The sequence below is a fragment of the Equus przewalskii genome, chromosome 5 (assembly GCF_037783145.1).
Source record: "Equus przewalskii isolate Varuska chromosome 5, EquPr2, whole genome shotgun sequence".
In the NCBI taxonomy this organism is placed as follows: Eukaryota; Metazoa; Chordata; class Mammalia; order Perissodactyla; family Equidae; genus Equus; species Equus przewalskii.
In genome coordinates this window covers 20,717,967-20,790,055 of record NC_091835.1, presented here as the reverse complement: position 1 = coordinate 20,790,055, position 72,089 = coordinate 20,717,967, and the positions used below count along the sequence as shown (strand labels likewise).

Here is a 72,089-nt window from a genome sequence, read left to right as displayed (position 1 = left end):
CCTTGGCCACAAACTTCCCTAGGAAAGTGACATTTTGGCTAACGTCTGAGGACGGTCTGAAACCTCTCCAATCACTGGTCTTGCATCATCTTGCCAGGAGTTTAAAATGTGATGCTTGCAAAACTTAATACAAAAAAATATTTTGAATCATAACACCAACAGCGAAAGAAACATGAGTTTAAATTCCACTCTTAAGCCCAAGCCTCCTCGTGAAGGCCAGGTATAGGAGGGGTCCTCACATGGCCTTAGGCCCTGTCTGCCCTCCCTAGACAGAGCCATGGGGGCAGAATTCCATCTGTGCTAACCAGAGGTCTTTGGGACAAGGAACAAGACTGAGCCTGGAATGTCCCCGTAGGTGGCCAAGTGCCTCCTGGCGGTGTAACTTTACCATCGAGCTGGCCCCTGGGAGCTGTGCAGACTCACATCTAGCATGTCACCCATGAAGTTTTACCGGAGCTAAAGGGCTTTGAATGGTTGGACCTAATTGTACCAGTCTGTGGGGTTCTTTCTAGTTCCCATTAATATTCCCACCAGACCCAGCTCGAGTCAAAAACTTGACATCATTACAGAAAGAAGCACTGGCTTCAATGAAGTGAGCCACTAGTTGCGAAAGTAACCTCAGGCATTTGGGGGTGAGGTAGTTCTAATTTCTCAAAGAACAAAGACATGGCGATTTGACAGCTCTTGTTGAAAGTCATAAAAACTTTCCATGAGAGGAAGTAGTTGCTTCATCCCTCAGAGGGCTGAAGAAGTTTGATGCTGGCCTGAAAAAGGATGTGTGAGAGAGAGAGTCTTGGCAGACAAGGAGTCCTCCTCTACAGTAACTTTATTTTCTGCCTCCACATTCTCCAAGAAGGAAAGGTCTTGCCGATCTTAAGCCTGCTAAGAAATGGTGACCAGCACTCTCCTTACCGTGCAGACTCCCTTGGGAATCTTCTAGAAAGTTCTTTCACTGGAAGAGCCTGGGGAAGAAGCTGCATGTGTCCCTCTAGTTGAGTACGTCAATGGCCTCCCCCACAGGCCCTGCTCCTCGCTCTCTCAGGTAGGGCCATCCTGATGCTTTAACTTCAAGGCCATGGAAAGAAGCCTCTGGTCCACAAAGGAATTGAGTTGAATAAATCTGTCCATACTAGTCATTTCAAAAGCAACAAAACAAAATACATAAAGTCTGGGCCAGGAGCCCTGAGTCTGAATCCCAGCTCTGTCACCTACTAGCAGTGTGACTTTGGAAAAGCTCCCTACTCTCTCTGCCTCAGTTTCTGCATCTGCAAAATGGCAGTGATGACAGTAGCTAGCCCCTAGCGTTGGTGTGAGGATTAAATATGTTGATATATGGAACGTGTTCAATGCAGTGCTTGGCTGGTGGAAGGGCTTAATAGGTGTTATTACTATTAAAGCATCCTTAAAAACCATCTGGGCAGATGCAAGGCAGCCCTGGGCAACAGGCTTGGAGCATAGCACCTAATCGGGCTTCAAAAACCCTCCATCTCCCAGGCTCATGGGACAGATTCTGGTGGCTGCAGAGACCTGCTCCTCTGTCCCTGGCTGTACACAGCACCCCCACCCACTCCTGCATCCTGGCCTTGCTTGCTGGCTGTGTCCCGCAGCCTCAGCTGTGGCCTGAGGAAAGAACATGGAGCCGGCTGCTGTCATGGGACATGGATTTAGAACGGTTTGGTCCTCAGCCGGAGTGATTGGCCCCGCTGGGTCTCTCTGGTCTCCTGCCCATGGTCATGATGACAGTGCCTACCTCTAGGGGTTGCCATGGGGGTGGGACAAGCCAAACTGGGGTCTGCAGGTCCCAGACCTCTGCGGTTCAGCCTTATCGATGTCTGGCCGCCATCTAGTGCCCGAGAAGAGTAACTGAACCTCTCCCGTCACAAAAGGCTCGAAACTCCTGGTGGGACTGGAAGATTGCAGGGAAATTGTTTAACCTCGACGGACACCCACTTTAAGAATCCCTTCTGAAGAATCCTAGATCTGGCCTCTGCTTGAAGTTACACAATGCAGGGACCCCTTGTTGCATTTTCAGAAAACTCTAAATGCTAGAACCCTCTCCTTCAGTTGGAATCCCATTCCTTACATTAACTTGCTGCTTCAGGCAAAGTTTCCAAAAATGAGTAGCAGTAGAAAGTAGAAAGGATAGGGATGGGATGAGCCTGACTCTTGGCCAAGCTTCCGTTTTGTTTTCATTTCTTTTCCCTGGTCATTAAGCGCCTCCCATCAGCGTTCTTATCAGCCTGCCCAGATGTGGGGCAGAAGGGGAAGGAAATGGATGGGGCCTGAAGGCTGTCAGTGGTCCAGCATCACAAATGGAGCCACTCTCTTGATTTCTTCCCCCAGTCAGCCACGGCAGAGAACGACTGGATGAGGTGACAGCGCTTTTCCACCCCAAAGAGAAGAACGATCGGAAGGAACTTGTTAAAACAGAGATTCCGAGGCCCCAGTCTTGCCCCACTGAATGAGAATGTCCAGGGAAGCTTCTGGTAAGCTGTGCCTCTGTCCATGGGATGTTTGTCCTCAAGGAGGCTGAGAAACGCTGGGCTAGATGCTAATGGTCACTTCCTCTGTGATCCCCTTTACAGTTTACAAAGGGTTCCACGCAAGCTGTCTCACTTGACCTTCATGCATGCAATGAGGTGGGGAGGAGAGATGCTCCTGGTTAATTTCAGAATTGGAGCCAGGCGCTCAGAGATTAAAGACTCAGAAAGCCACAAAGCTTGTCGAAGGCCTGGACACTCCACCTGTGAGTCCCACTCCACTATGATAGACTACACTCCTAGCCGGGGGGGCCCAGAAGAGATTCCCTTCAGCCTTCTGAGCTTGTACCTCCCACTGGGTGGGCCGTATTCGCTGCATTTCCGATCTCATCATTTTTGAGCTGGTAGACATGACTGCTAAAGATGGGTGGAGTTTCCTATGGTAGCGAGCAAAGGAGGTGAACACTCTCTGAATGAGTGTCCCAGCCACACTGTCCTCCCATGGTCACCAGTCCGGTCACATGAGCAATCAACTGGATTTGAAGAGCTTATGCTTGTAATTCAGCCACTCTTCAGATAAAGTGTGGAACTAAGTCAATTACTTCACATCCATCCTCTTATAGAGCAACAACCTCTGACAAGAACACGCTTGCTCAGTCCAAGGACCAGGCTACATGTTTCTAAGGAGTGTGTTATTCTGGGCAGTTGATAGGTCCTTGAGTTCCTGCTGACCTACCACGTGGTCTTGGGAGAGTGATGACAGTGGGGCAGTTGAGTATAAATAAGAACCACGGCACATTTTGTATTTGGAAGAATTAAAATCTAGGTGGGTTGGCATAGCCACTTCTTAAAACAGTTTGGCAGTTTCCTAACCAGTTAAGCATACACTTATCATATGACCCAGCAATTCCACTCCCAGGTATCTATCCAAGAGAAACAAAACATGTGTCCACACAAAGACTTGAACATGAATGTGCATAGCATCATTATTCACAACAGCTAAAAAGTAGAAACAGCCCACATGCCCATCAACTGATGAATGGATAAACCAAATGGGTGTGTTCATGTGATGGGAAATTACCTGATGATGAAAAGGAACGCAATCTACTAAGACATGCAACAACATGGATGAACTCCCAAAACATTGTGCCAAGGGGAAATAGCCAGACACAAAAGGCTACATATTGTTTGATTTCATTTATATGAAATTTCTAGAAAAGGCAAAACTATGGTAGCAGAAAGCAGATCAGTGGTTTCCTGGGTGGGAATGGGAAGTAGGGATTGGCTGCCATGTTGGGCGGGTGATGGAAGTGAATTTGGGGAGACACAATTCAGCCTATAGCACCATGTCTCAGTTAATGGTACCCTCATACTCTGTCTCCAGGGTAGAAGCTTCCTTCCTCCTCCTCCCATGTGCCCATGTTCACCCCACTCTCCATTCTGACTGCCAACTCCTTGGTCCAGACTCACGTCACCTCTTCCCTAGATGGTGACAACAGCCATCCCAAACCAACAGACATTGTGCTTCTGAGTAAACTCCCTGCAACACAACTCATGTCCCCTTTCACTCTCTGTGCCCAAGTCCCCACTCATTTCTACCTCTCCACAGGCCCCAGTCTTATGACTGGGCTTCTATTTTCACTCGTTCAACAAATGTTAATATTGAGTCCGTTCTATGTGCTAGTCACTGTTAGACCCAAGAGAGAGGCAAGATCTCTGATTCAGGATCTCACAAGATAGGGCAAACACAGAAAACAAACAAGCAAGGTAACTTCCAGTGATGATACTATTGTGAGAAGTGACAGAGTGAGGGGCTCAGGGAAGCCTCTCTGAGACACAGAATAACAGGAAGTCAGACAAAGACCTGGGAGAAGACAGGCTTTCAGCTTTGGTCCCGATTCTGAATTCCTTTTCTAGAAATTTCTTTGTTTCCATCTTGCTTTTGCTAAACTCTATCCCCAGGACTTTGGTGCTCCCTCAAACTCCTGTCCCATGCTGGTCTCACTTCTCACTGTGCCCTCTGGGCTTCTTGAGCTTTTTATGTGCCCAGATTCTTCCCAGCTTTGATTGGCTAACTGCAGGGACCCTGTCTTCTCTTGGATTTTACACTTAGGTGGGGACTCTTAAATCTATCAGTGCCTAATTATTTTGGAGTCCTTACAGCTAAATAAACCCTCATGCTTTGCATCCCTGTCCTTCTTTGTCCCATATGAGCCGGAAGTGCCTCTGATTATCTCATTCCACCATACTCTCATTCCCATATTCTCTGTTCTTCCTCTCCTCTCACTCAATTTTTCACTCTTCCTCTGGCCCCCCAAATATTTCCATGTCTTCCAGAAGGGGAAAAACATTTCCATGGTTAACACCAGCCTATATCATGAAATACTTCACCAAATGTTCCTTTTCCATCCTTGCCTTAACAGAAGTCTGGATGCATCTTGGAGACAGTGCTCCCCAAGAGTCTTCTAGTGGAGACGGATGGTTCTCCTGCATCCCCATACTCTCTCTCCTCACTGCTACATCAGGGCTACTAGTCCTCCCTCTTTGTAGCCAACTGCCTACCAGACATCTCCACCTGGATGTCCAATCTCAACTCAACATGGCCAACCTTAACTCATACTCACTCCCAGATCTGCTCCTTCCACCATGTTCCCCATCTCAGTGAATGACTCACCATCAATCCAGTTGCCAAACACAGATCCCATAGCCCATCCTCGATCCCTCTCTTCCCCCTGAACCCAGTTGATTACCAAACCCTATTGGTTCTGCTCTCTAGATATCTCCAGATTCTTTTCCACGTCTCTCTACCCACCCCTACAAACACTATACTAATTCAACAGCCCGTTACTTTTCTCCCGGATGACTGCGCCAGCTCAATAATCGCTCTCCTTGCCTCCCCTCTCCTCTCACGATGCATTCTCTGCACAAAGATTTCTAAAATGAGAATCTGAACATGCCTTTTCTCTGCTTAAAACATTTTAATGACTCCCCACTGCCTAGAGTAAAATTCAAGTTCTTAACCATGGATTATAAGGTCATTCATAATGTAACAGGGATAAAATAAAATCTGCTAGGTAAGTATTTACATTCCTTCGTCTCTGTGAGCCTGCTCACTGCCCTCCGCACACACACACACACACACCCCTCTTCTAATGAAGGAGGCAACTGTGACCCGAGCTTTAACTCACTGCTCAAGGTAATGAGTGAGCTGCAGAACTGGAATGAACCCAGAACGCCTGGATTGATTCACTTCAAAAATGAATGAAAGCAAGTCACTAAAGAATTCAAAGACCTGTTCCTGGTCCCCAGAGAGAAGCTGGGCTTAGACCTCTGGCTTTAGGCTGCCCAGTAAGTGCAGCCAGCCATGTCGCAGGGGTCTTTGGTCCAGGGGCAGTGCCTGAAAAGGGACAATGTTCCAATGAGAACCCATTAACATAAGTATCAAAACAACAAATCAAAGCTGCTGCCCGGAGAGCTTGTGTAATTATTTTAGACGTGAAGGAAAAGCACACGTGTGGAGCTTAAAATTTTAATGAACACATTTCCTTGAAGTTTGTCTACAGACTCACCTTTTCTTTTAGAAATCATAAAAATAGCTAAATATCTCAGGCGCTTACTCTATGATGTGCACTTTATACTCCCTCTCTCTTTAAGTCCTTTTATCTTTGTTATGTCCATTTTACTGGTAGGAAAACTGAGACTTAGAGAGTTTGAATAACAAGTATACAGAGCTGGTATGTGGCAGAGCCAGAAGACAAACTCTGACTTGCCTGGTGCCAAAACCCAGGCAGGTAATGGCTGCACTAGAGCACCTGACGTCTCTTTGGAAACAAGGCAGATGTCTCAGATCAGATTCCCTAGACGCAGAGCTTGACACAGGCATTAAGGTACAGGTGTCATATTGAGCAGGTGCTCTTTAGGAGACACTTGTAAGGGAGGGAGGAAGCAAAAGAGGGGAGGGGAAGAAGCGAAGCAAGAATGTGGCCCCTGATAAAATCTAGCCTTGGATGAATCCATGGAGTGAGTGGGAGATGTGTCTCTGGACCATAAAATGTTCCATGGGATTGTCCTGGAGGCCAGGGGAGCAGGCTTTTGTATTTCCTGTATTAGTCAGCAGTCAAAAGAGCTGGGGGGTGGGTGCCCCAGTAATAAAGAGAATCTAATAGATTCTACTGCTCCAAAAACACTTGAATAATTAAGCAAACAAGCAGTGAAGTTTCTCAAATTCTCTAAATCTAAGTAGGGAAGTCCAAATGCTATTCTTTCCTGTCCATTGAAACAAGTCTGTAAGCCCCTATGTATTCCTAAAGCATTGGGCTGGAATCACAGAGAAGTGGCCAGTGGGAGGCAGAATCCTAAGATGGTCCCCATGGTCCCCGCCCCTGGTGTTGACACCCTGAGTAATCCTCTCCCCTTGAGTGTTGCTAGAAGAAGCAGATAGCTCTGCCGTAAAACGGCTATGGAGAGGGCCAGGTGGCAGGGGGCTGGGGAGGCCTCTGGGAGCCACCGAGAGCAGTCCTCTGCTGATAGGCAGCCAAAACCAAAACCCTCCATCCTACAGTCACAAGACCAGGCCTGCCAACAGCAGGAGGGAGCTTGGGAGCCAGTTCTTCCCCAGTCCAGCCTCCAGATGGGAATGCAGCCTGACTATCACCTTGATAGTAGCTTTGTGAGACCCTGAGCAGAGGACTCAGCTATGCCATGTCCAGACTCCTGACCCACAGAAACTGTGAGATGATAACAATGTGTCCCTTTAAGGTGCTAAGTTTGTGATGGTTTGACAGGCAGCAATAGAAAACTAACATAGGGACATTGAGTGATGGACTAAATTTGTGATTCATGTGAGAATTAATGTTTATGTTCACTTAAATACATTCCAGAAATGCAAGGACTATTATTATAGCTGTAGGAAAAGGAATTAGAAAACTATTGTCAACTGTAGCCTGATGGGTTCACTGAACACGTAATTCAATGCAGCAAAATTCATTTTGGACTCTTTACAAGACTTCATACACATCATTTCAAGCACGTCAGCACACAAGTCATGATTTAGCAAGCTACAAAGACATTTTGATTCTTTACTTTGTTAATAAAATCCCGCATTTCACACCTCAAATAGCTGCTCTATATTATTTACGATAAATTGTAATTGCTCGGAATTTTAGCAGTAGGAATTTCCCCATTTTATTTTCTTTTAAAGAAATGACACTTAAACCTCAGGGTTAGAATGACAAAGGTAGACTAGCTCTATTTTAAATGGCTTCCTCCTGCTTCTCATTTTGAAAAAATCCATAAAAATAGTCAAATATGGAGAGGAAAAGCCAGAGGTCAATTTGAAGGTGAAATTTCTGCCATGGTGTAGACTATGTAGATGGATTGAGAAATATATGCTCCATCTTATGAACTCTGAAAAGACAGGTAACTGATTCTCTACAATTTCCTGATGCCTTTTTTTTTTTAAACCAGGAAAATAAACAGAAGCCAAAAAGCCAGATAGCCATCAATCGGGTCTGCAGACACTCTCTTCTGAATTAGGCAGGTCCAGACCCCGTCATTCTCCCACCCAGCCCTCTCCCCATCGGCTGCTCTCCATACTTCCTCTCACAGACTGTGACTCTTAGAAGGCAGCAGGGAGGGCAAGAGAGGGGCTGGACAGAGGCTGCTGCTTTCTGGAATGCCCCGTAACCGTGAGTAGAGGTGGTTTAAAGCCGGGAGCCCTGCCTTCTGGGGAAGCCCCGCCTGACACCCCTGCACTCGTCGGAGAACCACACCCTTCACCCCTCCACCAATTTAGGTAGGAGAAATGACATGACTGATGGAGCAGGACAGGAGTCAACAATCATCCCGCACTAGCAGTAGTCAGAATTTGTCTCTACTGATGCTGATGCGAGGCCTGCAGCTGTGCTCCTCTGGCTGACTCAAGGTCTAGCTCCACGGTCTGGACTCCTAACCACTGGGCCATGCAGCCTCCCAGAATTGGGAGTGCCTAAAAAGCTCTGCAAATTGGCCGTGTCCTAGGTAGATAGAGAGAGAGAGAGATGATAGATACATAGATGGCAGATACATAGATAGATGAGAGATAGACGTAGATAGATATAGACATAGATATTGACATAGACATAGATGTGGACATGCACATAGATTAAGCTGCCTTTATATTTGATCTGCCGCCTTCCCAGAAGTCATGCAGAGGTGTAAATTCTGCTCCAAACATCCTGTCTGTTGGCAAATGCTTAGCCTGGGTTGGAAGTTTCCTCATTCCTGAACGAATGGGAGAAAAAAAACAAAAAGACAGGCTCAACCCTCTGTAATGTCTGCCTCATAATGGTATGCAAATGATGATGCAAGTAATTAGCATTAGTAATTAGAAAATGTGTTGGAGATCCTGACGACCTCTCCCAGAGAAGCCATTCGCATCCCGAACAGCAGAAAGATTTGTTCGCAAATGACTTCCCACCAAGTCTATTAGAATTTCATTTCTGGGCCATTTATTTATTTATTTATGCCGCATATGATATTCAGGAATTAATTTATTGCTATCTGGAGATGACTTTCACTGATGAGGACAAAGATATCTCCCTGTCACTCTTCATACCGTCATTAGCATCTGTCCCCGAGGCCTCACTGGCTGCTCTGGAGCTGCTGTTTGACTCCCCATTGTGTGATTTGCGAATTTAAACCTTTGCTATCCGAGAGACCCTCGGGTACCAGGGCACCTCTACTCTCACCCCCGCCACCCTGCGGCCACCATGCCCCTCTGTCCCTGAGCGACCTGGCAGACAGCTCCTGGTGATAAGACAGTGTTCCTTTCGTCTATTCATGGCCCGCCTCCCTCTAACTCCCGCCCTGGAATCCTAGTTCTGGGCCTTGCAGAATATGCCCAGGGAACACCCGGAGCTCTGAAAGGGGAGTACCCCGCCCGTTCAGAAGCCAATCGAGTTATCTGGAACATGGTATATCCCCTCTGAACCTATCTTTATCTGCAAATCCTTTCTAAACCATTATTTTCATTATAATATTTCTTTTAAACAGGCAAGCAGAAAGAAGATCCAAACTTGGTAGTTTAATGCCTTTATAGTTTTTACAACAAAGACACGTTGACGAAATGATTAAGGAAAGCCCAGAATTGCTGTTCACACAGCGCCACAGGGAGGCTGGTGGAGAGTGGAGGGCAGCAGCAATGACTGGAAGCATGGAGAGTCATCTTGAGGCCAGGGACCAACCACAGGATGGGTACACGGCGCATGGTGGACACCCACCCAAGGCTCTAAGGGCAGCAGCAAGGCCATGTAAGGACCACCCTCTCCTCCCACCACAGACTCCAAGAAGGAGTAATTGAGCAAGATATCAGGAAAAGACAGCTCTGCCTGTCAGTCAAGCAGGTGGGGGCTCAGAGCACAGATATTCATGGCATTGTCATCAAGCAGTACTTTCGAAATTATTGATGGGTGCAGCCGAAAGATCAAAGGCCTCCCCGCTTATGAGTTACCCTTGTTTTCAAAAAGATGGCCCTTCAAGTATGAGAAAGTTGGTTTAGCTATCTATGACCAATGTTTCATATAACGATCTATTTTTTAAAGTGTATTATTATTTAAAGTCTTTTAAACATACTATTATTTAATTAAATATACTATTATGAATATCCTATTATTAAATATACTATTATTATTATAAATTAATTAAATATACCATTATTTAAAGCCTTTTAAAGTTATTATTATTCATTTTTCTGCCTCCTCCTAGCTGTGTTCCCTCCTCTCAGTTCCTTACCCAGAAGAATACAGGTCCTCAGCAAATGTTTGTTTAACAGATAAACGAAGTATTTAATAAAACGCCAGGCTTGCAAATAAAAAGATAAAACCCATTTAGCTCAAATTACCTCTCTGTAGGCCTTTGAATTCATCAGATTTGGCTATAGAAATCTGCATACTCCAGTCAGGGCGCTAGAGAAATGAAATTGGACTAGGGCTCAGAAGGGACTTTAGATATTTCTCTTTTCTCCTTCTTTACTGGGTTAAGCTTTTCCCAGGCTCTTGCTGTTTACTGTCGTTTTTAGCAGCCTGATACTATCAAGCAAACGGTACCAGGAGCAATTCCATCCCATGGAGAATGGACAATACACTTTCTTCACCAAACACAGCCGGCATTCTGTCACAACACAAGATGAGGTCTCCCCAGCTACAAGCTCTTTCCTTTTCCCATTTTTCAACTGCCTGGCTTCTTATATCTCCCTTTCTCCAGAGACCCCGCAATCATATGTATGATTCCATGATATCTTTGCAATATCCACATCACTGAAGATCATAGGAAGTGGTCTGTGAGGAACGCCCGCCATCAGAGCTGTGAACTTTGGTCTTTTGTTTCATGACTTGTAAATCGTGGATGTGTGCTCACTCGCATAAAAGGATGAGGATGTCTATCTGTCTCTTTTCCTCATTACATTGGCTCTGTGTACTGTTCATGCAATTCACTACAGAGTCTCTAAGCTTTTCAGTGTTTCAGATTGATGTTAAAGAAAACAATTCATATCCCCATCTTTTTGATATTCAAAACAAGCTTAACAAAGACGCTTTTCCACTTTTAGATTTCAGCCAAAAGTTGGCATAAAAACAGAAGGGGAAGAGTAAGAAATAGAACAGAATTCGCTGTATTGGTCATCCTTTGTTGAGGGGCCCTGTGCTGGACACTGAGTCAGGGGCTGGACACACAGCATCCCATGGCAACCTCTCCAACGGCTCTGTGCAAACACACATCTTGTGGGTCAGGCTGTCTCTTACATAATCATCTCCCTCTTACTTGTGGAAAGGGGTAAGGTGCGTAGGGAAGAGGAGAGGGAGGAAGAAGTTACAAATACCTCAAAATCATCCTTCAAATAACATCCCAGTCAACTCCAGAAGATCGGGACCAGATTCACCTTCTCTCAAGCATGGGGGGAGGGGTAAGCTCATCTTCCCATATGACTGTGTCATGGGACAGAGCCTGCTTAGCTCTGATTTCTGCCCAAAGCCTTAGGATCCAGTGCTGGGTGGTAAAGGGGTGACTAAGCTCTTTGGGGGTGCGGGGAGGGACGGGTCAGAGCCCTCACCTGGTTCAACAAGGCAATTGTAAAGCATGTTCTAGATCACTCAGAACTTGGTGGAGATGAGGGCCTCTACTTGGGCATGCGTGAATACGTTATGGATATTATTGAAAGTGCCTAAAGCTAGCTGAAGCAATATCATTGAATCAGCTAGAAAACAGTAATTCCTGGCTAAACATAGCAGCAGTTGCAAGGTCTAACGTTAAATCAACAAAACAATGGCAGCTGCCATTTCTAACCCCTTTCCTGATTCTGGACACTGAGCCAGTGCTTTGGGGATGTTAAACTAATTTATCATCAGAACAAGTCTCTTCAGTGGGCATTTATACTCCGTGTACCCAGGAGGAAACTGTGACCCAGGGAAGCCACATAATTCTCCTGAGGTCACGCAGACGCTGAGCACCAAGCCATCAAAGTGCAGAGCCCAGCCGTCTGTATACATCAGGGCCCCTGAGGAAGGCGGCTCCAGCATCGCCGTTGGTCAAAGAGGTGCCCACTCCAGTGCCGCCCACAGGTAGGCTCCACCGACACCTGGAAGAAAGAGTCTCAGATGCTATTTTGAAGAAAAACAAGTTTCTTTAACTTAAGGAATACTCCTTTTTTCTGATATTGCCCTTCTTAAGTTTTCCTTTATATTAGAATGTCCTTTCTTTGGTAAATAGGTGGTGCTAAGAGAAGATTGTTTGTTTCTTTTAACATCATTTTTTTTTTAAACAAAAATCTGTCAATATGTATGGTCGCCAAAATACATATCTATAAACTACCGTGAGCAACGGTATCCAAGGGTCTGTGGCTGGCCCATCCAGCATCTGTGTCCATCATCTGTGTCAGCAGCGGAAGGATGGTGACAGGGGCAGGACAAGGCCAGGTCTACCACCAGTACAGATGTCCACCACTGTCCTGGCTGCAGGGCTGTTCTCAACCAATCCTTCCCCATTATTGCCTGGGCAGGGGGTGAGGCTTGTGCCTCACATCCCCATTCCTGGGACCGGTACCCGGGTCTCCACCCCATACTCAGAGGCAGGATTACAAGTGACCTTACCTATTGGACAGCAGGTGTCCCCAGAAGATGTGTCAGTGGGGTCCAAACTCAAGGAAACAAGTGGTCACTGCATCCCTTCCACTCCTCCCTTGGGACAACCTGCAGGTCCTTCTTCCTTTTGCCCTGGGAAGATTCTGCCTTCTTCATCTCTTTCTACCAGTGACCCCTTTCCAGCAATCTTGCCCTCCCCACAGCTGACCTCTCTAGTCAGAGGGAGTGGAAAACTGGTTCTACAAGAATCCTTTGGCTTTGAGTTTAGTTTTCTTTCTTCAGAGTTTTCTTGGAGTCTTTGTCTCAGCTTTGGTGTAGACTGGGGTGGCCTGGGAGACCAGGAGAGAGCAGAGGAGAGGATGAATATTCCAGCTGTGCTATGGACTGAATGTCTGTGTCCCCCCAGAATTCATACATTCAAACCTAAATCCCCAATGTGAAGTGGGGCTTTGGGGAGGTCACTAGGTCATGAAGGTAGAGCCCTCATGAACGAAATTAGCGCCCTTGTAAAAAAAGGAAGAGACACAGAATCTCTCTCTCTGCTCCTTGCCGCATGAGGACACATCGAGGAGATGGCCATCTGTAAATCAAGAAGTGGGTCCTCACCAGACACAAGATCTGCCGGCGCGAGAACTGTGAGATGTAAGTGTCTGTTGTTTAAGGCACTCAGTGTGTGGCACTTTGTTCTAGCAGCCCAAGCTGACTAAGATGCGCTGCCCCCTGCCGCTACCCGAACGCATATCTATAGTTATCTGGGTGGTAAGAATATTTGCTAACAGAGAGTGAGGACTTGCCCGGCCTTGAGTGAAGCACCGGACGTCCACTCCTTCACTTAGTCCTCTTTGTGGCAAGTTTTATCACCCTGATTTTATAGATGAGAAGACTGAAATATAATGCATTTGGGTAAATTTTTCCAAAGGCTCATAGCTGGGGAATCAGGATCAAGTTCCAGATCTGTCTAACTCAAAGCCAGCTGGTCTCGGTCCACGCAAACAGCAGCCACCAACACCTGCTCGGGGCAGGGTACCAGGCCAGTTCCTGGGAGGTCAACCCGCCTCTTTCTACCTGGAGGCACTTCCCTGATGCGTCACAAGGTGCTTCTATTCAAGGCTAGCTGAGCAAGCTCAACCCTGCCTCCTCCTGCCACAGAGCCCCTCCAGAGGGGAAGTTTCCATGGTGAGAAGAATCACACACCGGCCCTGTGCCTTCTCTTCTTCCTCGTTCAGAATCCCAGACGCTTCCTGGGAAAGGAGTGTTCAGAAGATAAAGCTTCCTCTTGGTCTTCATTATAGGGCTTCCCCCAATCTTCATGGTGAATCTGATCTGATAAGAGCCTCACAACATTTTGAAAACCCTTGCCCTATGTAGCCAAAAAATCTCAGACCTGGGGACTCTTTGCTACCGAAAGTAAGAGGGAGAGAGCACTTACCTCTGTCTGTCCACCTACCTTCACTACTTCGCTGTGGAGAGCTTAATTTTCACTTGAGACTTGGATTCAATTCTCTTCGCATGTCACCTATGATGACTTCCACAAGATTCATCAGGGGCCTTTGGGCGGGTCCAGTGTCAATTGAGAAGACCGTTGCCTCCTGTCCAGGCAGTCTGAAATTATCACATGGATGTTGGGAATCCATATATTGGAGCAAGGCCAACACTCTGCTGTTCTAGATGTGGTCTTTGGGGATTAAATTCAGAGTATAGACCACCAACCTAGACGTCAGAACACATGGACACAGGGTATTTGGATCATGGGTAACACTAAATCTTCTTTCGGAATATTTAAAAAAAAAAATCCAGGTCATTTGTGAAATGTCAAAGAACCTTGAATTTCAGAGTTCTAGTGGTTGGAATATAGTTACTAAGGATGCATCACTTTAATATTTTACTCATGCAAACTGTTCTGCCAACAAGAAAATCAGTTGTGCAAAAGATGTTCATTTATAATACAAGAAGTTTCTCTCTGGGGAAATGACTCTAGAAATTTTCAGCAAATTTGAAATGACATACCTGAACTATAACTAGAATAATCATAATTTTGGAGTAGGTATTCTTTTGAAAATTAAGGATTTTCATCTACCAAGTCAAAGAAAGTTGGGAAAAATAGAATAAAATGTACTTGAAACTTAGAGTTGAAAATATCTATTTCTTAGAAACCTGTTTTTGCCATTATTGAGTTTTTGTTTTTCTAAATAAAAAAACTTTTGCAAATTATTAGAAATTGATAAAGGACAAAGGAGACAAAAGAGCTCGAATGATTTACTCAATTTGATTTTTATAAAAATACCCCAAATTCTGAAATAAATCATTTGCATATCTATTATTTACTATTGCTGTATAACAAATCACCATAAAACAGTGGCTTAAAACAACCATAATGATGTTTGACTTCTCATGGATTCTGAGGGTAAGGAATTCAGGAACGGCTTGTTTGGGTAGTTCCGGCTCTGAGTTTCTCATTGGGTTGAGTTAAGAAGTTGGCCAGGGCTGCAGTCATCTGAAGGCTTGACTGGTGCTGGAGAGCCGACTTCCTGGTTGGTTCCCTCATGTGGTTAGCAGGTTGGTGTGACAAGTTATTTCCCCTCCATGGTGCTGTCTTCACCTGGTTCTAGCTTCCCCCAGAGTAGGGTATCCAAGACATCAAAGTGGAAACTGAAATACATTTTATGATCTAGCCTAAAAAGTCACACATTATAACTTCCATCATATTCTATTGGGCAGACAGGTCCAGCCCTGATTCAGTGTTGATGGGGAGATACACGCATGAGAAAACAGGAGATGAGAATCAGTGTGGGCCGTCTTGAAGACTGGCCATTGGAGACAAATACTGAGTGAGGTCATCATTATCTAAGATTATAAGATAATACATATTAATATATTTTTCAGTGCAATAAAAGAACAATCTAGAAGTTCATATTTTCCTTGGACATTTTAATAAAAGCAGTGTTGCTATTGTTGTTGGGGTTTTTTTAATTTATAATTTGGTAACAGGAATCAAAAAACACCGGCTATGAAAGTATTTCTACAAAAAAAATCAAAAGTGATTTTGATAAAATGGTGGCATGGCCTGTGATGGCACTGCCAACAGGAAGCAGGGCCATACAAAAGGAATCTTAGCAAACTTCCTGAAGTATATGCTAATCACTATATATGTATAATCCTATATAAATATGTTCCTTTTATATATTATGTACTTACATATAATATATTTATTATGTTCCTTTTCATGAACATAATTTGAGACTTTGTGATAAATGGAATAATTTTCAAAATGGTATTAATATTGTTGTATTAGTTAGGATTAGTTTCTGTTGTATATAACAGCATGTGTAAACACAGTGGCTTAAACAGAATAGAAGATATTCTCTCTCTCCCTTAAAAGAAGGCCAGAGGTCGGCAGTCCAGGGCTAATAGCAGCGCCATGATTATCAAGGACGCAGGCTCCTTCTCTCTTGCCGCTCTACCCCTCTAATATCTGGTTTGCATTCTTATGTTTGCTTCATAGTCCAGCATGGATGTCTACTAGAGCTCCATCAATATGAATTCCGGCTACAAGGAAGGGGGAGAGGAAAAGGTAAGAAAGGAAGCACATCTCATAGTGGAGCCATTGGCTCTAAGGCGCTTCTTGGAAGTCCCACCTGATGCTTCTGCTTTTACCATATTGTCTAGAACTTAATCGCATGGCCACATCTAACTGCAAAGACAGTTGGAAAATGTAATCTCTATTCCAAGTGGCTAAAACCAGAGTTATTTCTCTGATTTTATAAAGAAAGATAGTGGAATTGATATTGCATAGGAAAACAGCAGTCTCTACCATAATTGTCAATGTTTATGAAGCATAATTTATATTTACAAAAAAAAAAAGATTGGCAAGTTAAAAATATTAACAAAGCAAAGTAAAGATGTATTATACTGGAAGCTGCCTAATATTCCCAAACATGTTGAGTTGTTTGTCATTATAGCAGGGATTGAGGACATTTTTAAATAGTCGAAATATTGGGATTTTATTAAACAATTTTTGAATGACACAAGTGGCCAGGGATTCAAGTGGTTTATAGACATTGGTATAAATTTAGATCGTCACATCTTTACCAATGTCGAGTGCTATAGACTTTTCAACGTATACTTTAAACAGAAAGGCAAGATATTTTTCTTTTTTTCAAAAGGAAAAGAAATACTGTATTTATGATTTGAGAGAAATAAGAAAAGTTTCAAAATAACTTGGAGAGAATAAAGGAGTTATGCCAAAATTAATTTCTGAAGGATCTTGAAGTCATAAAACCCTTCTCTTTAGAAAGGATGAAATATTTGGGAGGCGAGAAGTGTGCAAGAATGAGAATTGTGGGAATGTGGTTAGTGGATTAAGAGAACGGTAAGAAATCCGTGGATATTACCAGTATTTGGGTGCTTAGTATAAACTAAATTTTAATTTTTAAGGTAACTGTTACTAAAAAGTGAGAAAATTTAAATAAAGGAGCCTTTATATGAGGTATAAAAAAATCAAATGTGTGCGAGAATTTTATAGATTCATTGCAAAACCCAATCCCAGAAATTCAATATACCTGAAACTTTCAAATCACTTCTCTGTTGCTATCTATCTAATCAGTTTAGGCTGTTTGTTATATGGTCTTCAAAAGAAAGTCACTGGGCTGTCAGCACTATTAGATTGTAGCCAATCACTACAGCGAGGACAGAAGGCTCATTTTAAACTCTAAATTGCCTAAAAATATACTTACACAGCTCAAGAGGAACAGAGGCTGGAGGTTCAGTGACCTGACACAGATGCCTGTTGAGCGGAAATTGTAACCAAATTCATGGAGCCTGAAGGACTCACTGCTGGTGTACAAACCTTGGCTGCTAAAACTGAGAAAAGGTGGTTTATTAACTTAATTTCCCCATGAGAATTTTCTACTTCAGTTACTGTGAGTTAAAGTTAGAAATGTAAAACAGAACTCCAAGATTGCTCATGTGGTTGTAATTATGTCTCTTTCCTTCTTTCTATGAGGTTAAATTTTAAAAATTAAAGGATCATTTTATGAAAATATTTCATACTAAACAAAACAAATAACTAGACCTTTGTGGTCAAGATGCCTTAGCAGGGACCCTCTTGCCTTAAATAACTAGAGAATTGTCAAAACATATGAAATAATGTTGCTTGTTTTGTTTTTTTGTGAAGAGAATTGTCCCTGAGCTAACATCTGGGCCAATCTTCCTCAATTTTTCATATATGGGATGCTGCCACAGCACGGCTTGATGAGTGGTGTAGGTCCACACCTGGGATCTGAACCTGCAAACCCCAGGCCACCAAAGCAGAGCGTGTGAACTTAACCACTACGCCACCAGACTAGCCCCTGAAGTAATGTTTTCTAGAAGGTGGATAACCAAAAGTGCAGGACTCCTGAGGAAGGGAAACAAACAAATCAGTCCTAAGATTGCCCCAGTTGATGGACTGGAAGCAGTTTCCAGGCTGTGGGACAGGAAGGGGAACCCAAACAGAGACCAGTGGTTTCCTTGAGTTCAGGGAAAAAAGATAGAAGTTTGGGAAGGTCAAAGTGGCTAGAATTTTTATAATAGAATTCTAGCAAGGAAAGAGCTACAAAGAGAGAGTGAGAGTTTTGGAGATTGGCAAAGAAGAGCCTTCAAATCTTGGGCTTAGTGTTGACCTGTGAATATGTGAGAGGAAGCTGTCTGAGTCCAGGATGAAAATCTTTAGAAAGTAGTAGGGAGAAGGATTCCCTGAGCTCACATAAGGTTGGTAAGAGCTTGTGTTCCAACCATGCAGAGTGGAAAGACCTTGGGACACATGGGGCATTGGGTGAAATCCTCAAAGACTATTTTTGCTTTAGTGGTGGGGCTACCAGTCTGGGCATTAGCTCCATACTAAAAGTTGCACTGGATCAGCCCTGAAAAGCTGAAAAGCAAGCCTCAGAAATCCCTAATGGATTCCAAGTAATTTAACTAAGTGATAGATTAAAATTCAACACTAGTAACAGAGTACCCAAGAAATCTAGCACTCAAGAACAAAAAAATTCCCAATAGCATGTCCAACAGAAGTTAACAGACAAAGAAAGAAAGCATGAGAAAAATTACTCAATAGAAACTGAGTGAGGGGCCGGCCCCGTGGCTGAGTGGTTAAGTTCACGTGCTGCACTGAGGCAGCCCAGGGTTTCATCGGTTCGGATCCTGGGCGCAGACATGGCACCGCTCATCAGGCCACGTTGAGGCGGCGTCCCACGTACTACAACTAGAAGGACCCACAACTAAAATATATACAACTATATACTGGGGGGATTTGGGAAGAAAAAAGCAGAAAGAAAAAAAAGATTGGCAACAGTTGTTAGCTCAGGTGCCAATCTTTAAAAAAAAAAAAAAAAGAAACTGAGTGAGATATGAGAGAGATGATGAAACTAGCAGAAAAGATGATAAAATGGCTATCATACGTAGTCTGCATATGTTCAAGAAGGTATAGGAAAACATGAGCATAATGAGGAGAGAAATGTAATGTATCAAAAGACTCAAATGGAATGCCTAGAGGTGAAAAATAAAATATGTGAAGTGAAAAGTACACTGCATGGGATTAACATCAAATTAGATGCTGCAGAAGAAAAAGATAAGTGAATGAGAATACGAAGCAATAGAAACTATTCAAAATGAAACAGAAAGAAAAATGACAGAAAAAAACCCCCAGAGTATCAGTGACTATGGGACAATATCAACTGGTCTAGCACACATGTATGGAGTCCCAGGAGAAAAGGACAGGGGACAGAAAAGATAGTTGAAGAAATAATGGTTAAATATAATGTTTGCCAAATTTGGTGAAAAGTATAAACCCTCAGATCCAAGAAAGTGAAGCAAAATTAGCTTAAAGAAAACCATACCAAGATACACAATAATCAAATTTCTAGAACCTGGTGACAAAGAAAAAGTATTAAAAACTGCCAAAGAGAAAAGATACATTATGAACAGAAAAAGATAAGAATGACAGCAGACTTCCCATCTGAAATTATGCAAGTTTGAAGACAGTGAAGCACTGTTTTTTAATAAAGCATTGAGAAAAATACTATCCACCTATAATTCTCCATTTAGTGAAAAAGTTTTCTAAATAAAGACTTTTCCAGAAAAACAGATGCTAGGTGAATGCATTGCTATCAGAACTCCATTGCAAGAAATATTGAAGGAAGTTGATTGTGCAGAAGGAAAATGATATCAGACAAAACCTGGTTTTATAACAAGGAAGAGAGAGAACTGGAAATGATTATTAAGTAGGTAAATATTAAAGACATTTTTCTCCCTTTAAAAGTCATCTAAAAATATAATGAACTGTTTATTAAAAATTAATAACATATCATTAGTTTATAGCATATGCAAAAGTAAAATGTATGACAATGACAGCACAAAGTATGAGAGGAAATGGAAATATTCTGTTTTAAATTTTTACATTATACATAAAGTGGTATAATACTATTTGAGAGTAGATTCTCAAGTTAAAAAGGTATTTTGGAAACCCTCGGGGCACCACTGAAAAAAAATAAAGAATAAACCAAAGAGTAATAGTTATAAAAGTGCTCAGTCCAACAGAAGTCAGGGAAATAAGAAAAAGTAGAAGAAAAATATTGAGCAAATATAAAATAGGTAACAAGATAATAAATTTAAACCCAACCGTATTGATAATTAAATGTAAATGGCCTCAACCTTACTGTGATGGTCGTTGCTGTGTTAGCTTGGCTAGGCTACAGACTCCAATATTTCAATCAAACAGTAACCCACGTGTTGCTGTATTTTGTTGATGTGATTAAAGTCCAAAATCAGTTGATTGTCAGTAAGCGAGATTATCCTAGATAATCTGGGTGGGCCTGATTCAATCAGTTGAAAGGCCTTAAAAAACAGAACTGAGGCTTCCTTGATGAAGAAGAAATTCTGCCTCTAGCCAGCAGCATCAGCTTGCACCTGAGAGTTCCAGTCTGCCCTTCCTGATGGCCTCCTCTACAATTTCAGACTGGCCCGGCCAGTTCCCACACTCACATAAGCCAATTCCTTGCAGTAAACCTCGTAATAGATATTTCCTCCTGGTTCCCTGTCTCTGGTTGAACCCTGACTGATATACCCATCAATTAAACGGCAGAGATTTTCCAAGTAGATAAAATAGCAAAACTCAATTATATACTGTCTGCAGGAGAGCCGCTTTAAATAGAAAGACACAGATAGGTTAAAAGGAGAAGGATAGAAAAAAGATGTATCATGCAAATGCTGATCAAAGGAAGGCTGGAGAGGTCTTACTAATATCAGACAAAGTAAATTTTAGAACAAGCAATAGTAAGAGAGATAAAGAGGAACATTTCATAATGATAAAGGAGTCAGTTCATCAAGAGCACACAGCAATTTTAAATGTGCATGCATCTAATAACAGAGCCTCAAAATACAAAAACTAGGGGCTGGCTGTGCTGTAGTGGTTAAGCTTGCACGCTCTGCTTCGGCAGCCTGGGGTTCACTGGTTTGGATCCCAATTGTGGACCCACACACCACCCACTGACCCATGTTGTGGTGGCATCCCACATATGAAATAGAGGAAGACTGGCACAGATATTAGCTCAGCAACAATCTTCCTCACCAAAAAAAACAAAAAACAAAAATTCATAGAAATGAAAAGAGAAATTGACAAATCTATGATTATGGTTTGAGGTTTCAATCCTTCTGCACTCAGTAAAAGAAAAAAGTTGACCAAAAAAATCAGTAAAGATATAGAAAACTTGAACAAGAGATCAATGCAGTAATTAAAATACCTTTTATGACCTAGCCTCAGAAGTGACATGCTGTTCCTTCTGCTATATCGTTTTGGGCACACAGGGCTGGTACTGATTTAATGTGCAGGGTTCTATACAGGATAGAAATACCAGGAGATGAGAATCATTCGTGGCCAACTTACAGGCTGGCCATTACAGAATAATGAGGTAAAACGTCCTGGGTGAGATCGTCACTATCTAAGATTAGAAAGTATTATATAGTAATATACTTGTTAACATAATGAAAGAACAATAGCCAATCTAACAGCGAATATTTTACATGAGCATCTCCTTTTTTTTTTTTGGGGGGGGGAAGATTAGCCCTGAGCTAACATCTGCTGCCAATCCTCCTCTTTTTGCTGAGGAAGACTGGCCCTGAGCTAACATCTGTGCCCATCTTCCTCTACTTTATATGTGGGATGCTGCCTCAGCGTGGCTTGCGAAGCGGTGCCATGTCCACACCCAGCATCCGAGCCAGCGAACCCGGGCTGCCGACGTGGAACATGAGCACTTAACTGCTGCGCCAGGGCTGGCCCCTACATGAGCATCTTACTCAAAGCACTGTTGCTGCTTTTTTCTCATTAATAAAGAGAGAACTGGAACCAATGCACATTAGTTAAAAAACATTTCTACAGCAAACCAAAATTGATTTCGGTAAAATGGTGGCATGGCTTGTGATGGCACTACCAATAGAAGGTGGGGTCATATACTTGGGAAGGGATCTTAATAATCTTGCTCAAGTGTATATTAATCACTATACACTCATGTGTCGCTTAACGATGGGGATATCTTCTGAGAAATACATCCTTAGGTGATGTTGTCACTGACAGAACATTATAGAGTGTACTTACACTAACCTAGATGCTATAGCCTACTACAGACCTAGGCTATACGGTTCTGATTTTATAGGACCACCGTGGTTATCTTATGTCGTCCATCCTTGACCAAACGTCCTAATGCAGTGCATGACTGTGTATGGATAATCATTATGTATATATATATATATATATATATATTTTATTCATACGCTTCATTTAAGGTTTTTTGTGGAAAAGTCCAACAGGAGACAGGCAACCCAGAGATTAGTAATAGCCGGAAGCTGATGCCATTGCCAGATGGAGGAACAAAGAGAGAAGATGGTGCTGCCAAAGCACAGAGATGGGGGCCATGTTGAAGCTTTGTGTGTCTGGTCTGAGCTGGATCCAAGGAGGAGACATGGCCCCTGACAGCGATGCCACCAAAGGCAGAGAGAGATGAGAAGAAATGCTTTGGCTCCTAGCTCCCCTCACACGCCAGTCTCCCAACGATTCCTCCCTTTGGCCAAATCTCTGTAGAAGTGAGTTGATAAGTGTATTGGTTTCCTATTGCTGCTATAACAAATCAGCACCAACTTACAACACAGAATGACGCAAATTTATTATCTTACAATTCTGAAAGTGAGAAGGCTAGAGTCAGTTGCACGGCGCTAAAGTCAAAGTGTTGGCAGGATGGGTCCCCTTCTGGAGGGTCATGGGTAGAATGTGTGTCCTTGCCTTTTCCAGCTGTAGGATGGCATTGCTTGCATTCCTGGGCTCACAGCCCCTTCTTCCATCTTCAAAGCCAGAAGCATAGCATCTTCAAATTTCTCTGTGACTTTCTGTTCCCACTCTCTGCTTCTGTTGTCACAGCTTTTTCTCTGACTCTGACTGATTACATCAGACCTACCTGGATAATTCAGGGCAATCCTCCCATCTCAAGATCTCTTACTTTACTCATCTGCAAAGTCCCTTTTGCCATGTAAAGAAATATATTCATAGGTTCTGGGGATTAGGACATGGATATCTTTAGGGGATCATTATTCTGTCCACCACAATAAGGGAGCTTGGGAAGTATCACCTGCAGGGGTCAGGCCTCCTGGGATACAGAAAAAGGGTTGGGAAAGGAATGGATCTTAGGGAAAACAGGCCCAAAACAGGCATTTACCTTTTTCTCCAAATTTTCACTGTTGGAATCTTACGCAAAAGACTTCATTTCTTTGTCATTCTCTCCCTAAGTACTATCTGTTAATGAATTACTGTCTTAATCTCATCCCCTCCCCAAAATAAAATAGATACTTGAGATAATGCTGAACTGGAGGTGATTCACTGACGGACAAAGATAATACAACTGGCAACCTTGTCCTCTGGTTTTCAGCTTATAGAAACTCAATGGTTTTCTTTCTTTTTTTTTTTTTTATCATATTCTGAAACTCAAAGGGTTTTTTAAAATCATATTCAGATTTTATTCCTTCAATTATTCCTTCCTTTCTAAAATATACAGGTTTGCTTTTCCTATTTTCAGTTTGCCAAAGAGCAAAAGGAGCAATCCCCGAATACTCTCATCTAAGACATTTAAAATCTTTAATCAAAAGTGTATTCCAACAACAAGAACACTGGGTCTTGTGAGCAGAGATGGATGCCAACTTGGAAGCTGTGCAGATCCTTGGCATCTTTCTATACCTCACCTTCTTACCTCTGTGGGGTATCAGAACTGGCCACCCAAAAATGTGTCTCTTTGCCCTGCCTTGAGTATTTTTAAGAACAAAAGACTCTGAAAGAAACTTTGACCTTCCCCCTAACTGCCTAAAAGAAATTTAAAATAAAGACTTGTCCCCGGGACAGGCCATCACCATAGATAACTCTGGGTATCTGGGAGAGGATCCACTCTTATCAAAGGTCTATTTATCAAACATTTGCTTTTCCATCTCCATGTGAATTGCCTTCCTCCCTTTTGAAGGCCCAAACCACCACCCCCAACATCCTCCTTTGTCTTTAGCTGAAGATGGTATTGAAGATGAGAGCCTCTGCCATTTTGGTGAGTTGCTCAGTTTTCCTGAGTCTTTCCCAGGTATACATGTTATAAAGCTTTGTTTGATTTTCTCCTGTGATTCTGTTTCATGTCAATCTAATTCGCAGGCCAGCCAGAAGGATCCAGAGTGGGTAAAGGAAAGGTCTTCTTCCCCTACATCTCTGTGTCCAGGTGTCTGTAATCCAACATCACACCTCCAGCACTCTCAACGTACCATCTCCCACCAGAGCACTGCCCAGATATGCAACTTAGAGGCTGGCCCCCTGAGGAAAGAGGCCTTGGCAGCTCTAATGGTTCCTTTGCTTAGGTCAGTGTAACTGCTTATGCACACCTGGAAGACCACAACCCAAAATGGCCCCTGGCATCTTATTCATTGATGAGGCCAAGCATGTGATAAGAGTCCAACTGCTAAACAGGGCTGGTCAGTTAATAGCTAGTCTTCAGAGAGCAGAGGAAATCTATGATTGGTAGTCGACTGCCATTTGCATTATTTGTTGATAACAGAAGTGACTATGAGGGGCCCAAATGTAAGATTTCCAATGAATTGTAGATGTTTAAGAAAACACTAGAATTAAAACTCCATGAGGGCAAGAATTCTGGTGGTCTTGTTCCACCAGAATCCTCAGCACCTAAGACAGTGCCTGACACCTAAAGGGAGGTTCAATATTCATTGAATGAAGTTATTATTTAATGTATCAGTCAGAGTTCAGAGAGGCAGAACCACTGCACGTCTATATATCCACACATCTATGTTTGTTTCTATATATCTGTAAGACCATTGTCTTCCTGTCTGATGCTGGGGTTTAAAGACCACAGGGGAGGAGTCAGACGGGAAGATCTGTGTAAAATGGGAGAGATTAAGACTGAAACCCTGCAGGGATGGACAGATGGCTAGTCTTCACGGAACAGCAGAGGTCTACAATTGGTAGACGCACATCATTCTTGCCACCTCCAACCTTGATGAAGCAGATATCCTGCAGAAGCCAGGGCTCTTCCTTGTGGAGCTGAACACACACACTTGACCCAACAGTGGGAGAAGCTGAAGCGAGAATCTCAGGGAAGGTGGACTGGTTGCAGGCCCAGGTGCTTACTCACCTGACAAGGCGAGAATCGAGCCAGCTGCCCAGTGATGACGCGCAAGACCTACAAAATGGCTGCTGCATCCCTTCTGCCCTCAAAATCTCCCAAGAAGGTCTTTTGTGGCCCACTTAACCAGAAACACGCAAGAAATGCAGGTCAGCATAGTCAAGTTAACACGTTACAAAGCCACCATTTCACATTAAGCTACAAAAATGTTGCCATTTCACCTCTACCTCAACTTTCATCTCAATTTTCATTCTTAAATAGCAGAAGCGACGGGGCTGGCCCCGTGGCCGAGCGGTTAAGTTCGCGCGCTCCGCTGCAGGCGGCCCAGTGTTTCGTTCGTTCGAATCCTGGGCGCGGACATGGCACTGCTCATCAGACCACGCTGAGGCAGCGTCCCACATGCCACAACTAGAAGAACCCACAACGAAGAATACACACCTATGTACCGGGGGGCTTTGGGGAGAAAAAGGAAAAAATAAAATCTTTTAAAAAAAAAAAAAAAACAACAACCATCTGGGGAGCTCATAATGGCAAAAGCTCAGCTTTCATGAGTAACATGGATTTAAGTGCTTGGAACAAGCCCCATGCACCATTGCAGTTTGGTTTTATTCTTATTTAGTACGATACCTTCTGCTTTGAAAAGATTTTATTCAATTCATCTAGCCTGGTCTAGCATTGATTTTTATCTTGCTTCACCAACCATAGAATAAGATCATCAGAATCATTTTGACAAATATTAAACTTTGGTTTTCTTCAGGAAAAACAAGTTAGCATAAAATTTCTGAGGGGGAGCTTACTTCCCAGATAACAGCTTGAGTTTTAAAACGAATCTTTTGACAAATGGCTTTCTCTCTCATTCACAAGCTGCTACGACAAAATTTCCATCCTGACAAAAGAAAATATTCCAAATCTTTCTTCTTGAAGATCTGTATTGGAGCTGAAAAGGAATATCTCTTCCCTTCTGTTTTGTTTTCTTGTCTTGGCACTCCTTGGGTAGGAATTGCTAGAGCAAAGACCACAACTATTAAAAAATTTATGTATTGTCTCTCATTAGAGTCAGAATACCCCATTAGTTGATGAACTTGAGCTGAATTAAGAGCAGCAGATGAAGAATTTGTAACCAAGCAAAACTCCATAGCAACAAGTAATTAATTTTGATTATAATGGTAAGATATTTACGCAGGATTTTTTTTTTAATTCTTAAGAAAAATTCAACGTGAAAGAATGTCTCAGAATTTCAAGGGACATAAATTGGCATCAAGTAAGAACCATTCATGTTAGGTTCAGTCATTCAAAAAGTGGGTGCATATTTTAAACTTGATGAAAAGCTTTGCTTTGAGAATTCCAACAAAGTCAGCTCCCCAATTAAACCTGAGCTGAAATCTGCACGTGTGTTTCTAATCTGCTCGCAACCCCAAGTGGATTCTCCTCTGGTGGCAGCTCTATCCCCAGTGGTTTACTTTCCAGACCAGTCCACGAACGCTTATTCTCCCCACATACATCCAAATTACAGCTCTCATCATACCGCTTCAACTGCGTCTAGCTGCATTGTTTCGTGGAAAATGAATTCTGCATTCCAAACTGCGATGCCGAAAATACAACTTCCCCAAACCCAAGAGCCAGAACAGGCAACGGTAGTGGGTTTACCTTTTACTTAGTAAAATAGAACTCTAGCTTAGCACTTCCCAAAGCATCCCTTGGGAAGCTTCCCAAAAGAGGGAGGGAAGGAGGGGAGTCTGATCAAATAAACTTAGGAAATTGTAGGGGATGAAAAATAATTTTCCCTCTACCCTTCTCTTAGTTGAGACCCTTGTAATAAGAGAGAAACAAGAGAAAAGCAAACCAAAGTTTATTAGTAGGTATAGCTCATGTATGCAGGGGAGAAACCCAGGGAAAAATTAGTAACTCCTTGAGATGGCCTAAACCACCAACTTAAACACCATCTTTAGCTAAAGACAAAAGAAAGGGGTGTGGGGGGTGGGGGAGGCCAGTTACAGGGAAGTTGCTCTAAAAGCCGTGGTAAACAAGGGTGAGATTGCTATGCAAATTACAGTGAGAGCCTTCTCCACCGATGGAGCTTCTCTGAGTTAGAGTCATCCGCCTCTTCCTGGTACAGAGAGGGCGACACCCTTACAAATGGAGATTTCCTTTATTCATGTAAATTTCCCTCTCAAAAGAAGAACTTTAACTCCATTTTCAGAGCTTTTTCTGTGTCTTAGGTTTCTCAAAATAATCAGCTTAAAATAATCCTCATGCCAAAGAGGCATATTTTGGGTGACATAGTCTACCACACTTCAAAACGCTGCCTACCCTCTCTCTGTCTTAGAAAACTGCAGTTTATATTAGTGTTTGGTAAAGAATGATTAAAGAAGGCAATTTAGGTGATACAAACAAACTGTATTCAACACTTCTTGAAGCAGACAATCTCCATTCAGAGAGCTGCAAAATGGGGCAGAAGCCAGGGAGCTTTTATAGGATAAAGAATAAGGTGTCGATGAAAATAATCCATAACCAATCTATAAATGAATATTTGGGTGAGTTTATTCTGAGCTGAAATCTGAGGACCATGGCCCAGGGCCTTTCTTCCTGAAGGAAGAAAGGGCACCAAAGAAGTGGGGTGCACAGAGAGTTTATATACCCCCAAGCAGGACGTTTCACATATGATTGAAATGTCCCTCCCACAATAGTCACAAGATTGCCCCGTCAGCACAGTGCTTGATGGACACAGCAGGTAGTGGGTCTGCTGTCTCGGAGGGTGTAGCAGGAAGCAAGTCTATTGTCTCTAGCTGGGTGGTCACAGGTGAGCGCAGCAATCAGTTTCTAGCCTAAGGAAAGATGCTTAATCCTTAAGGAGATGTCAATGTTGGGAGGGGGAGGGAAGTTGCACCTTTATCTCAAGGGCCTTTGTTCTTGCCATAGAGAATGTCTAAAGCAGATATACAGTGCATGCTCAATGGCCTCAGTCAGGCCCTTTTGGAAAGACAAGGTCAGGCCGAATTAGGTTTACACCAAATGGCTTCCTCATATTCTCCAATATGTCCTATTGCTTGCCATTTTTATTTGTCAAAGGAAGAAGGAAGAGGAAAATCAAAACTATCTGATTGCCTGGGGCCACATGGTCGACCTTGTTTGGGGTGAGAAGAAACAAGGAAATAAATATAGAGCCCAGAGTTGGCTTGGTGTTTGGGGATTGGCTGACTGGATATACTGCAACCCTGGTTAAGTGGAGCATTTACAGGGACACAAAAATTATCGAAGTTTCTCTACATGGCACCTCAGGACGGGAGCGGCTCCATCTTGGGCCTAGAAATTTATCTCAACATATGTTAATTCTCCTAGAAGTTCTAGAGTAAAAGCAACTGCTTTGCTTTTTTTAATCTAATGTTTCCCAAAGATATTTGGTTCCAGAATCTGGTTTTTCTAAGGAAGATCTATTAATTAGCCTTGGCATGGTTAAGGTTGTAAGGAGCTGGTGTTCCATGGAACGCATTTTGTGAAATACTGCCCTATGATAGACCCCCCTGCAGTGAACTAAATCATTGGTTCTCAAACTTGGCTGCACCTTGGAATCATCAAAGGAGTTTTAACACCTAGCTCATGCCCACAAGTTCAGATTTCTCTGGCCTTGGTATGGCCTAGACATCAGGATGTTTTACAGCCCCCATGTGATTCTTAGGAGCAGTAAATCTTTGAAATTGTTCCAGGGGCCAGGTGTGAGGTGTGAGGCCAGAGTCATGGAGCCTTTGTCCCTGATCATCAGTATTAATGACCCACAGGCTAGCTGTTCCTAAGTCTGTCCTGCCAGCACAAGATGCCTTTCAGGGTTAAGAGCAACACATTGAAGGTCATTCTTTGTAAAACCAACTCTAATTACCAACAAAATTTAAAATCCTAGAAAGAGCATCATTGTTTTGTTTTCAGTGATGCCATCCAATAATTCATGATCATTAGGATGCGACCAGGGCCACATTATGACTTTCATGCACCCTTACCTTCATGAAAAATATTAACATGTGTATTTTACAACTCCATTGGGATAAAGACAAATATAATCCAGGTTGGATTAAAAATGAAAACATTTTATTCAACACTGATAGTTCTTTTTTTCTTCTGATTTTAAAAGAAATTTAAACATTTTCTGGGCCCCTACATGTATCCTGTGCCTTCTATGCCTAATCTAGAAGCCAGTGCTGGATGTGACCTCATTAAATAAATATGGTTCGGATGTTTCAGGAGACCATTTTAGGTTAAATACAGTGCATGAGTGACTTGTAAGTGGGCTCGTAATAACTCGTCATTGGGTTTGAGTCTGCAAGACTCCAAGTCACCATCAATCTCAACTGCAGATTCATCCATTGGCCCAAAGGACAGGCCAAGACTCTGGAGCAATAAGAATCAGCATTATAAATACTAAGAAGTAGGGCTCCTTATTTTGTTCTAGTTAAAGTCATTTAGTTTGAAACATTAGCTTTAACATCATTAAAGTGATATGGTATAGATTCCAGCTACTCAAAGTGTGGTGTATATTCCAAGAATGCCTGGTATCTCCATTTGGGGACTCATTAGAAGTGCAGATTGATGGGGTGCATCTCCCATAAGTGACTCCCCCTCCCCCAACATCCTCCTTGGTCTTTAGCTGAAGATGGTATTTAAGGAAACAGCCTCCAGCATTTTGACAAGTTGCTCAGTTTTCCTGGATTTCTCCCATGTATACATGTTATCAAGCTTTGTTTGATTTTCTCCTGTGATTCCATCTCATGTCAATTTAGTTCATAGCCCAGCCAGAAGGACCTAGAGGGTAGAGGAAATGTCTTCCTCCCCCACATCTCCAAAGACAAAGGGACACTGAGAAGAAACTGACCAAGCCAGTCTATCTAAGTTTCCCCTAGTTTACTACACCGACAGCATACTCTTTGACTTATATTTCAACATGACTGTCCACTCTTCATCACACCTAGTATAAAACTATTCAAGTTTAACTGTTTCTAGAGGTCTTCATTTCCTTATGAATGTTCCTGTGTTGTGTAAACATATTAAATAAATTTGTATGCTGTTCTCTTGTTAATCTGTCTTTGTCAGCTTAATTTTCAGACCAGGCCAGGGATCCTAAGAGGGTTGAGGGAAAGTTTTTCCTCCCCTACAAGAATCTCAATTCCAATCCCAGACTTAAATGAACCACAATTTACATTTTAATAAGAACCCCAGGTGACTGCATGCACGTTAAAGTTTGAGATGCAGTCTTATGGATAGTTTATTTAAATGATGAAGCCTAAGAATTGGTGATTCCTTGTCCCAACAGAAGCCAGGGGAAGACGGAGCGGGACTTTAGAGCATGGCAGAAAACCTACTTATTCAAGTGAGAGGATTATAAAGTTAATTTGGTTCATGGTGGAGCTTCAGTTGGTCAAGGTGGTTTAAAAACAGCAAAGCAACAGCAGCAACAACAAACCTGATATAAAAATAGAACTGTAAATTGTAAAAGAAGGTTGAGGGGGTCCCAGTGAGAAGACTTTGACCCACTGAGGGGAGGGGTAGACAGGGTGTCATCATCCAGCAGGGCTTTCTAAGGTTTTGCAGGATCTTGGCCACCAGGCTGGGAGAGAGCAAAATAAACCAACACAGAAGCCCAGGCCAGGGAACTGAGGCACACAGATGCCAAAAAGGCTGCAACATGGGAAATGTGCAGCTCTGGGGATAGAGAAGGCAACCAGGGCTGAGGCACCACAGGTCTTACCCTGAGGCTTACATGCTGTCTGAAGCCCTCTGGAACCAGGATTAGGGCAGAACCATCAAGGCAATGATGGGAAGGTCCAGCCATGGGGATACAGGAGAGGCTCCCAGGGATGAAAAGCCAACAATGGAAGTCATTTGGGTATGAAAAGTCTCTCAAGAACCTCCTCCCCAAAATGCACACCAATGTAACAAGGTGTCCTTGTGGCAGGATCATTTGAATGTTTGCCACAAGAAGAATACCAAGTCACTCGGTTAAACCCTATACAGAACGCTGTTTCCTTTGCTTTTCCCTCTTAGCCTTTTTCTGGTTGTGTGAGAAGATAGATAGTTTCTCTCCATCCCCATTGGTTGTGGTTGAGATGATACAAACTATGCCTCATCCTCTGGTTTCTAGTTGACAGAATAGTAAAGCTTAAAATATTGGCCCATCTTTTTCATGTAATTTTTAAATACGGTATTTATAATAAATGGACATGGGATAAAATTCAAAAAATAGAAAATGTTGGGGCCAGCCTGGTGGCACAGCAGTTAAGTTTGCATGCTCTGCTTCTGCAGCCTGGGGTTCCCCAGTTCAGATCCCAGGTGCAGACCTACACACCACTTATCAAGCCATGCTGTGCAGGCATCCCATGTATACAGTAGAAGAAGATGGGCACGGATGTTAGCTCAGGGCCAATCTCCCTTGGCAAAAAGAGGATTGGTGGCAGATGTTACCTCGGGGCTAATCTTCCTCAAAAAAAAATATTAATAATAATAGAAAATGTTACATAATAAAAAATATGTCCCTCCTTTACCTCCTTCAACTACACAGTTCCCACTTCCCAATTTCCATTAGTTATATAATTTCTATATGCCTATAATCAAGTGCTTTGGTCTTAATTCTGCACTGGAATGGGTTCAGTGCTCACTGGTGGTCATTTTGCTGTATTTTTTTCCACTGACCTTTCAACTGGCCTATTGTCATCCTCTAGTAGTTTCGTTAAAAGCAACTCATGGGAAATGTATTCCCTAAGCTCTTGAATGTTCAAAGATGCTTTTCTGCTGCCTTTATTCATGACATATGATACAGGAAGCTATAAAATTCTTATGGCACACGTTTTTTTCTTTCTCACTTTGCAGACCTGGCCCTACCACTTCCAGGACTGGTTGAGGACTGGAGTAGTCTGAGCCAGACTGATCTTTCCCTCCTAAGAAGTAATTTGATCTCTTGGTCTGGTTGTCCAAAAGATTTTTTCTCTCTGAACTTCAGTAACTTTACTCAGTCTCTATATTGATGGCTCTATGCAAATATTTTTTCTCTGGGGCATAATGTTGTGATCTTTCAAACTGGAGAACCACGTCTTCCTTTACTTCCAGAAACTGTACTTGAATTACATCTTTAAATAGTATTTCTGTCCATTATTTCATTATCTTCTTTGGAGATATCAATTATGTGTGTGTTTGATCTTCTTTGTCTGTCTCACTTATTTCTCAATTTCTCTCCAATTTTTTTATAACTCCTGGCTCATCTTAATTTCATTTTTCCTGTCTTCCTCACTCCTGTCATCCAGAATCTTTGGTGTGCTTTCAGTGGCACCTCCTCCTTTCTGTGTTCCTTCCAGTTTGGCTTTCCTTTCTATAATTGTTTTATTTCTTTTCCACTCCTTTCAACGACTCTCCCAGTTCAGGCTTTCTCTCATCTTCTTATGTTATCATGTCAGTCCTGGGCTCTTATCTTTGAGCTTTAGTTTTATTTATAAAACTCAAATTTTTTTTATAAACATGTCCAGTTCTTTATTAAGTTTTTAAAAAGATTCTTGGCAATAGGTTTGACCGCAATGTCCATCTGACCTATGGGAATATTATTCTATGAGGTTTGCTCATTTGCTACTTTTTCCCTGTTTCTTTTCTCATTTTTCACATGTTGTTTTTGCATAGATTCTGCGTTGGTTCCTTCTTTATTGATACTCATCCATTAATGAGTTGAGTTTCTGGATAAACTACATGGCAGAAGCTTCCATGGCCCATGGGTCTGGGCCTTATCCCAGGCTAGTAGGAATTTTTCCTGGTGCCCAGTGAAGTCATTCATGACACAGGTTTGTGTGTGTGAGTTTTCTGCTTTGTTTCATTTTCGTTTTAGGTTTTCAATCTCCCCAGTCAACAGAGATCAACAGGTGGAGGGATGGTCTCCAGTCAGTCTTTGAAAACACCTTGGTCCACTCAAAGTGATTTCTACAAATATGGTGTGTCTATATGAACCTCTTTCTTTAGACCTTGATACCTACCTGGGTTTGGAGGTCCTGGTGCTGCCCTGCACACCCATTTCTACATTTCCAAACAATAGTTTGAGATTTTGCTTCTTATTGATTGAAAAAGAAAATGGGGACTGGGGAAAGGAAGATTATTCTTAAGACTGGGGATTAAAGACAGGATTGAGGCGTTTTCTCTGTGAATGAGTTAGTTAGTTCATTTCTTATTCTCTTCTCTTGGACTATAAGAACAGTTACACTTGACTTCTAATTTTTTTCTTTGCGAGAGAAAGAGAGAGAGAGCACCTGAAGTGATCAGTTCATTGGGAGAGTTTAGGGAAGAGGCAGAAAAGGGAAGAGCAGTTTTCCCTGTACCAAAGCTCCAGGAGGGAACCAGTGACAAAGGGAGCAGTAGCTCAAGGCCCAGCTGAGCAGGGCAGGGGAGATAGGCCATGAAATACTTGCTGCTCGTCCATGCCCCACGAGGGGCAATGAGACTCCTATTTCTCAGCTATTCTGATAAGTAGAATAATGCTGCCCTTGCCCCAGGAAGTCCGCGTCCTAATTCCAGGAACTGTGAATGTGTTACCTGACATGGCAAAAGGGACGTTGTAGTGTGATTAAATTAAGACCATTGACCTGGGGAGATTACGCTGGATTGCCTGAGGGGGCCCCATCTAATCACACCAACTCTTAAAAACAGAGGACCTTTCCTGACTGTGGAAAGAGGGAGACATGACTCCAGAAGAAAGGCACAAGGGGATGCAACAATGCTGGCTTTGTAAAGGGCCACAAGCCAAGCAGTGTGGGCAGCCTCTAGACACTGGAAAAGACAAGAAAGTAGATTCCCCCCAGAGCCTCCAGAAAGGAACACAACCCTGCCAACATCTTAATTTTAGCCCCAAGAGATCCATTTCTCCAGAAGCGTAAGAGAATAATTTTATGTTGTTTGAAGGTAATTTGTTATAGCAGTGATAGAAAATTAATGCAATTGCACCAAAGTAGGGTCATCCAGTAAGGCAACAGATTTGCCTGGATTGCATATATACCTAAATTAAAATGTCACCATTTATTGAGCACCTTTTCATAAATTCTTCAGTATGACCCTCTCAAAGAACATATAAAAAAGCTAAGGCTTAGACAAGTCAAGTTATTTGCTAAAAAGAAGCTGACCTGTATTTCGAATACCTGTCTGCCTGAGTCTACACAAAGTCTCTACTGACAACTCAGGGAGCCATTCCCCATCATAGGCTTCCAGTGGGAAGCAACTACTTGAAATAATCTCACTAATAAAACAGAGGAATCTCCAGAGCCCAGTGGTTTGTCATGCATAGAACTCGCTCTGCGCCACCTTCTCACTATTGGAATCTTACGGCCTCATAGAGACTGCACGAGTACACAGAGCTGTAGTCCCTGGGCTTTCCTGCCTTGATCTTCAGCCTCTGTGTTATCTGCTGACATTGCTGTTTTCAAGGATGTTGCCTCCCACATTCCCTCTTCTCTCCTCATCCCCTTCCTTGAATAGTAATGGCTGACTCCAAAGTACGATAAAGCTGGTGCTGAAATCCTCCTATTCCTTCCTCCACCTCTGCCAAATCCTTGTGTCACTTCAAAAGAGATTTGAGCGCACTCCTTCCCAGAATGAAAGGAATCTTAGAAGAAAACGATAAGCAATAAGATTAAAGAGAATGGACAAGCCAGTCTTGAAGGGGGAGAGAAGGAAGCCAACGCTTGCTGCACCTACCATGTATCACGTGTCATTGTTGGCATACACATGTGTTCCTTTTTAATCCTCCCACTTCTCTGTGGTAGATAGCATCATCCCATGCTAAAGGTAAGCAAACTGAGGTTCAGTGAGGATGAATAACTTCCATGAAGTCAAAGGACCCTTAAACAGCAATATTCAACTCCAGGTCTCCCTGGTCTGTGCTCTTTGCCCCAGAGCAGACTAAGAGAGGTCCCTGTAGATGAACCAAGCAGAAGACTCTCTCCTTCAAAGTGCCTCCCACAGAGCCACATCTCTGATGAGGTGTTAACCAGGAGCCAGATCTATAACAGTTGCCCACCTTAGCCATACCTGCCTCACATGCTTCCTGCGGGGTATGAAGGAGGCAACTTCAAGTAAGAGCCCCTACTTCCATCTCTTCTCTCTCTCTCTCTCTCTCTCTCTCTTTCCATCTCTCATCCACCCCTCTCCTTCCTGTCCACAGGCCACAGAGGTTCTCCTCTCTGCTGCTGTCACAGGCAGAAACATTCACCAAAGTCCCCACTACATCCGGTGGACAAGTATGAAGATAATCTTGGACTCAGAGTCAAACTATAGTTTCCAATCCATCAGTAAGAAAGCAGGAGGTTTGATTCAGAGTAGATGCTTATGCTTCTAAGCGAAACAATTTGGAAATCTGAGTATGGGGGATTTGATTACTTATGCCCTTTAAAGCCCACCTGAAAACTTGTCTTCTTACCTACTTTACCCCTGGTGCCAAGCACAGCACCTGGCATAAGGTAGATGCTCAGTAAATATTTAAAAGGGTGGATGAACAAATGCATTAATAGGCTTCCTCTGGAAAAGTAATTGAGTGTGTAAATAAAAGTATGTAGCATAGTGTCAGCCACGTAATAAGTTTGTGCTAAATGCCAGCTTTGCTATGTTGCTTTTGCTTTTCCCAGCAATCCCAATATTTGAGAGGACAGAGGTCTCATCACAGATTTCCCTAAAATATCACAACAGGAAATGATAAGAAAGCTTAATTTCTCCAATATTTAATTTATCCCATCTTGGTATGATCAAAAACATCACATTTCCAAAATATATGAGCTCCAAAACAGATAACCAAACAGGTAGCCTTAATTAGGTAACAGTTGATATCAAGAAATATACTCTTTGCTCTTTGTCTCCAAAGACTTAACTTATTACACCAAGATGAGCTATCTCTCTTCCCTTAGTACCTGAGGACAGATGAGCCTGCATTGCTGGTCTCAGGCCTACCCACAGGGCTCCTCTGTTGTCCTCACACCACCTACAGCTTGGACCAGGCATCACCATCACTTTGTGATGGATCCTGCCCCAGTCAAGATTTCAGATGAGACCCCAGCCCTGGCCTGAGTGCAGCCTGTGAGGAACAGCAAAGCAGAGGCCCAGCTAAGGCACACTGAGGTTCCTGACCCATGGAAACTATGAGATAATAAATGAGTGTGATTTTTAAGCTGCCAAGTTGAGGTAATTTGTTACACAGAAATAGACAACTAACATAGCATCCTTTGGGAAACCTCCCCTTCCCAAACTTCCTATGCAGTATTATTTTTCTAGGGCTAGCAAAACAAAGTTCCACAAACTGGTGGCTTAAGACAACAGAAATGTGTTCTCTCACAGCCTGGAGGCTGGAAGTCTGAAATCCGTGTGTCAGCAGGGCCACGCGCTCTCTGAAACCTGTAAGGGAATCCTTCCTTTCCTCTTCCTGCCTTCCGGCAATTGCTATGCTCCTTGATGCTCTTTGGCTTGTAGCGGCGTTCCTCCAATCTGGGCCTCCACTGTCACCTGGCCTTCTCCCTGTGTGTCTCTGTGTTCACACAGCCACCTCTTTATACAGACACCAGTCCTACTGGATTAGGGCCCACCCTGCTCCAGTGTGACCTCATTTCAACTTAACTAATCACATCTGCTATGACTCCATTTCCAAACAAGTCTAGCTTCCGAAGTACTGGGGATTCAGACCTCAGTTATCTTTTTTTTTTTTTTGTGGAGGGGAGACAAAATTCAACCCATAATATAAAAGGATGCTTTTAGCAAGCACGATGCCATTTTCTGAGTTAAACAGCTCAGAAAGAACTTAATCTGTTTTGACCACGATCTTTTCACACAGGGAAAAGGTTTGTGTTATTCCTGATCCATGTGTGACTGATTAAATAAAAAAGAAAAAAATGAGACTTGTCAGGGACATCAATCACTTAGAATATTTAGCCGGCTCTCTAAAAACCCAATGATGCACAGCTGCGGAAAAGATGCTTCAGCCAGATACCCTTTATAATATTTCCAGTTGACACAGTTATTGCTCAGTGGAGGAAGGTGGCGGGGCATGAAAAGGATGGCACTTTGTTTTTACCACTAATGTGAGTAATAGAAGAGCTAAGAAGTTTATGGATGTGGAAGATGACAGTACTTTAAGAAGAAATAGAACATCTGATATAGTTTCCAAATGAGTGTTTTTATGATGGCAACAAGACCTTACATGCAGATAACCCTCCACAATGTACATTTGTGTTTCCTCCCTGGCAATGTGCCTTTTACATAGTGAGCACCCAAGGCATGCAGGTGAACTGATGAGCTTAACAAGACTGGGGTGCAGAGAGCTCAGGCAGGAAGTGTGCTGGGCAGGTATTATTATCTTCATCTTCAGATGAGGGAGCGGAAGCCTGGGGACACTAAGTTCTTCAGAGTGTCATTGAAATGACCTGCTCAAGGTCATTTGTGAGTGTTAAAACCAGGTTGTCTGATTGATGGTGTAGTACCTTTGTCCTTTAATATAATGCCTAGAACAACAATAAAAAAGGTGTGTTCATGGGGAGTGGAATCAGGGATAGGATAATGTAAGCCACGAAGAGGAGAGAGAGAAAAAAAGAGCGGATGCACACTCTCTGAAAAGGTCCAGGCACATGGCCGGGGCGGGTGGGTGGTCTACAATTTTCCCTTTTCTCCTCCTCTTCTTCCCTAAGAGGCACAGGCTAGAATGGGTGTGTGTGCAAGATGTCCTCAGGAACCTGAAGCCCTTTCTGAGCATTACAACAGCAACGGGCAGAAACATGCTAATCGAAAGGCAAGAACTCATTGGAGGATGGGAATCTCAATTAGCCTGTCTGTCAGTATCAAAACTCTACAATGTTATCCACCAGGAAAACACCTTGGTGCCTGAGCAAGGATCAAGAAGGATCTAAGGAAGCTGGGTCATCGAGATACGATGTCTCAAACAGACACTGTTCCATTGGCTTTATCCATTTTCCCTGATCATTAAAGAATACCCCCCAGAGAAGTCCACTGATCCACCAAAGTATAGTGTGCTTGTAAAGGCGTGTGAAGACCTTATACAAGCAGTGAGATGGGAAGAGCTGCGGAACCGTCATCAGGAGACTGGGCCCTCGTTTCTGGTCTTTCTGTAAGTAGCTGATGATCTTGACCATCCCTTTAGCCATGGCCTAATGGGTTCTGGTTTCTTGTATAAAATGAGATGAACTGAACCTGATAGTATTTCACACGACCCGTGCCATAAGAGCCATCCCAAAATGACTTAAACAGTAAAGAATGGATCAACTCCCCAAGTGCAGGTGTAGGACAGGTTTGAGGCCTCCCTGAGCCCACTGGCCCTGGCTCCACGCCTCTGGTTCTCTCAGCTCTGCCCTCTGCCATGCGTCAACTTCATGTTTGTGGAAAAAAGATAGGCCCGTAAAGCAGGAAGATGTATCCAGCAGCCTCCGGCAAAGTCTTCCTTGCTTATCCCTGGCCTGAATGGATCCACATGCCCATTTCTGAACCAGTCCCTGGAAGGAGCGGGTATTCCCATGTCTGCCTCAGACTCCTCCCACCCAGGCTTCCAGAGAGAGAGGGGGCTCCCTCGATTCGGCTGCCGATGCTCTCTAAAGTTTCACCAAACTCTAAAGACACAGCAAGTTTTAAGAAATAACAAAAATAAATCAAAATTTATAAAAATTAAGAAAACCAGAATAGTGACATAATATTAAGGAAAAATAGTTCCAACTAATTTAGCTAAATTGTCCCTGAGTCTTCTAGTGGTGCTCTCTGCAACTTGAGGACCAATGTCTATCGCTTCTCCATTAACTCCAAAAGGGTGCTCTGTGGAAATATCTTTCTTTATGATAATTTTGCTGCTACAGGCCTTTCCTCATGATGTATGATGGTGTTATCTCTTCCCAAAGAAGAGACACTGGCACAAAGATGCTAAGAAGATGAAAGCCGAGATGCTGCTCTGCATCTATCTCGTACCTTCCCCCCCAGCGTGTGTGCCCGCGTGTGCTTAGGCATGTGTATGTACGTGTGTGCGTGCATATGTGTTTGTATTTCTCTTAGAATCAAGGAGTTTTATTCAATATTCAATAGTTATTGGCCAAACTAATAATACATATCCTGTTGGATTGTACTTAATCAGCTTCTTTCTACACTAAATTTTTAAAGTCATTTCCAGATTCCAGGTCAGAATTACAGAGTCATCTTTTGTAAGCCTATGGCGTGCCGCAGTCTCTTATAAACTTACAAATGAGACACAATAGCTAGGTGTGTCATGATTCCGTGATTTATTTTATTGTCTCTAATTATAACCTTGTGTATCAAGATAGATTGTTCATATAAAAACTAAATGTTTTATTCAACAGAAAAAATGAAGTCGGTTCCTGGTACAATTGCATCAGTTTCACGTGATCATGGTCTTCATGATTGTTACTTTGGCAAGTCTTGAATTCAGGTACCACCCTTGGGTGATGCACACAGGAAGACGTGGTGTGGCTCAGACACCTTTGCCCCAGAGCCTACAAATGAACATGCAAATGTCCTTCAAATGGGCCATTTAAACTTTAGCAGGAGGCTAGAATCTTGGAAATCTTAGATTTATCTCGTTGCCCGGAATATGTCACCAAGGTTAAATGATACTCACAAACATCCCCAAGGTAAAAATAACTAGACATTACAAAACACAAGCTGAATCCTAGATCCTTTATCTCTAGATAAATATAGTTTCCAGTGATCTTTTCTACACTGACATCTTCAGAACAAAGATGCCCAGAGACTTCTTGGACTAACATTACTTCCAGCAGCTATTACGTCTATGATATTAAGTATTGGAGACCGAGGAGGGAGCTGACCCTCGCCATGTTTGTTCCTGGTGTTTAAGGATGATTTGCTATGGTTCAGGGTTTACTTTTAGAGTTGAGACCAATAAAAGAAAAGGCACAAAGAAACACATTTGTTTTTCTCCCCAAAGCCCCACTACATAGTTGTACATCCTAGTTGTGAGTCATTCTAGTTCTTCTATGTGGGATGCCGCCACAGCATGGCTTCATGAGCAGTGCATAGGGCCTTGCCCAGGGTCTGAACTGGCAAACCCCAGGACGTCAAAGCAGAGTGTGCAAACTCAGCTGCTCAGTCACGGGGCCAGCCCCAGAAACACATTTTTAATACACACCTGGCACTAGGCTGTGCCTGATTTTCAAAGTCATTTTTCAAGCTCACAAGGACAGCACTTATAAGTATTGTTATATAAATGACTCACAGAGTTATCACATGTCTTGTACCAACTAGCAAAATAATATTTACAGAAATTACAGGCTTTGAGCCATAGACTTCATGCAAGAGAGGTTCACACAGAATAGAGGGTGTATCCTTTGGCCCAGTAATTCCACCCCCAGGAAACTTTCCCAAGGAAATTATCAGATACTCAAAACGTATGTTTAAATGCACTTAATTACTTATTATTTAGTTAGTTCAGTTTTCAAACACTAAATATTTTACAATAGAGGATTGATTGACTTCTTTATACTCCAGAATAATGTGCTGTCACTAAAAATAATTACCACAATGTCTAATAGCGTGGAAAAATGTTTATAATATAATTAGTGTGTTAGTTTTCTAGGGCTGTCATAACAAATTACCACAACTGGCTGGCTTAGAACCACAGAAATTCTTCCTCTCACACTTGTAAAAGCTAGAAGTCAGACATGAAGGTGTCGGCCGAGGCTTTTGCAGGGCCGGCGCCCACCCAAGGCTCTAGGGGCGAACCCTTCCTCGCCTCTTCCAGCTGTTGGTGGCTCCAGGTGTTCTTTGTCTCGAGACTGCGTGACTCCAGTCTCTGCCTCTGTCTTCACATCTCCTTCTCCTCGGTGTGTCTGTGTCTTCCCCTCTTCCTCTAAGGACACCTGCCATTGGATTTGGGATCCCCACCTGCATTCAAGACGATCTCATCTCGAGAGCCTTAAATGAATTGTATCAGCAAGGACCCTTTTCCCTAATAAGCCCTCATTCATGGCTTCTGGGAGAAAACGTCTTCTGGAGGAGGGAAGGCACAATTCAATCTACTACAACTAATCAAAAAGGTAGTGTATAAACTTCATACAGTTCTACTCAACAATGTAAAAACACATTTATATACATACACACACACACACACACACACCCCTGTAAGAGGATGTTAGAATGGGACTGGGCAGCCAAAATGAGTGTGAAAAGACTCTGTCCCTATCCCCATATGTAGAATTTCAAAGGAAATGGAGGAGAACCTGTGACCCAATGCCTGGACCCCTTAGCAAGACCAGATTCGCAAAGGGATCAGAGAGAGGCTCTGGGAGCAGACTGGTGAAGACATCTCTTTGAGGAGAACAGCTGCCTTGCTGTGTGAGCCCACCTCTGGGGGAAGGGATAGGCGGAGGATGCTAGTGCCTAACCCATAGCCCAGGGGGAGGGTCAAGGCAAAGTTGGGTGACACCAAGGACTGGTGTCTCATCCACAACTGAGAAGGGAGAAATGGACCGTGCACTGGGATCCAACTGCCACCAGGAAATGCAGAGGACGAGAGACGAGATGACCAAAGGATTTGGATGCAGGGCCATGGGAGGGCTGTCCTTGGGGAACCGACCTGCCCTCCAGGGTTTATCGGGGCACAGGTGTTTCCTGGGACCAGATGTGGGTGAACGGGGGAAAGTCAGTGCATTCCTTTCCCAGGGCTGCCATGACAAAGTACCGCACATTGGGTGGCTTAGAGCAACAGAAATTTCTTCTCCCACAGTTCTGGAGGTGTCTGCAGGGTTGGCTCCTTCCGGAGGCTCTGAGAGAATGTGATCCAGGCCTCTCCTAGCTCCTGGTTGCTCCAGAAATCCTCGGCCTTCCCAGACTTGTAGACCCGTCACCCCAGTCTCTGCCTCCATCTCACTTGGACTTCTTCCCTCTGTCTCTGTGTCTCTGTTTTCTCTTCTTCTAAGGACACCAGTCACTGGATTAGGGCCCACCCTAATCCAATATGACCTCATCTTAACTAATTACATCTGCAAAGACCCAATTTCCAAATAAGATCGCATTCTGAGGTTCTCGGTAGACATGAATCTTAGTCCAGTGTGGCCGCGTGGAAGGGCAAGAAGACCCAGAGAAGGGGGTGGGATGTGATGCAGTGTGCCCTGGGGCTGAGCAAGGGGTCACAGGGACCATTTGGAATGGAGCTGCGTCTGCTCAGGGTGCAGGCCAAAGGAACCCCGGGAAAGAAGGGAGCAAAGAGCATTTCTAAAGAGCCCTGAACGGAAGAGCTATCCTTGCCATGTGCCAGGCCCCGGGGCACAAACCTATCCAGCTCTCTAAGAACTGTCCAGTCCACTCCCTCTGCTTGCAGGGCGAGAGTGAGAACAGGAGACCATGCCCGGTCCCTTCCCCACTGCAGGCTCAGCCCCAAATGCGTCTGAGATCTGAGAAAAGATAGCGGGACTCAGCTTAGGGTTTTGACTGTATCATAGGCCATATGCTAATATACACATATTAGTATGTGATATGCATACATGCCCTATAACACGGCATTATTCTAATTAAAGACACAAGTCTGTTTTAGGACTAAAATTAATCAGAGGACTTTTTATTATCTGAGAGCGATCAGAGAGAAAGGTGGGGGCAGCAAGCATTCTCATTCTTGGTCAGAGGAAGATTTCCACAAGAGATTTTAAAGGGAGCTCAAGAAATGAATGTATGTGGTGGGATATGGGGTGAATTTTAATGGAATGTCCCTAACCTGATGCGTGGCTTGGAACGGGAAGCAGCCACCACATCCGCTCTCTGAGCTGAGGTGTCAAAATGGGCGATGTCTCAGCAGGCTCTGGCTCAGGGAGGGCACCTCAGAAAGGGACATACTTATGGCAGAGCAGAAAAGAAAGGAGAGGAAGGGAAGGTGGAGAGAGGAGGTGGGCTTCAGCAGCGTCTGCCACGGTGTGGAGCTCTGCCTTTGAAGAGACAGCACAGCCCCTGTGCTTCTGCCCACAGAATGACACACATTTCTTAATTTAACTGTGACCTAGTTCCCGGGACCCGGTGAAAACACCAAGCCTGGCTCCCCGCACTGCCAGCCTGCAGAGCTGTGCTTAGCAAATCCTGCCACCTAGTGCCCTCGGGCTCAGAGCGCCCCGATGCTGTGAGGAGCCCAGAGAGAACACATTTTTCTTTCCGTCCTCTTCCACTTTATTCACAAAGCCATTTCCTCCAGGGCCACCCTAGTTCAGAGAAAAATAAGGCTCTGTGTCTTATCTGTTCATTAATTTTGCTTTTTCTTTTGAGGTAGATTTGTTTGGCTTTGCATGATGCCAATTTTCTGTTGGGGGAGGGCCAAGGGACTGTCTAGTTGGATAGCCACAGAAAGAAGGCCAAGGTCACGGGCGGAGGAGAACTTGGAATGAACCCAAGCTCCTGGTCTGATTTCATAAATTGAGAAGTCCAGGCCTTTGGTCTAAGGAAGAAGAAAATAGACAGGCAATGGCGTGAGAGCTTAATATGATGCTTTGAGGTCAAGCAATTCTCTATCTCCACCTGCATGGAGTCCCTGTAGCAGATTCAGAGACCCAAGCCCACTGCCTTGGCTTATGGAGTCTCTTCATGCCCAGTAATCAGAGGGATGGGGGGCATAGAAGGGTGGGCTTGCAGTAGTTTTGTAAGAAGCCAGCACTGGCAACCTCTGATGGCCAAAGTGGTCCATGGAGCCAACAGTTTAGCCATCATCCTCTTTAATTCATAGCTACCGAGGGAATTTCAAACCCATTGATCAACATTCTAAAGATTTAATTATTTTTTTCCCTTTCTTTTTAGGAAAGGGAGAGCAGAGTTCAGAGAGCTGACATACAAGCCCTGGGTTTGCCTCTTGCCAGTGATAGGACAAGTTTTCTCTAAGCTCTGTTTTCCTCATTGGCCAAATTGGGATACGAGCGGTAGCTCCCCAACAGGGTTATTTTAACAATTAAATGATGGAATATGTGTAGAGTGCCTGACTGGTCTGCAGTGTTCAGAAAATGACAGCTATTTGGTGATATGACTTGGTTATTATGGTAGGATGGATAATGGCCCCTCAAATAGGTCCACGTCTTAATCCCCAGAATCTGTGAATATGTCACCTTATGGGTAAAAGGGATTTAACAGATGTGATTAAGTTAAGGACATTGTGATGAAGATATCTGAAATATCTGGATGGGCCCAATGCAATCACAAGCTTCCTTGTGAAAGGGACACAGGAGGCTCAGAGACAACGCCATGTGACGGTGGAAGCAGAGGTTGGAGTCTGCACTTGGAAGACAGAGGAAGGGGCCGTAAGCCAAGGAATGAGGGTGGCCTCTAGAAGCTGGAAAAGATGAGGAGATGAATTCTCCCCAAAGCCCCCATAAGGAACACAGCCCTGCTGATACCTTGATTTTGCCCCAGGAGACCCATCTTGAGCTTCTAACCTGCAGCCCTGTGAGATAATTCATTTGTGCTATTTTTAGCCCAGTTTGTGCTCCAGCAGCAATAGGAAACCAATGTTGTTATAAATACCAAAATCCTCCCAAGCTGGCTGGCCCCATGACGTTGGCTCAGGATCTTGTTATAAAAGGGCTTTCCTCCCCGTCACCAGCCTGAGGATTCAGTCAGGGTGAATCTATCAGTGAGGAAAATATTGATTAAAAAACTGACCATTAACTATATTAGTATAGTCAAATTCAACTCGTATTTTAAAATGAATGCACCATTTTAAATAAAATAGGCCTGCCCCCCAACCAGAACAAAACAGCAATGCACAGTGGAAGGAAAGCTCAGCTCATTTGAACACTGACTTAAGATACAACAGAAAATTAATGTTGGATACTTTGCATCCTTTGGATCACGGAAGGAGAATGGCCAAAGCAATCTACTACAAAGGCAAGAGAGCATGGAAACCAAAACAGACATTAGGACTGACCCCACACCACATGCCACCCTATAAGGGCACAGGCAACAAGGAGGGAGATGGACACACTGAGCTGGGCAAGGGAGAAATCAGCTCTGGGACCCACCCAGGCTGATGCAAAAGACCTTGCAACGTGGAGGGTGGAGATGAGAGTGCAGTCAAAGGGGAAGAAGGCCAGAAGGAGTGTGGGTTTGGAATAAACATGCAAATTCCAGCACGTGAGTTTGAGAAATCGGAGTCCCAGACCTGCGGCTTCTCTCATTGACCTCTTGCTGTTCCATGTAAATAAACAGGGTTGGCGAATCCATCAGAAAGAGCGGGTTTGGATGGCTTCTCTTCCTCTGCCTGTTGGCATCTCCAGGAGGATGGGGTCTTACACTGGGCGGTCCATTCTTTTGGCAGGGTGAGCTGGTGGGTGGAATCGGGACTGTAGCATCCACGAGTGTCCAGAGATGCAGAGAAACTTCCTGCTCTTCTGGAGATGAGATGGCTCTAGCCAGGGAGCGCATGGCATAGAGATCGTCATGAGTTAAATGTGTGACTCTGTCTCTCAAAGTTCCCAAGGAGGGGGGAAGTTATAACATCTCTGATGTATCTAATGTCTCTTGACCGCCACTGCTCACCTGTCTACAGCACGTGACCCTGGCAGCCCCCTGCAGTTCACCACCTGACGCCAGTTAGAGATTTCATGCGCTGCTTGGACCAGTGGTCATAGCTGTTACCACGACAACTGTGGCTGGGCCCTTGGCCATGCAACACTATTTGCAGGTCACCTGCCCTTGGGCAGCAGCGAGGGAAACCATAGGGCATAGCAAGGGTGTTGGGTGACCACTCCAGACAAGTTTAACCAATCACCTCCAGAAAGACTCCAGGGGGCTCCAGCTCCTACTGTGTTCTAGGCTCCTTGTGTCCCAAGGGCCTAAGCCCACCCACCCAGCTCCCACCCCTGCCCATTACAGCTGCAGGCCTTGCTGATGCCCCTCTGGGCTTCTTGGTCACCCTACTCACACTCGTCTGCCATGAGCCCAGCACACCCTCCCTCAAATCTACTCTTCACATTAACCAGAGCTCTACACACAGGACGGTGGAACAAGATAGAGAATCCTCAGCTTTGTCTTCCCTGGGTTGCTGAAGCATTGAATCTATCACTGCCTAGGGAAAGAGGAGACAGGTGTCGGTAGAGGAAAGAAAATAGGGTAAAAAGAAACAAGGCAGTCCAGAAACTCGGAGTTAACCAATCTGAGCTTCATATGAAAAGGCTAGAAGCTGGCATCTCTGCAGTGCAGAACATTCTGTAGAATGACTCTTACTTTGCCCCTGTCCCACCTCTCCTGAACCCCTAATACCCCAGAGTCGCCAAGAAATCAGACCATATATTGTGGAATGTGTATGAAATTAATCATATGATCAAATTTAAATCTCTTGCTGAAATCTGGAAAGGAAAACATCACAAAACGGAACACCCTAGAAAGCTGCCCCAAACTTGAGGAGGACCCAGTGGATTTTCAGACTGAGGGAGCCCCAAAGCTTTCCTGGCACGGGTACCCCGGGCAAGGGAGGAATGGTGTCATGTTCGGCATGTTGGCAACAAGCCAAGCTGCACAGAGACATTCCAGGGATGGAAAATAAGGAAGAACATTAAATATTTGAACTCTGGGCAATTTTTAATCCAAGCTGTGAAGGGACAAGGTAGGTAAACACAGTCCCTCCATAGGGGCGGGCGCACGTTCTCAGGGGCCCCCGATAGAGCAACATCGTGATGTTTATTGATGTTTCTGCTGATTCCCTGGTAAAAAGGTCCCTCCAGACAAGTTGGCTTCAGTCACACCTGCCTCTGGAGAGAGGCCAAAATTGCTCTGCTGCAAGCCTCAAAGGCACACAGTGACATTTTGCTGGAGAGGTTTGCCACTGTTCGTCGTCTCTGGGATTTCTATAGAGGTGGAAGTGGGGAGGGGACATTGAGGACAGGTGTGTGCAGTTCAAAGAAAAGCCATGAAGCCTCTTGGGTTAACAAAAAATTACTCACCTGAATGCTGGCCTGAAGGCCTTAGATCATGTTTGTTCTTAGAAGCAGCCTGGACTGAGCGTGCAGAGCGTGTGGGTCCCACGCTCTCAGTTTGCATCTTGCTCGAAGTCTCCGTTGCTGCCAACAGTTGATGAGCCCGCTTCCCCACTAGGAGTGTTTCTCTTCCTGCTGGGCTGCTAACACCCAGGGGAAAGCCGTGCTTGGAGAAGGCATGGGCTGAGCTAGAGGGTGGTAAGCGTGTTCAGTGAGGGGGTTGGTTTGCACAATCCCCACGTACACATTTAGAGAGCAAATCAGACAGTTCCTTTGCCAGATGCACGACCCAGCATTCTCCAACCCCAAGGCCTATGACTATTGCTAAGCAAGGATGGAACATTTTGGGCCTCATGTGGGTTTATTACTATTCTCTCCCTCCAGAAGAAAGTGGAAGCAATGTGTTGGCAAAAATGTTTGTGAAAGTGATGTGGATCAAGGCTGCCCCAGGTAGAGAAGCCCACGGTGTCCTGTCCTACATGCTGATCTATACGACCCAATACATATCTAAAGTTATACGACCACACAATAACCAGACCCCACCTGCACTGATTCCATTTAATGACTTTTTACATCATCTTTCCTTTGTCTGGTAAAAATAAGTCATGTACCCAAGCCTTATAAATTTAGCCCTAACCCTCAACACATTGCAGTCCCTCACTGCTCATGGGTCCTGTCCCCATGCCTGCAGCTCTTACTGCCCGTGGGTCCTGTCCCCATGCATGCAGCTCTTCACTGCCCCTGGGTCCTGTCCCCATGCCTGCAGCTCTTCACTGCCCGTGGGTCCTGTCCCCATGCCTGCAGCTCTTACTGCCCCTGGGTCCTGTCCCCATGCCTGTAGCTCTTACTGCCCGTGGGTCCTGTCCCCATGCATGCAGCTCTTACTGCCCTGGGTCCTGTCCCCATGCCTGCAGCTCTTCACTGCCCCTGGGTCCTGTCCCCATGCTATTCTCTGAATAAAGGAGCACTACTGCCAGACCTTGAGAGTCCAAGAAATCTTTCTTTCGACTCCTTGACTCGCCGAGCCCACATCAAAAGGATAGTGAATTCAGAGATTGGCAAATTACAGGAATATGTAAATTACTTTATATGTGGTTAATATCCTGTTCTGACCACTAAAGAAGTCACACCTGCCCCCCACGGACGTTCCTTTATCAAACCAGGGAGTTAGGAGTTGGTGGGCCGGGGGAGCTGCCATTGTAGAGACTGTGAAGATATTTGGGTTTCACACCATTGATACCAAAACCAGATAAAGACAGCACAAAAATAATCTACAGATCACCCTAACCTAGGAACGTTGATATAAACATCCTGAACAGGGGCATCGAGATTCTGACAGCGTATTTACAGAATAGTAAACCACAGCCAAGTGGAGTGTTCCAGGATTGCAAAGATGGTTCAATATAGGCAATATATTAACATAATTCATCATATTTTGCTGTCAAAAAAGAAAGACAAACTCCAAATTTCAAAATTCAAATTAAAAAAAGACAAATTTCGGAAGATGTTTGATAAAGCTCAATATGCATTTCTGTTATAAACTCTTAGTGGAAGGATGGACACAATGTTAATATGATTAAAAATATAAACACCCCTAACATCAAACCAGAAGCCAGTATGGTGATTAATGGTGAAACACGAAAATGCTTCTTTGAACGTTATCTAAGCAGGAAAAAAGACAATGATGCTCTCAACCCTGTTTGAATATAGTCAAAGAAAATAGGAAAAAGGAAGAACTGATATTCAAAAAACGAAGAGGAGGAGGAATATTATTTGAAAAGTTATGTTGTATACATGGAATACTCTGGAATATCAACTGAAAACTATTAAAAACAATATGAGAATTCAGTAGGAAGACAGACCAAAATCGAACACAATTCAGTCAGTTTTATAAGATATAACGACAAAAGTTCTCATTTATAATAACAATAAAAAGAAAACCACGAAGAAACAGATTTTAAAAAGAACTATGCCAAACACACAAAAAGCTCTTAAACTCTAATAAGGGACACAAAAAAAAGATTGAGTAAATGGACATGTGTGTCTTTTCTTATAGAGTAAAACTCAAAAGGCTAAAGATGTCAATTTTTTATAAATTAATCTACAAATTCAATGGAATTAATTCGATTTAAAATGTCAACACAATTTTTTTCTTAACTTGACTTCTGATTTTAAAGTTGAAATAAAATAAATGTATGGAATAGCCAGGAAAGTTCTGAAAAATACAGATGACGAGGGGTGAGGTAGGGACTGGTTTTGTCAGACCTTTAAAAGCTGTAGGAATAAACAGTCACATTTAAATCAACAAGTGGCCCATAATGTCTCAAAGTATCATCCATCCAGAAATAGTTCTCAGAGGCTCGTGACATCTTCATGGAAAGCCGTGGGAACTGATGAGCGTTTCAGGCCTGCTGGTGAGGGACTGCGTTTGGGTTTGGGGATTCTCACATCCTCTAACCCTCCCAGCGCGTGCTCGGTCAGCCCCACAGCAGGCTGGCCGAAGAAAGACCTGGCTCCAGGAATCTCATCAAATTGGGATGCACTTCTATGTAAGTGGCTTGGGGACACAGACAGTCCTTGGGTGCTCTCCTGGAGGTATCTGCTTTGACATTAAGCTAGCTTTGCTGTTGATCCCTTGACTGAGAAATCCAAAGGAAAAGAAGTGATGAGGGCATTTTGCTGGTGGGGAGGAGATTGCCTCTCATCCCTTAATCACCAGATGACTTCTTTTTAAAAATTAAAATGAGTCACAAAAGGAAAAGCACTCTTGACACTGAGCTGCCTGGGGCTGATTTTGTTTTTAAGACAAGGAACTTACGACAATTGTGTTTTGATCTAAAACACACATTTGACATAATTATGCAAAACATGGGCACTTTGTGAGTCCTCAACTCCTAAAATCCTTAGCTAACACCAGTCTCCTCGTGTTAATAGCTTTTTATCAAAAAATTTTATAGTACTCTCATTTTTTAAAAAAATCAAGCAATGAAAGAAAGAGGAAAAGTAAGACTTTTATTAAAGACTGGAACCCATGGAAAGAAAAACTACACAATTCATAAAACATCTTTCTTCCTTGGAACTTCTATTCCTTCGGATGCATTTTGCTGTTAAAAGAGAGAAGGAAGGGGAAGATTAGACCCTATGGCGTACGTTTCACGTTCTTACTATGGAGGTGCAGGACCAAGGATTCCTGGGTGCTGTTCTAAAAGGAATCCAAGATGGCCCCAGAGACTACAGCAACTATGCCAAGCAGCCAGCTCTTTGAACAAAGATAAGGGGTGAGAGACACATGCAGGGTTTGATCCCCGAATATGGAACTCACTCAGCGAGCTCACTGAGTGCCCCATATTTTAGGTTCACTTCTCCCGTGTGGTTGCTGGTAGGTAGGCATGTTGTCAACCCTTTCCATCAATTAAAGTCTTTGCCTTCTAGTTGGCTGCTACATATCCAGCTTCACTCCACACATGAAAAATGTACCTTAGACAAATAATCTTTGAGGGTTTGCCCTCTCTTGCTATTTTCTAAACTTGGAGATATTGACATGAGGCAGAATATCCCAGGAAGAAAAAGAGATGCTTTGGAGACAGACAGACATCAAGAGCTAGTCTCAGTGCCAACATCCCCTCTGAGAGCAGGGCCTCTAACACCTCAGCTTCCTCATCTACAAAACAGAGATGATAGTGACAGCCTCATTTGGATTGTTGCAAGATTTACATAAGGCGATGGATGTGAAGGGTCCAAACATAGACCCAGGCACCCTTGAGAGTTCCCATCTTCACTGGTGCAGGGGCCAGGCACAAAGTGGCATTGGATGAACACTTGTTGAACAAATCGATAAAATCATGAGACTGATTCTTTCACCATGCAGTTATGGCCAAAAGGCCTAAGAATTGTCTCCTCTGCTGCTCTTAGGCATAGAGGTTAGAAATTCCACACTAATGGATGCTGCAATGTAGGGAAAAGTGAACCCCTTGCCCTGTGGTGGTTTGGGTGCACTCCGTGTGGTGTGTGGTCTTCTGGCTATGACGTAATGAAAAAGGCAGAACTCTTCCAGCTGTAAAATCAAGAAAGCGCGAGACTTTCAAATAGATTGCTTTCAATGTGAGAGTTGGGACCTGATTTTCCATAGTTCCTATTTTAGATTAGCAAATAAGAACAAAATTCAGAGCTCTTTGTTGAAATACAGTCACATGCCACATAATGGTTTTTCCAACAACAGACCAAATATACGACAGTGGGCCCATAGGACTGGTACCATGTAACCCAGGTGTGTAGTAGGCTGTACCATCTAAGTTTGTGTAAGTACGCTCTGTGACGTTCGCACAACAACGAAATTGCCTAACAATGCATTTCCCAGAATTTGTCCCCGTCGTTAAGCGGCACATGACTGCATCACCTTTCACTATCCACTCCTATGTATGGAATGATCTTCTAGCAACCTGAAAGAATCCTGGAACAGTATTTACTAAATCACAAAAGCACTCAGCTCCTAGTTGATTGCAGAAACTGAGGCAGGCTCTGAGGATTCTGTGCTCTATGAGCCTAAGTCTGTGCCTTCAGGAAGCTCCCCCACAGAAAAAGGTCATTCACAATTTGAAAAAAGTCATCCTGATTTTTGTCATGCATTCACTCATTCCTTCCAGCCTGATTGAACCCTTATTATAGTCTAGACACTGTTCTTAGCATCATGACCTTAAAATAATTAATAAGGATGACAAGGTCATCCATCCTCAAGGAGATCATGGGCTAACAGGGAGAAAACAAGTAAAAAAATAATAATAAACCTTTGAAGGAACTGAGCCTGAGAGGTTAAGGGGCTGGATCACTGTCTCGAAGCTCACAAGCGACAGAGCAGACGCGGAGCCAGGCCAGCTGATTCCAGCCAGTGGATCTGCCTCCTCACTGGACCCTGTCCCGGCCTTACTAGACTCATCTTATGACTCTAGGAAACTCGGAGCACAGGGTGGAAATCTCCCTGCTGAACGTCATGAGAGGGCAGGGTCAGAACTGGGACTTAGGTCCAAGGCAATGTCCAGGCCAGGGCAGCAGTGTGTGGCCCTTTGTCTATGCTCCCTTAAAGAGACATTTTTTAAGTGATCAATTTATTTATAGAAATCAGATCACGAATTCATATTGCAATACATATATGGGTACACACCCAATATAATCATGTTATTAATAAATAAAATAAAACCAATTCATTGAGAATTCTATTTTTCCCCCCTGAGGATGCTCTGCGAAGCAAAAAGAAATGATTTAAATTTATAAAAAAGGAAGATGATGCATCTTTGTCTTCATATGGAGCAATTTCTTGATCTCAGTGTGAAGCTGGGTTTTATTTTTAGGACGCACAGAGATTAAAAAGAAAACCTACCATTTGCATCTTTCATTCAATATGGCCTCACTGGTAAATTTTCCTTCTATTTTAGTAAAATGTCAGTTGACTTCTTTCAGATTCCAGTGGTTGAAAATTAATTATACTATGCTTAGCTGATTTTTTTTGATGAGAGAATCTCCAGAACCCAAAGCAAAGGATTCTGTCATCTGCTCAAAAAATATTTGCTGAATGCTTGCTGCGTGTCAGGCTCTGTGCAGGGCACTGGGAGACGATGGCAAAAGAAGTTCCCTGAGCCCTGTGCCTGGGGAGGCTAGTGGAGCCAGATGGGCAGAGCAGAGACAGCAATTGCAGTGTCCTGGCATGAGGACACTAGGGAGGCCCATAAAGGGACATATCTCTGACTTGGGAGTGGGTCAGAGGTGACATCCCAAGGGAAGTGACACTGAGCAGAGACCTGAATGGTGAGGAGGAATTAGCCAGGTGGTTGACCAGGTGAAGGTCACAGCAGGAGGAAGGGCAAGTATTTTAGTCCTGCAGGAGCTTAGGGGCTAAGCAGACTTGGGACAGATTGGCTAGAGAGGTGGGAGGGACCGGATCACCAAGGCCTTTGTGGGCCACTCTAGGGAGCTCGGACTTTATCCTGAAGGCATACAGTGTTATGTAAACCGGAAAGTCCATGAAAGCTCAAGCTTTATTATTAACTTGTGTGTGTGTGTGTGTCAAAAATGAATGTACACGGGATCAATCTCTATAACTGCAGGTGAAGATTTCTTTTACATCTGCCCTTCGTGATGTCCCTTTACCACTTGGGAGCCTTTAAAATCACATAGCTACATTTGCTCCAATCCTTGGTAGCTGGGAATTCGTACACCCGTGAGACTCAGTGACGCTGTGAGTGTTTGGAAGACCGAGGCTCAGTCACCAGCTTCCCACAGCAATGGGGGCAAATGGGCTGTTCCCGGCTCAGTGTCTCCCTTTCACACACCTCCGCTTTATCCCATAAGTGAAGCGGGCATTAGAGAGCATAAGTGGAGAAGGATCAGAGTCTCCTCTGTGTTTCAAGATAAACCTGAGGACAGCGTGCAGGGTGGACAGCGTGGGATCAGGACCTGAGGCAAGAAATGCAAGCAACAGTTCAGTGGTGATGGTAATGAAGTCACGGGCCAACGCCGGAGAAAATGTGTGGATGAAATCACTAAGACCAGACCCCTGTGGATGTTAGGAGAAGACAAAGCGTAAAGAAGAGTCAATGATGCTCTAAAATTTTGAGCCTGAGAAAATTAGGTGGATGATGATGCCTTCAATTAAGAAAGGGAGCTGCAGAGAAGGCTGGCTGAGCTTCAGGAGCTCACGTGGTATCCACAGCAAGTGCACCCAGTGGGCAGTAGAAATAAGGACCTAGATCTCAGGATAGAGTGTGCTAAGACGTGCATATTTGAAAGTAATTGCACATCATTGATAAAGTCAAGCAAGTGGGAGAGATGACGGAGTAATCTATAGAAGAAGAAATGAATTGGGTTAAGGAGATAATACAAGGAGTCACCAGTATTTAAATTATTGATCAAGAAAAGGAAGGCAGATCAGATTTCATGGATTTGAAAGATTAAAATCTGGTTGACAAAAAGCAGAAAAGTAAATGGGAGGTGAAGAGGCTGAGGCTGCAGCCGCAGACCACAATTATGTCAATGGGCTTCTCAGAGAAGGGAGGGCGGGGGAAGGCGGTGCTGGGATGGAGAGACCGCATCAGAGGAAGTGGCCGTTCTGTTTGTTTGCTCTTAAGATGGAGAAACTCGATCACATCAGTGGCAACAAATGCAAAAGCCACGGGGAAAAGATCGAGGCTGCATAAGACTGAGGAGACAACTGAGGAAGGGCATCTGGGAAGAGACAGGAGGTGGTGGAAAGGCAAGGAGGCAGGCTGCATAGCATAGTAGAGGTGTGAGAGAAGTCATTTCAGGGCACTCACTCCAAGTAGCTTCTATTTCTAAATACACATGCTTTTACCTGTGTTCCCTTACCTCAAGGCTGTCACTCAAAGCCAGTGTTTATTCTCACTCTGTCCCGTTGGTTCGGTTCCTTCTATTTCCAGGAGGAGAGATCCTTCTCATGATCTCTAAAGGTAGGAAGGGAATGTATAGACTCTGTCACTTACATCAAGACCTAAGACAACGTGGACTATGTGACTACAAATTAATGAGAAGGACTGTGACTAGCATGACCAGAAGCCACACTGCTGAGAGAAAACCCGAGAACGTGGTAACTTCATCCCCCTTATCGAGCTCTCCTCACTCCCTCTTGCGTGGTGTCTAGCTCCATCCCATGCTTATTTCTCTCCATGTGTGCTCTGTCTCAGCCTCCACTGTAAGCCCTCGAGGGCAGGGACTGTCACATTTATCTTTCGGTCCTCCATGGGGTCTGCCCAGTGCTTGTGACACACGTTTGTTGAATTAAATTAAATTGTCATGTTCAAAGCAGTCTCTGAGATGGCTGCATCACATCTCTGTCAACGATGTTCCCAAGGCCCAAAATGTTTTTAGAATTTAGCTCTGAATTATCTTCTGAGGCATAGAAAAAGGATCAGTCCCGTTAATTTATATCCTTATAACATTTTCTTGTCCCAATTCTCCCCATGCAGTAGCCAGCCTCCAAGATGGCCTCATGGCATTCACACTCTTGAGTATTGCCCCTCCCACATTGGACCAGAGTTGGTCTGTGTGATTAATAAAATACGCAGAATGGGGTTGGCCCCATGGCCTAGTGGTTAAGTTTGTGCACTCTGCTTCAGTGGCCCAGAGTTTGTTGGTCCAGATCCTGGGTGTGGACCTATGCACCACTCATCAAGCCATGTTGTGGTGGTGTCCCACAGAGAAGAACTAGAAGGACCTACAACTAGAATATACCACTATGTACCGGGACTTCAGGGAGAAAAAAGAAAAAAAAAAGAAGAGGAATATTGGCAATACATGTTAGCTCAGGGCCAATCTTCCTCACCAAAAGAGCATAAATTTAAATTAAATTAGATATGTAGAAGTCATGATATATCACGTCTGAAATTAGGTGATAAAAGACTGTGGCTTCTGTCTTGGGTGCTCTGTTGCTTGCTCATTCTCTCTCTCTCTTTCCCTCTCTCTCATCATTTTCTCTCAGGGAAGGCAGCTGTCATATTTTAAGGACATCCAGACAGCCCTGTGGAGAGGGAGAAACTGAAGCCATCAGTCCAAGAGCCCATGAAGAACTGGGGCCTGCCAATAGCCATGTGAGTAACATGTGAAGTGGATCCTTCAGCCCCAGTCAAGACTTCAGATGAGATCACAGCCCCAGTGTACATCTCGTCTGCACATCTGCAACCTTGTCAGAGACCTTGATCCAGAAAAACCCAACAAAGCTGTTTCTGGGTTCCTGACCCTCAGAAACTTTGAGGTAATAAACATTTGTTGTTTTAAGCTGCTAAATTTTGGGATAATTCGACACAGAGCAATAGATAACTAATGCACCCAAGTTGGTTATTAATCTAATTAATCACATTTATTTCCAGATGGCTTTTGGCTATTTCCAAAACCAAATCAGAGGACAAATATCTTCCACCACTACAGGGATTCAAAAGAACGGGCCATAGATTCTGAAGGCAATTCTAAAAGAAATGTTCAAAAAATGTTCTCAGCGGTGGTCCCCTTGTTAGCATAACTGTATATTCCCCCAAAGTGACAAGTTGGAGGAGGTTTAAAACTTAGGAGTTTTTTTCTTAAATCAAGCCTCAGGTTGTAAGTCCTAGCACTTCAAATAAATTGGAGCATGCCTAATGAGGATCAGACACTGAGCTCAAGGAAATATTAATATCCATGTTATTCATTTTAATGAACTCTGAAATAGGAATTTCACAATTCTCTTGGAAAACAGGATGGAAAAAACAGACGTTTTAGCCTCGGAGAGATCCGTATCAAAGCCTTGTTTCTGCCACTCACGACCGGGATCAAAGTTCTCCGTTGGCAGCATAGCCTTGGACAAGTTTCCGAAACTCGGTAACCTCAGTTTGCTCATCTATAAAATGGGAAGGAACCCAGTGCCACCTCACAGAATGGTCGTGAAGGTTGAAGGAGAAAATTCTGTCAAGCAACTAGCACAGATGATTTTTTGTATACAGTTAACGCCATGAGTTATTCCTCCTTTATTCTATGGGAGCAGGTAATACACGTTGTCTACAGAGCTATCATGAGGATTAAATGAGAAAATTGATCTGTAAAAGGGAGGAATTGCGTGAGTGTTAATTTTGTCTGCTTCCTGCAAAGTACCGTTGAGGGGGGAGGGCAAAAAGGAGATCAAGTTGGGCTTTTCAGAAAACACCCAAAGTGGGGCAGGAGAAAAGGTCAATGCTGATTTCTTGAGCCAAATGTGACATTTTTAATCCTGCTAATTTTTAAGTGAGTTTTAATGCCTCAAGCTTACTTTTTTCTTTTTTTTGTGTGAGGAAGATTGTCCCTGAGCTAACATCTGTGGGAATCTTCCTCCGCTCTGCATATAGGACCCTACCACAGCATTGTCCCTGACGAGCAGTGTATAGCTTCCCACTGGGGTGCGAACCTGCAAACCCCGGGCCGCCAGAGCAGAGCATGCAAACCCAACCACTACACCACCAGACCAGCCTTTGCAAAGCAAGTTTATGCAGTACTGTTCTTTTCATTTTCAGTTAAAATATTTTGTATTTCATAGGTTTATCTCTATGAAATGGCTTCAACAGAGTCCAGCTTGATCAGAAAATGATCTCTTGGTGTCCTATGGAAGAAAATAGGGCCATCACCCAGTGACCGTTCATAAAATTGTTCATTTCTGAATTTGTCAGGAATGAGACCTGTAACACAGTAACAGCCATAAGGCAAGGCCCCTTTGACCACTTCTGGAATGGTCTGTGATTTTATTACTGATGCCCCAAATATGCCTCTTAAGCAAGGAAGCAGTGGGAGATCACCAAAGAGTTTGGCCGCCATCAGCACCAACAGGAAAAAGCCTCAGAAATGAAAGAATGTTCTCTAAGCCACAGGACACTGACCAATCCCACTTTAATGGGGAAGCCACACAAGAAGGAAAAAGGTGAGCCCTCCCTCCCTCAACTAAGACCCTTGAAGTGATGGTCAGTTTTAGTCACATAGCTGGAGGATCACAGAATTCAGCCCCATCCAGTCAGAGGAGGTTTGGTCTAGATCCGCCCAGCTACACATCATTGCATACCTGGACCCCCCACTTCAGTCATGCACCCAGGAGGGAACAAGCATGTTCAAGTCTGGGGACCCTCTCAAGGTGAAAACCAACATCATCTCTGCCTTATTGGCAGAGATGTTGGGGTCGTCATGTATGGAAAATCTCTGAACAAACATAAAGGGATATCTAAATGAAAAGTTGTATTGCTATGGCCTAGTGTTAAGAAGAGAACGAAAAATAGAAGAAACTATTTATTTCCTGGAATTACTGTAACTGTTCAAAGGTTATGTGTAGATATTTCTAGTTTTAAATGACTCACTAACAGCAAGCTTTAATATGAAGTTGTTTCAAGAAAGAAACGTTAAAAAGAACAGATTTCAGCTTACCAAGCAGATAATTCTTTCTCCATTTAGAGGATCCCAATGTGTCCCCAAAAATGAACTAAGTAAGTTTAGACATCAGTATGTGTCAGCACATGAAAGAGAGAAAAAGAAGAGACCGTGTAAAAAATGCAGATATTATCTGAAGGACTCAGGTGTATTATTATATAATTCATTTTTAATGAAATTAAAGACAGTATTCTATATTAAATCACCTTATATGGTATCAAACATATATGTCTAATAAAGCATGTGGGTAAGAATAATTTACATCATTTAAATCGACCAAAAAGCTTTCCACTAGACTCAAAATTACTCCCAAATGTTGGGGGCCAGAAAGACAGAAATGTTAAATGGACTTGCAAATAGACTGCGTTTAGGTCAAATTTTGGAGTGTTCTCCCTATAACGCGTTCAGTTTAGGTGTGCACAGCTGGTCTTCATGAAGCCACTGAAAGTCCAGATAAAAACATTTCTCCACACAAAACCTTGCACATGAATGCTGACAGCACCATCATTTACAATAGACAAAATGGGGACATAACACAAATGTTGATCAACTAATGAAGGGATAAACCAAACATAGTCCCACCATACAATAGAATATTATTCGACAATGAAAAGGAACCGAGTACTAACATGCTACAACAAGTAGGAGCCTCCAAAACATTATCCTAAGTGAAATAAACCAGTCATAAAAAAAACCGTCTTGTATGATTCTGCTTATATGAAACGGTCAAAATAGGCAAATCCAGAGGCACAGAAAGTAGATTAGTGGTTGAGGGGGGCTGAGGAGAATGAGGAATAGAAAATGACTGCTAATGGGGATGAGGTTACTTTTGGAGATGATGAAAATGTTCTGGATTTAGACAGTGGAGATGGTTGTACAACCTTACGAATACACTAAAATCCACTGAACTGTACACGTGGAAAGTGTGAATTGTGTAGTACGTGAATTATATCTCAATAAAGGTGTTATTTTAAAAAGAAGAGGGGGGTCAGCCTGGTGGCACAGCAGTGAAGTTCACAGGCTCTGCTTCAGTGGCCCAAGGTTCCCCAGTTCCGATCCTAAGCACGGACCTTACACATCACTTAGCAAGCCATGCTGTGGCAGGCGTCCCACATATAAAGTAGAGGAAGATGGGCACGGATGTTAGCTCAGGGCCAATCGTCTTCAAAAAAAAAAAAAAAATAGAAGAGGGGACACATGACATAAGTCAGGCTGATGGAAGTAAAGCCAAGAGTTATCTCCAGTGGAGCTGGAGAGAAATGCTCCCTCTTCCTCCTAAGTTTAGAGGATAGAATCTGGAGTCGCTTGTAGCTCTGCTTCCTGCTACAGGAAGAAAGCTCGACTGCAGTTAAGGTAGAGAGAGGAGTGGGGAAGGGGGAGGCAGAGGAGAGGAGGAAATGAATGTGGCACAGATAGTGTTGAAGGACTAAGCTGACATGTCCGTGAGGTCAACTCTTTCCTTTCCAGTCTGGGAATATGATCCAAGGAAATATTCCTTTTGACTGAGGCTGCTTCTAGTTGAATTTCTATCTCTTGAAATGAAAGACAGTCAATAAATGAAACGACTGTCGCCTCTGCTCGCCTGAGCTCAGAATTCCTGTTGAGTTATTCTTCCTCGGTGTCTCCCTTTTGGACTGTTTTGTGTCTCTTGGCTGAAACCCTAGTCAAACCTCATGCCACCCACCCCAAATCAGAAGGATTTGTCTAAAGTCAAGGTCACTCATCCCCCTGCAGTGTTAGGACTACACTCTTGATGGCGATGGCTCCATTGTGTGGTTGACTGCACATACAGAAACATTTTATCCTCTACGCATTTCACGTTCAAAATGAAAAAAATAAAAATGACCCATAATTCAAATACCTATTTGGTTAAGGAGAGGAAAATATCAGCAAATTTGGAAATTTATTTTCTTGAATTTCTTTACAGCTTTTATACTCTTTAAAATTATGTGGGGGAAAACCCAAACTTCTTATATTCAAGACAGTTTCTCTCATTATATCCTCACCAGATAGTTTCCATTTGATCTAAGTCCTTATTCGTCATAATTGGGATTTTTGGTCTTATTCTCCATGACTTCCATTTTTCTTTATACTATATTTCTTTCTCTGGAAATTCATCTATATTCTACATATGTTTTTCAAGTGATCTTTATTTTCATTACTCGGGGATTTTTTTTTTTCAGTTTTATTTCTTCTATTTCCTCCTTCCAACAATGATTTATTTGTTCTATGTCTAGATTCATCCTAGTCTATGTGGTCTTTCATGTCTGTAATATCACTATTTATTTCACTTGAAAATAGTTAACAGCTGTTTTCTAATTTCTTTTTCTGTTTCATGTAAGAAATCTATTTTAGAGTTTCCAGGAGTTACTTTATATCTCCATCTGTTTTCTTTTCTTTCTTCTGAATTGCAGAATTCTTTAAGGAATTCTCTTTTTTTATTTTTTCCTAATTCTTTACGATCTCCTAATCTTTGAGGAAAAGCAAACTGGGAGTTTATTTTATACTCTTGTTTGTTTCGGGGGCTAAGTTAACTTAGTGTCAGTCTTCTTACAAAGGTTGAGGTTGGAAGAATAATGAGTGGTCTTCGCTGTGCAATTAGAGAGTTGCAACAGATTTGCGGGTTGCACAAACGATCAGAACCAACTTCCCAAATCAGCCATGAAAAAGAGGTTAAATTAGGGGGCCATTTATTAATTAATTTCAGTTGTGTTAAAGGTCATAGACTGAACCAGAATCCATTTCTCTCAACACTCACCACCAACTCCTAGTTCCAGTTAGCACTCTATCTCACCTGTCCTGCCAGCCTCCTGGCACCCCCATCTACTCTGACCTAGTTCCAATCTATTCTTCATCTATTCTGTCACCATCCTACTTAGAATCCTTCAATAGTCCCATTGCCATTAGGATCAAGCCAGGGATCCTTGACGTGACCCAAGAGGTCCATCTTGACCTGGCTGTTGTTCCTTTCCAGCCCCATCCCTCTCTCCCTCCATGTTTTGCTCATTCCAGTCAATGGATTTCTGTCTATTTCAACCCTCCAGCTTCTCTCACACTTTCGGGTACTCCTATATGATCTCCCCTGAGCTTGAAATCTCTTTTCCTCCCTCACCCTTACACCCTGTGCCTTTGTCCTGATGTCCACCCACCCCCTAATTCTTGGTTCGAGCTCAGTTCCCCAGGGAAGTTCTGTTTGCCTCCCACACGATATTCCATCTTTTCCCCACATGCTCCGACATGCTTGCCTGTAGCCAGAGCAACCCCTGTTTAACAGACGTCCCCCAGACTCAGTTATAAACTCCACCAGGGCCGGGACTTTTCTTGTCTTGCTCCTCACTGCCTCCCTAGGTTTTCCCATATAAACCACAAAATCAACACAAACAAAATGCTTGTGAAATGATATGCTTGGTCCCTGTCATTGCTGGGCCACGAGCGTGTGAGTGTGTTAGCTGTGAAACATATTTGGTTTCCTAGATTCTTCAGCAGAGTCTGGAACAGGAGGCCCTTGGTACTGGCCTAGGACCAAGAAAATAGGATCCTGGGGAAATCACCTGGGGATGATTCTCAAAAGCTGCCAGTGTGAACAAGATCGAGCAATGAGGAGATGCTCAAGGGAACACTGTGTGGAGAAAGTCCTAAAAACATGTGCAGAGTTCTCTTTCCAGCAATGAAACCATCCCTTATACAGGAGCTCCTTGGTCACTAGTTTCAGTGCTCCCTAATTCTATAATGGACTCCTATACAAAATATTTAGGGCGTGGACGTGTTAATAATATGGGATTATCAACTTTTATGTATAATTCTTGAAGTTGAAATGGTACAGTCTTATAATGTTATTTTCACTACAGAATTAAATCTTGAAAACCTGAATAAAAACATGAGTAGAGAAGGAGGTTGTTGGACAGATTCGGGGTATAATGGTAGAAATATTTAAAAAATACCTGTCAAGAATGTTATTGCATTATGAATAAACAAATAATGTAACAGCTATGTTTTTATTCCTATTAGAGTCAAGAGGCTCCTTCCTCATATTTGCCCTTGACCATTTATTCCTCAGTTTTCTTGTATTCATTCAACAAGTATTTACCAAGCATCCACTCTGCATCGAACATTGTCCTAGACTGACAAAAACAGATTCCCCATCCTCATGAGTCATATATTCTAGTAAGGAAAGCAATCAATAAACAGACAGACAAATACATATGTAACATAACTTTAAGTCAGAAACTTATACCATTAATTTTACAGTATGATCACAAATCAATTTCAATTGCAGGAGAAAAGACGTGTCCAGCCATTACCTGAGCATCTGTTAGGTACCAGATGCTGAATCAGATCTTTCATGGCCATCAACTTACTCAATTCTCTCAACAATCTGTCAGGTGGTCTTTATTCCTGGCATTTAACAGAGGAAGAAGCTGCAGACCCTGAAGGCTGAGCATCCTGACCTCAGCTGCAGAGCCGGTAAACAGTTTTGAACATGGGTCCAACAAAAATGCCCCTCTTCGCTCCACTAAACCACAATGCCAATGAGCCACATACTTAGATCTAAGACTTTGAAGATTTGCTAATTGGTACTTTAAGCTCTCTTTCCCTAATCTCAGGGAAACAGAGAGAGGGACAGAGAAAGTGAAAGATTAGGCTGGAAGAAGTAAGGGATATTGAAAACGAGATTGTAGGGGTTAAAGAGAGAATGCAGTTGAATACGCCGAGCTGGGCTTGCCCATGCCTGGGTGATGTTCCCCTAGTCTATCACACCAGTCTGCTTGTCACAGCCCCTAAGAGGTGCTGTCCTGGAGGACACCAAGCCCCTGGTCATACCTCTTCGCTGCTGCTAGACTCGGAGCTGGAGGACCAGCTACAGCGAACCCACACGTCCTGCACCTGCTGGGCGGATACCCACACAGTGCTTCTGCAAACTGCTGCTGGCTGGAAAAGGCAAAACCATGAGTTATATCTTCAGCAGCCTACAGAAAGGGCAAGAGACAAGGCAATACTGTAGAGTTTGACAAAATGATGCAGACAGATTGGAAGAATTCACAGAGGCATTTCGATTTTCCCAAATTGAAAATTTCTTAAGACCTAAGCAGAAACAAATGAAATATTTAAATATCTCTTAGGCACTTGATACATTATGGGTCCCCGGGGCAGGGGGGGGTGCGGGGGTGGGGGGTGTAGCAAAGGTTCCCTTTGTGAGCACTGAGTGGGCTGCCTTGGATCATTTCCCCTTCGAACAAAAAGAAACAAGAAGAACCCATAGGACTTTGCTCTCCTTGCCTTTGGCCTCAGATTTCGTTAGAAACAGATGCTTGTGACCCTTGGATTTGGGTCCTTTGTAAAACAGAGTCGCAGAGAAAAGTTTCATGGAGAAAACAGAGCAAAGCACCCCCCTTTCAGAATTTACATTGTTGCGAAGCGACCCTTCCTAACCAAACTGATAAAGTAACAAAACCTTGAGAACTCCTCCGTCTTAATGTAAACACCTTGGCAAGCAAATCTGGGGTTGATGGTGCCAGCCTGTTGAGGCTGGACTTAACCAACTGTTGGACTATGTTGTGGTCACTGAAGATACCCAAATGAACGTGCCATGGTCCTGACCCAATGGAGCCCAGGCTTGGCGGGGGGGGGGGGGGGGGCGGGCTTTAACAGATATTACCTAACTATCAACTACAAAATAACACCACTCACACCAGGAACACAGTTGGTGTTTTAAATTCACTTAAAATAGAACACAATGTCTCTGGGATTTTTCTTTGGTATTGACCTCTTTGTATTGCCTTTGTCTGGAACCATCATTATCCCCATTTTGAAGAGCAGGAAATTGAGGCAAGAGAGGTTCAATAATTTGCCAAGATTGCTCAGGACCATGGGCTCCAGAGCTCAAGTCCTTAACCACTGAGTCTCTCTGCCCCAGCCCGGGAACACAGTGTGGCCACAGTCAGTGGCGCCTCCCAGTGTGGCCGGATGCCAGGCAGTGGCCAAGCTCTCGGCGTGACTTTGAATCAACTCAAGGTCGTGGAAGAAGATAGGCACTTCTCCACTTCGGTGCCTTTCCCACCACACTTACCACATAGTAGCCCCTCTGGAAGTCACAGGTAGCAGGGTCTTCTCCAGAATCCCTCCTGCACGTCGTCTCTCGAATGCTGAACACTATATCCATGCTCAAGCTGTCTTCATCCAGGACGTTGACCTTCATGAAAACAAAGCATCAGTTTGCCAAAGATGTGTTTCTGAAGTTCACAATGCTAGACATGTTTCTCCCTGAACAACGAGAAAAAGTTACAGAAGCTTCCACCATTAAAACTATAAACTGTCTTTGCAATCCCCTGTTTCTATGCCCTCATTCTGAAGACCAGAGGAAGAAGTGCTTTACCAAAGGCAGACAATCTGTTCATGAGAAAATGGAACCAGAGTATATGTGTCCTAACCCCAAGGTAGACGTTGCTTCTAATGACCTACCTTTACCATTGATCCCCGTTATTTGCAGTGTCCATATTTGCCAACTTGCCTACTTGCTAAAATTTATTTATAACCCCCACATCAATACCCAGGGTCCTTTCACAGTCATTCATGGACATGCGCAGAGCGGCAAAAAACTTGTCACCCAATGCACACATTCCCAACTGGGATCAGACAAGGTGACTCTCTCTTCTTGTTTCAGCATCTACTGAGGACAAGTGTCATTTTCGTGGTCTATTTCATGTCATGTTTTTCTCATTTTGGTGTTATTTGCTGTTTAAAATGGTCCCCAAGTGTTGTGCTGAAGTGCTGTCTAATACTCCTAAGTACAAAAAGGCTGCAATGTGCCTTATGGAAAAAATACGTGTGTTAGAGAAGCTTTGTTCAGGCACGAGTTTCAGTGCCATTGGCCGTGAGTTCAATGTTAAGAAATCAACATACATATTAAATAAGGCGTCCTTAAACAGAAACACACATGAAACAAGGTTACGTGTTGATTCTTGCGAAAATATTATGACCAGAGACTTGCAGGAACCTAACCCTGTATTACCCCAGAGCATCACTTCGGTCTTCACTAATTTAGTGTTTGCACAGTCTTTATAGAATGTGAATATCGCAAATAATGAGAATCGATTGTAGGTTTTTTGATTCTTGTTTTTGGTGAAGAAGATTTGCCCTGAGCTAACATCTATGTCAGTCTTCCTCTATTTCGTATGTGAGATGCCTCCACAGCATGGCTGATGAGTGATGTGTAGGTCTGCATCCAGGATCAAACTCATGAACCCTGGGCCACCAAAGCAGAGTATGCAGAACTTTAACCACTCGGCCATGGGGCAGACCCCCACTGTAGGTATCTTTAAGCATCAATTTCCTAAAAGAATGCTCCATAATTTCTTAATAATTCCTGAAATAAGTAAGTAGCAGCAAGTACATCTCAGCTGTGTGGGGTAATCCAGCCCCACTTCCTGCTCCATCAGTTCTGATCTATGAATGAGATTACACGATTTTCTACTCCTTCCCACCAAGGGCAGGATCCTGGGGGAAGCTTCCCAGCTTTCAGATGAATCCATGATGTTCTGAAGACATGGAAGTCTCATGACTTATTGAGTTCCCATTGTGTCTCCAGTACTAGGGGCAGAGCTCAGATTCCAGTGAGAGTATCACACAGCAAACACATTAATGAAAACTCAACAAGATCATTCCAGATGGTTATGATGCTATGAAGGAAAAACACCATGGTAATGGGTGGGGAGGAAGCAGCAGTTACTTTAGTGATGATACCGGAAGATTCCTCCCCAGGAAGGGATATTTCAGCTGAGACTTAAAGGAGCCTCTCAGGGGAGAAGAAAGCAGAGCCAATGTCCTGGGGCAGAACCAGTCTAGCTGTTGTGACTGAAACAAAATGAGCAAGAGGAGAACCCTACACCATGATGTGGGAGGGAGAGAGCGTGTTGGATCATCTGTGTTACGTAGTCCCCAGGAAGGTGTTTAGACTTCATTCTCATTGCAACAAGAAGCTCTCAGAGAGATTTAAGAGAGAAGATCTGAGTCACCATGTCTGCTGCAAGGAGAACATTACTGGGGCAGAAACAAGATGGCAGCAGGGAGGCCAGCTGGGAGCCCGCCATGGTCCATGCCCCCTAACATCCCCAGGCTCCAAAAATCTCTTCCGTTTTAGTTCTTCAACCCACCTGGTGGCAAATTTGAGTGAATATCACATTCATCCTTCTGCTCAGTGAGGAGAGAGATGGTGACAGGACAACAGGCAGGGAATTCCAGGCACCTGAGAAAGTCTCGTTTTGGAAATCAACGGCAAACGCCAAGCCTGGGATGGGGGTCCCCATGTCTCCTCCTAACACAGGACGGGGAGTGTGGATACAAGTAGAGTTTCTTGAAAACAAGCAGGACTGAAAACTCAGCCTCACCATTATTTATTCCCTCCTTTGTTTATATTTTAAATTATTGGCTGTTAAATCTGAGTCTCATAAAAATAAAGGCCTCTTCCACCAGCGGGCGCGTCTTGTTCGGGCTCTCAACCCCAGATCACGCTTCAGCAATTCCCCTTAAAGCCATTTGATGAAAGCAAACTGGGGACCCAAAAGCTTAACAAAAACGATGCAGTTGTGGGTTTTGTGAGTACTGATAATTTTGTTAAACTCTGAGATGACTTTGCAACCTTTTTTGTGTCTTTAAGCACTTTTAAGCACTCTTTCCAGAATATGGAGAAAAGCCTAACAGATTCGCTTTTTCATCAGAACTCACTTTCCGCCGGTGAATTTCTGCTCTGAGTTGTTTGAAAAACGTAGGACCGCTTGAAAGCTCAACAAGAAACCAACTGTAGAAAATCCAGAAGCCAGGATTGTTGCGGAAATAAACCGCGGTGCTTTCCAGGGTGGTCCTGTTTTGCTTAAAAAATATTTTATACCGTCATATGAATAGAAAAAGAGCCAAAAAGATATCTTCCCACGTGTTCATAGTGGGTGTCTCAGAGGAGTGGATAATGGATGTTACTTTCGGTTTTCTCTTTCTTGTTGTATGTTCTGACTTTTTATGATGAGCATATATTTTTTATTTCAAAAAGTAATAAAAATATGCAAGCAATAAAAGACCCATAACAATTCTTTGCGATGATTGTAATGGTTAATTTAATGTGTCAACTTGGCTGCACCACAGTGCCCAGATATTTGGTCAAACACTATTCTGGATATTTCTGTGCAGGTGTTTTATGGATGAGATTAACATTTAAATCGGTGGACTCTGAGTAAACCAGACTGCCCTCCATAATGTGGGTGGGCCCTGTCCAATCAGTTGAAGGCCCGACTAGAACAAAGACTGACTGTCTCTGAGCAAGAAAGAATTCTGTCAGCAGACTGCCTGCCTACTTGCGGATTTTGGATTTACCAAACCTCCACAGTAGCGTGAACCAATTCCTTAAAATAAATCTCTCCCTCTCTTTCTCTCATTTTATATATATATAAATATATATACACATACACATACACACACACAAATGTCCTTCATAGCACATTTATATATGTTTGTAACATGTATGTGCATAAATATGTGTGTGTATATGTATATGCATACAGTACTTATATACATATATACACACACACTTATTCTATTGGTTCTGTTTCTCTGGAGAAGCCTAACACAGTGATCACTCAGGTTTCTTAAACTAACCCCTTATTATTGGAAAAAGGCAAAGATCAGGTAGAGCTGGCTGAGAATAATTTAGAAAGGCAAAAAAGCAAAAAATGCAAAGATAAAAGGCAAAAATGGACAGAAATGGGCACGACCTCATGAAGGATTCCAAACCTTCTGTGGCTTTGCTTTCAAAGGTCCCTGACTCCATCCACGCCCCACCTCCTTGCAGCCGCGTGAAACTCGCTGCCTGCTTCCCACAGTCCCTGTCTGGGCTTCCTCCCTCCCATCCCACCCCGGGCTGCAGCTACAGAGATGCTCACAAATGCCTTTTCTGTTTCAAGGCTTCCCCACCCCACCCCCCAGCAGGGGCCACCCATTGTCTTTAAAATAGCCCCCAAACTTCTCCAGATTATGCCCTAGGCATGTCCCAACTCAGGCCCACCTCTCTGACTTCACCCCCCCACACACAGTTGGCTCTAGCCAGACCCTCTGTCAGGCCCTTCTGTCCTTCAGGACCCTCCTACTGCTCTTCCCACGGCTGGAACTTCTTGTCACTGAATGAGTCTTAACTCAAATATGGCAGCCTCTGGGGGGACTTCTGCCCCATCTGATGGCTGCCTGAGCCCCAGCCCCAGTCCAGACTCATCCATCCATCAACCTGTTTTCTCCACAGCATCCTCCACTCTCTGAAACCAACTTCGTCTAATGATGGAATTGTACACCCCCCCCTTTCTTCCTCCCCTCCTCTCCCTCCACTCCATTTCTTTCTCTCCTCAGTAGAACCTGAGCCTTATGAAAGCACAGCCTCATCCATCCTCTTCTCTGTGTCCTCCTGTCCTTTCTCCAGGACTTCCGTCCCCTGAGGGAACAGGCTGAGTGAGCCTAATGCCAACAGTGCAGAAAGGAAGCGACGGTTGCTGAAGTCATGTTGCCTCACCTTTCCCAGCCTTTTTTAAACTTGGAGCCCAAGAGGTGAATAATTTGAAACCAGTTGCAAGAATATATGATCCAGTTCATCGCTAAAACCCAATGGTTCTTAACCCTGACCGCACATTAGAATGACCAGGAGAGCATGTAAGAATATGGTCCCCACTCTCAGAGACTGTGGTTCAGTTAGTGGAACATCCTTCCTGAACATCAGGGATATTTCAAGCTCCCAGGTGACGCTGATGAGCAGTGGGGTCGAGAGCCATTGGGATTATTAAGCAATATAACGCGGGGATAATGTACCAGGGCCTGACCCTTTGCTCTGAGTCCACTGAATTCTACCCCAAACCTCCAGCACATATATAGACATGACTAAACCACTTATTTCCTTTGGACATATTCCTAGAAGAAAAGCTATGAGATCAAAAGTTTTAAATATTTGCTATTTTTAATATTTAACGTGCCTGTAAATATGTTTAACACATATTTCCAAATTGCTTTCCAAAGATAGTTTTACCGAATTCCATTCTCTCTAACAGTGTTTGAGATTTCTTTTCGAGCTTGTTATTCTTCTTTTTCATCTTCTTATCTTAATTCTGATTTTTTGGGTTATCGGACAAGTTGAATATATTTTTTTAAATGTTTCACACTCACTGGCGTTTCTTCTTTGGAGAGCTGTTTGTACCTTCAGTGCAGTGAGCTCTTCCTTCATCTCTCTCCCGAGGACTTGGCTCACCTCTGAGTCTCTTTTGTGTCTACTAACATGGAGAGAATTGGTATATTTGGGGCCATCCTTAGGGTGTTTGTAGAAGGCATGGCTAACACGTACAATAAAGAAAATGTGAACCACTCCTAAGAGAAAGGAAATAGCACCAGGAGAGAGCAAAGGAGGAGGGAGAAGAAATCTCCCGATGGGAGAAGAAAGGAAGTTTCCCTGGAAGGCACATGGTGAATGTAGCTTGACCAATGAATCTGGATAATCAGAAAAGACTGGGGAGAAGCAAAAATGGACAGACTTCCAGAGAGAAGAGTGACATACAGGAGGCAGAGAGGGATCTCATTTTCTGCTCATGAAAGATCACATACACGTATATGGAAGTGTGTTTATAGGCAGGTGCATGTGTGTCTGGGCTCGGGTCTATGACACCAAGATGGCGCACATGCCAGCATGCACCCTCGGTGTTGTGCCTCATGCCAGTTTATCTCCACAGGCCAGATTTCCACAGCGTCAGTGGCGGGTTCTCTCAGGTCTTGTCCTCACGCTCTTACCGGTTTAATTAACTACGACCTTTCTTCTGTAGCAAACACTCATTAAATTACAAATAAATTTGAACTGTTCATCTGCAAGCTGGGCAAGAAGACACCAATCACCCACACTGCAAGTGGATGTCATTAAATGCAAAAGATGGAGGCCGATACAGCCAGTGTGCAGGGAGGGGGGTTCTTTATTCTGGTGCAGCGCTTTTCCAGAAGGAATTCACCTTTCACTTTGGCAGCTAACTGCACGTATCTCTCAGGGCCTCCACACCATGACATCCAGGCCGGGTGAGGTGACCCTACTCTGGCCCTGACAGCCTTGTTCTGAGCGGGCACCTAACCAAATCATAGCCCATCATTTCCATGACCTATGACCCAGTGAGAAAAGAAGTGGGACAATTCGATTAATTCCCTGGGAATCTGGAAATGAGAAACTGAGCCAGTTTCTGAAGAAGTGTCAGATGAACGTACTGTATTTGGGGACTGGGGATAAGAGACCATGAGCCGTGTGCTCTTCACGGGATGAGAGGGAGCAAGTTAAGCGTGAGCTAAGGTGGCAGCAGCAGGGAGCAGAGAAGAGAGCAGACAGACAGAGAGACAGCAGTGGCCTTCTGGTCCCCTCGAGGGAGTAGTTGCTGCCTGGACTCCTGGCTGTCTCCACGCTGGCTCCATGTGGCCTGGCTGCATAGAGTTCTCATTTGTAGGACCCACAACTTTATAGGATCTCCCCCACCCCCCATCGTAACCTAAACTAGCTTGAGGACATTTCTGTTCCTACAGGAGCTCCTCTGGGAGGCAAAATCCCCCGGGATCCCGAAGGAGGGAGGGACTTGCTGTCTAGGTTTTGCATTTCCTTTGAAGGACATTTCTGCGTTTATCACAGACTTCATCACTGGCAGCCCAAGAAAATTCGTCTTTCCCTATTTCCCAAGGCTAACGGGAAACAGACTCTTACTAAATTGACACAGGAAGGCGGATTTCTGTAGCTCCAAAGCCAGAAGTTATTTCCTATAAGTATTAAGAGCAGAACCACTGAACTTGAAAAAGCTTCCTTTCTAATAAACGAGTGGTTCTTAATAAAACATCTCAAGAGGAACCGTGAGACGTGGGATACAAAAGCAAGACGTGCCAAGGGTGACATCTGGAAATAGGCAATGAGGCCAGAGGGAAAAATACAGCCGAAGAATCAGGCACCCGAAGTAGCTCAAGGGCCTTACGACAATCATCGTAATGAAATCTTTTCTGTCTCAAAAAGCAGGATGAAACAGACGACTAGCTATTATCTTTTTAAACTGGAAAAATAAAAAAAGTGTACCCAAGAAACTGACGAAAGAAAAAAAACAACAGAAAGCAGCATGAAGAGGAACGGAGACGACCTGACGGGCACTTACTCTTTTTATTGAGCTTCTGAACGCCCGAAACAGATATGGACTCAGGGACCGAGAATTCACTTTTGCCACAGAGGCGTTGAGGGCTTCCGTCAAGGAGGACAGGTCATAGTCATACACCGGGAAACCTGGACACACAAACGCACGAGGACACAGTGAGACAAGACACCCGGGCCGGGGCAGCTGCCATGGTTACGTGCATTGAGCTCCTTACCTGCACAAGACCAGTAGCTCATTCCAAGAGCAAACACCATCAACAGCTTCGTCACCATCATCTCCATTCTGGGAAGAATAATTTTAATTCAGAGCTGGGGCGATTGGCTCTGTGTGTTTGGGGGTGGCCTGTCCTCCCGAAAGCTGCTCTTTATCAATCATGACCTGGTTTGCTCTCTCCCACTGGAGCAGTCCGTGGCTTAAACAGAAACGATTGATCCTAGGGTGAATATTTACTGCTGGCTTTTCCTATGGAGAGGTGCCAGTTTGAGGCCACTTTTGAAGTTTTGACCTCAACTTGGGACTTTAGCCCACGGCAAAAGACATCAACAGGCTCGGGGACTCCATGTGGGCTGTTTGTTTTTCTCTCTTTGAATTTCATCCACATGCATGCACTGCTTATTTCTCTTTATTTTAATTTCATTTTGGGGGGAAGGGGTGTAATTCTCATTTTCTGCAAAATGGTTCATTTTCAACTGTCTTTTTAGCTCCTTCTCATGTTCCTAAAGATCTTGCAGTTGACCGCTTATGAAAATTG

At 43.6% G+C, this 72,089-nt stretch overlaps 1 protein-coding gene across 1 annotated transcript; it reads right to left on the bottom strand.

Annotated features, from left to right (window-relative positions):
- Positions 1 to 50,231: 50,231 nt before the first annotated feature.
- On the bottom strand, positions 50,232 to 71,826 carry SPP2 (secreted phosphoprotein 2). Its single transcript, XM_008507578.2, has 7 exons — positions 71,553 to 71,826; positions 71,342 to 71,466; positions 64,228 to 64,350; positions 62,982 to 63,089; positions 58,158 to 58,212; positions 54,597 to 54,691; positions 50,232 to 50,344 (listed from the first exon to the last, which is right to left on the bottom strand). Exons 1-6 carry the CDS (start codon positions 71,617 to 71,619, stop codon positions 54,630 to 54,632), a joined length of 540 nt encoding a protein of 179 aa, XP_008505800.1. The 5' UTR covers positions 71,620 to 71,826; the 3' UTR covers positions 50,232 to 50,344; positions 54,597 to 54,629.
- Between the last annotated feature and the right edge of the window lie 263 nt (positions 71,827 to 72,089).

What these genes read in the sequence shown, in the direction of transcription:
- SPP2 (XM_008507578.2), bottom strand. Translation starts at nt 71,619, where the DNA reads ATGGAGATGATGGTGACGAAGCTGTTGATGGTGTTTGCTCTTGGAATG. An exon ending in GAGCTACTGGTCTTGTGCAG is followed by an intron (nt 71,467 to 71,552) that starts GTAAGGAGCTCA and finishes TTGTGTGTCCAG; the next exon opens with GTTTCCCGGTGTATGACTAT. An exon ending in GAGAAAGAATTATCTGCTTG is followed by an intron (nt 54,692 to 58,157) that starts GTAAGCTGAAAT and finishes TCCTACCTTTAG; the next exon opens with AGATCATGAGAAGGATCTCT.